This window comes from Oryx dammah, unplaced genomic scaffold, assembly GCF_014754425.2.
Source record: "Oryx dammah isolate SB20612 unplaced genomic scaffold, SCBI_Odam_1.1 HiC_scaffold_15, whole genome shotgun sequence".
NCBI lineage: Eukaryota > Metazoa > Chordata > Mammalia > Artiodactyla > Bovidae > Oryx > Oryx dammah.
The window spans coordinates 25115695-25185691 of record NW_024070199.1 but is presented as its reverse complement, the minus strand read 5'-3'; the positions used below and the strand labels follow the sequence as shown (position 1 = coordinate 25185691).

Sequence of the window (69997 nt, the reverse complement as noted above, 5' to 3'; positions counted from 1 at the left end):
GTGTTCATTCCAGGCAGCACACTTGGTAGGAGTGTGTGTGTGTGTGTGTGTGTGTGTGTGTGTGTTTGTGTGAGAGAGAGAGACAGAGACAGAGAGAGAGAGAGAGAGAGAGAGAGAGAGAGAGAAAGACAAAGCAGCTGGGGGCAGCAATTCTAGTCTCCCATTCTGGTAAGGTGAGTTTCCCCACAGCTCCTGACTAGAAAGAAAGTAGAACAAGGGGAGTTCATACCACTGGGACTCTGTAGGAAGAGCCTGGAGGGGATAGGGGAAGAGTGTGAGTGAGCCTCAGCCCCAGTCCTTCCCTCTCACCTTTATTTCCCTGGCTCTGAATCTCTGCCAATTCTTTCACTAGAAGAGGGCTGCTCCTGGCTTGGAAAGACTGTCATGTGGACCACACTGGCTTTAGGGAAAGTAGGCAGGGTCCAAAAAAAAAGAGGCCTATTGTGGGAGGGCTTACAGGAGATCTCAGTCTGTGGGCTTCTCCCCAGCCAGCACAAGGAAGAATTAAGTACTATGGTGTTACTATTCCATGATGCTGAAAATTCCTTTATGGCTGCTAATTAGAAATAAGTAGGGCTGATTACTCCACCCCAGTTCCCAAAGGCTGACACAGCTACTTCCCTCTTTGTTGCTGTAGTTCAGTCACTAAGTTGTGTCCGACTCTTTGCCACCCCTTGGACTGCAGCACACCGGGCTTCCCTGTCCTTCACTATCTCCTGGAGTTTGCAACAGATCAAAGACCACCAGGACATCCTTTAAGATGTTTCTGAGATCTGAAATTAATGCTGATATTACACAGACTAAAGGTACATGGACACATTTGGAACCAAGCATGTTCAGAATCATGGGAATTACATGAGAGAAGTGGGAGGCAGTCAAATGAACTGGGACCTAGTCCCAGTTTTACCACTCCAGGAAGACCTCTAGACTTAAATTTCCTGACACCAGCAGCCCCTGCCCTTCCCTATCCTACACATGTTGGACTTGGGAGGAACATTGGAGATCATCCACTCATATATGAAGAAATCAAGATGAGATGGGGGAAATGATTCACCCAAACACGCAGCATGGGAGTGGCAAAACTGGGACTAGGTCCCAGTCCATTTGATTGCCTCCCACTTCTCTCACCTAATTCCCATGATTCTGCATGTGCTTGGTTCCAAATGTGCTTGTGTACCTTTAGTTTGTGTTCTATCAGCATTAATCTGCTTAAGTTGCATTTTTGGCAGAGTTCGTTCATACAACTTTGGGTCCTTAAGTATGCTCAGGTCTGCCTGTCTATCCTTCCCGGTGTGTTCTTGTGGGTGTTAAGGTGTCTCTGAGGTGTGAGAGATGTGTGTCTAAGGGTGACTGAGTAACTGTGGCTGTTGTGGGTCTATAGGCTGCTGCATGCCTATATATGTGTCTCTCTTTTCACCTTGAAGGATATATGTGCATCTGGGCCTGTCAGTTTTGTGGCTATGTATTTGTTTGGTGCTTAAGGGTAACTGAGATCCTGTATGTGTTTGTGCATGTGTATGGGTCTCTGCGGGGGCTTCCCCAGTGGCTCAAAGGATAAGGAATATGCCTGCAATGCAGGCGACACAGGAGACGCTGGTTCCATTCCTGGGTTCGGAAGATCTCCTGGAGAAGGGCATGACAACCCACTCCAGTATTCTTGCCTGGAGCATCCCATGGATAAAGGAGACTGGTGGGCTACAGTCCAAAGGGTCACAGAGAGTCGGACACGACTGTGCCACACACACACACACACGCACACACACAGACACACACGGGTCTATGGATTGCTATATGTCTCTTTTTATGTTAAAAAGTTGTATGTCTACGGACTATCGTGTGTCCATTTCGATGTGTATTTGTGTACAGTGAAGGTTGTGGGTCTAACCAAATGTGTCCATGTAGACTACATGTTTAAATGCTGAAGGTAATCTGTCTTTGCATTTTACCCCGGTTTATGAGAAAAATATGTGTAGCCCTGTGTCCGGGACAGGAAAGTGTTTGTCTCTCGGCCAACCTCTGTCGTCCCTCAAAGCCTGGGGTCACAGTTAGGTTCCAGGAGGCCTTGGCACGGGCTGCTAGAGGGGCGCGGCCTGAAGAGCCTCTCTCTCTGGGGCAGTGAAGATGGGGTACAGGAGGGTGGGGTGGGGGAGGGGCGGGGGAGGGGCGGGGCCTCTCGCGACTCCCGGGCCGCCCTCCCGCTCTGCGCCCCCGCCCCGGCCGACTCCAGCCCTCTCATTGGCTGTGTCTGCCGTGACGTCGCGGGGATCGCAGACAGAAGCTCCGGCACCCGGCGCGCGGGAGGTATCCTGGGTCACCCGGGGCTTCGTTACTTCGTCGCCTCCTCACCTGCGGCGCGTCCCGGGCCGCTGCCTCCCGGAACCGGGTGCCAGCCGCCGCCGCCGCCATGGTGTCCCCGGTCACTGTGGTGAGTGTGCGAGCGAGCGAGCGAGCGGGCCAGTGTCCGGCGCGGCCGGAGCCCACCGGCCTGGGGACTGAGCTGCGGCGGGGCGGGGGCGGGACGAGGAAAGGCAAGGATCCTGCGGCCGCCCGCGTACCCCCGGCGGGAGGCGGCGCGGTCACGGCCCCCGCATCCCAGACTCTGACGCCCCTCCTCCGCGCGCCCCCCGCCGGCCCGCGGGAGGGAGGAAAACAGCGGGCACGTGACTCGGAAGCGTGACTTTGTTGATCTCCGTGTGTCTGGCGCGGGTCGGCCGGGTGGCCCGCCTGGGAGAGGAAGGCGACGGCAGCGGGCCACCAGCTCTGCGTGGGCAGACCGCAGAGAAGAGGGGGAGAGCGGGAACGGGGCTGGGACCTCCTGGGAGTCTTTTTCCCAATTTGTTCCCTCCCTTTCCTCATCTTTACAAGAAGTCTCGGGCAGTGTAGGTGACGCCTCTGAGTCTAGGCAGCCTGGATCACGCGCAGAAGGGAAAAGGGGTCGTTCTCTGTTGACATCCCTTGTTCAGACTTTCTCACCTGAACTTTTGTCTGTTATCCACCCCTCTCCTACTCCTAGCGCTGGGTTCTCCAAGACTGTCAAAGCCTCCCCAGCTACTACTGCTGTTTCTTCTTGTAGGGAATAGGGGACCTGGGGGAGGGCTGTGGCGTAGATGCTTCCAAGGGCTAGCAGGTGAGGCTGGGGAGATCTGGGGACTGTGAGGATAAGCTGTCTCCTCCTCTGCCCGTGTCCCTGCCCTGACCAGCCTGCATTGGGGAAATCTCCATAGGAAGGAACTCTGTCTTCTCTTCTCAGTGCTCTCACCCCTGGCAGAGCAAGGGCAGGCTTAGCCCATGGATCCACATCTGCCTCTTCCCAGCCTCCTTCATCACAGTCTGTTCAGTGCCAGGTAACCACAGCCTGGAGGTCTGAGAGTCTGAGTGTGTACCCATGGCCCTGTGCTGGGCGGCTCACTGGCCCAGAGACCTCTCTCTTGGGCAGAGCATGAGTATACCGGGAACCTCGGCTCCTTTGCAAGAAAAACAGCTTCAGGGCATCTGAGATTCAGAATATCCACAGCAGCTCCCTCCCTGAGCTTGCAGACTGCCTGCATGGCCTGGGAAACAACCCTTCTTTAGCTCCCTTCCCCCCTAATCCGGCTGAGACCCAGTCAGCTGCTCTAACTAACTTCCCCCTCTCAGTTCCTCATCTCCTCCCAGCCTGACTGCTGGCTTCAGATCAAAAGCTGGTGAGAGAACCCTGCCTCCCCGTCCTGCCTCTCTTTCTGATGTGCCTGAAGTTGCTCTTGTTTTCTGGGAAATGAGAATGACTGATACCCTCTCCAACCCCCCAACCCCTGAGATTCCTGGTATTTCAGGGACAGTTTTCTTGCTCCCCACTCATGGGTGCATTTCTCTAGGCAGTATCCCTGTCTCCTCTCCTTGTGCCTGATGGTACCTTTAGGCTAGGGTAGCTAAAGTGGAGGCTGAGTTGTAGACTGGCTGAGAAGAGAGCCAGCGGGAGCTGAGACGGTTGACAGTGCTCATTCTCACGCATTCCTGGCACTCACCTGGTGTTGCCGGGCCTGTGTCCTGGCCCCACTGCTGAGGATCACGAGTTGGCCAGCTGTGGCATCTCTGTGGTCTGCTGCTGACTCCACTATATTCCAGACAGCTGGGGATTGATGCTGCCAGAGAGAGGCTGAGGGGACTTTGTAGGGGGAGAAGGAAGGGGCAGAAAGGGAGAAGCCTTGGGCTGCAGGATGGGACACTATCCCAAAGTCTGCTTTCTGCCCAGTGACTATTTTGGTCCTGCCCCAGGGCCAAGAATGGGATGTGAGTAGAAGGCTCAATGGAGCCCTTTGTCTTCCTAATCATTTAAGCCTCAAGTTAACGCCGGGCTCTTGCACACTGGCTGCTTGGGGCAGGTCAAACTGGGTTTGTGTCAGCCCTCCCTGCTTTGGAGGTGGGCCTGTCTTTGGGGTGAATGCCTGGGCTGAGGGTCCTGCTCTGAGCCCCGCTCTGGGCTCCCATGCTCTGAATGCTGCCTTTGTGCCGTGTCTTCCAGGTGAAGAGTGAGGGACCCAAGCTGGTGCCCTTCTTCAAGGCTACCTGTGTGTATTTCGTGCTCTGGCTGCCCTCATCCAGCCCATCGTGGGTCAGCGCCCTCATCAAGTGCCTGCCAATCTTCTGCCTCTGGCTCTTCCTCCTGGCCCATGGCCTGGGATTCCTGCTGACCCACCCCAGTGCCACCCGCATCTTCGTGGGGCTTGTCTTCTCCGCCATAGGCGACGCCTTCCTCATCTGGCAGGACCAGGGTTACTTTGCCCACGGTCAGTTATCACAGTCACCACCTGGGAGGAATCTTGGGCTAGACCCTGGGGAGGGGCCAAGGATTTAGGAGAGAGAATTTTTTTAAAACAAGAACGTGGGAAATTAAAGGGGTTCTGAGGCCAAAGACTTTTGGGGCCCCTGTTGCCTCATGACCTTGCCAGTGATACGGTGATCCGTTCTGGAGTACCACAGGAGAGTTTGGAGGTATCTTTGCCTTCATGGATTTCTTCCCACCCCTGTTACTCCCCTGGGTTATCCCAAGCACTCCACTCCTACCCCCACCTCCTGTTACTCGTTTCTCACCTGAGCTTGCCTTCAACATCCCATCATCCCCTCTCACTCCCAGGTCTGCTGATGTTTGCTGTGACCCACATGCTCTACGCCTCAGCCTTTGGCATGCGGCCATTGGCTCTTCGGACAGGTCTGCTGATGGCAGTATTGTCTGGCCTGTGCTATGCCTTCCTCTACCCAAACCTCACGGGTGCCTTCACCTACCTGGTGGGGGTCTATGTGGCCCTTATCGGCTTCATGGGCTGGCGAGCAATGGCGGGGCTACAGCTGGTCGGAGCAGCCTGGCGCTGGACTGAGCTAGCGGCGGGCAGTGGCGCACTGCTATTTATTGTCTCAGACCTGACCATCGCCCTCGACAAGTTCTGCTTCCCTGTGCCCTACTCGCGGGCATTCATCATGTCCACCTACTACGCCGCCCAGATGCTCATCGCCCTGTCAGCTGTTGAGAGCCGGGAGCCAGTGGAGGACTACCGACTGAGCAAGGCCAAATGAGGGTCAGGTTCTTGTCACCTCTCTCTTCGCCTGGGATTGGAGTCCAGAACCTGGGAGTCTACCAAAGCTGGATTGAGATGACCACAGTACCAACCTGGGGCAGCAGATACCACCTGTGAAATGTGCAAGTTTGAGGGATAAGCAGAAAAAAGATTCATCTAGCAAAGCTAGTGGTCCAGGACCATGCTGAGAACTAAAAAAAGCCAGCCTAATGCTCCTTGCCGGAGCCAGGATCTTCCCACCTCTACCCCATCCAGACTGTCAGAGCCCCTCTGGAGGGCTGTGGTGCTCAGCCTCTTGACCTCCCCCACTTCTACTAGATGGAAGAGTCTGACTCACCCACTTCCACTCTTTCTGATTTACGCAGAGTTGAGTGAGGAGGGGAAGAGTCTGTGCTGAGATGCCAAGGGCTTGAAGCCCCTTTCACAGGCCCCTAGGTGGAAAGACTGGATGAGGGTGGAGTCTCCCTTTCCTGCATCTATCCTTGTTACTTGAACAATCTTAATGTCTGAGTGTTGGGTGGGAAGGTGGAGGGGTGTCTGTTTAGGTAGGCAAGATTGGGGACTACTTTGGCCTCGGGAGTTCTGCATACCAAGGATTCAAGTTGGTCCCATCTCTCAAAGGGCATCCCAGAGCTCAGGCCCCACACCACTACCCTCAGACCCTATCCCCTGGGCTAGGGTGAACCATGCCAAAGGAAGGGGCCAGCCTTTGTGTGTGTGTGTGTGTGTGAGTCTTGTTTGTATGGTCTGTCTCCCAGCCTACCTATGTCTTACTCTGCCAGCTGTCTCTGACCTGCTGTGTGTCAAAGTCTTACAGGTAGAGGGCCTCAGGGAGCTGCTGAGGGGTTGCTGAGCCTGGCTCAGAGAGCTTGGCACCCCCCACATACACACCCACTCTCAGTTCTTTCCTCCTTGCCCCTCCTGCACTGGGAGCAAGAGGAAGGGGCTCCAATGACACTCTAGGGTCATAAGACCCAAGGCACATTCAATGCAAGGGGAGCAAGGATGGGATTACTCCATCCTGTTGCTCACATGAAAAAAAAAAATAAAAAAAAAAAACAAGAGTCACTGGCTGCCCTGCTTGTCTGCCTGTGTGGCACGTGCCTGTCCTGGAGAGGTGGGGGTGGGGCATGGCACCAGGGGCCCTGGATGTCCTCACAGCGTGGGTCACAGTCCTGTCCAGCGCATGTTGGCATCAGGCCGGCTCCCTGGCTCTGGTGACACTGTGCTGGTTGGAGTAGGTCTCTTTCTGGTCACGTGTGTGAGTGAGGATGTAGTTCAGGAGGATAGAGGATGGGTAGTAGTTGCCACCATCCAAACTTGTCCTTAATGCCCTCCCCTATGCACAGGTGCCCCGCATCTCATTACTTGGTGTCCTCTACTGCTACCTACCTCCTCCCCTCCCCAGCCCAGACTTGCTACCTGCTCCAGAATAATCTAGATTCCCTTCATGCTTCTCCTCCTCCCTGGAGTCTGGGCTCAGCTGAATAGCTGGGAGGAATGAGATTAGATTGTATGATTCATGCTTTAGATGTGAAGCCCTGGCAGAATAACGTGTCACCTGACTCCAGGAGCATTTTCATCTTAATGAGCAGCTCCCTGACCCAGAGTAAAAAGGGAAGTCATGGATGGTAATGAATACTCCCATCAGTAGAGGGGTTGTACAATTGTGGGGATGTGGTAGACTCAAGCCCCGTATGGGTGTTGGATGAATCAGTAATTTTCAAACTAGCATCTGTACAGAGATTAGTGTTGGGAGCTGAAAGTGAAAGTAACTCAGTGGCATCTGACTCTGCGACTCCATGAACTATACAATCCATGGAATTCTCCAGGCCAGAATGCTGGAGTCGGTAGCCCTTCTCTTCTCCAGGGGATCTTCCCAACCCAGGGATTGAACTCAGGTTCTCCCACATTGCAGGCCAATTTTTTACCAGCTGAACCGCCAGGGAAGCCCTGCTGGTGGGAACTAGCAAAAGAATAAAGTAGAGGAGGGAGGTTCAAAGACCCCCATCCTTATTTCAAGTCCAGTAGCTTAAAATTTTTTTAAGGAAGCGTTTGCTGCTGTCAGACATAGTGAGGTGGATGACCAATCCCTTCTAGCTTTCAGATTCTCTAATTCTCAAAGAGGCGGAATATGCATGAGTGTGTGTGCTCGGTCGCTGAGTTGTGTCCCCCCTGGACTGTAACACACAATGCTCCGCTGTCCATGGGATTTTCCAGGCAAGAATACTGGAGTGGGTTGCCATTTCCTTCTCCAGAGGATCTTCTTGACCCAGGGATTGAACCTGTGTCTCCTGTATCGGCAAGTGAATTCTTCACCACTCAGCGACCGGGATGCTCAGATAGTAGGAACCCTGCACACTAAAAAGGCAAGGTCTTGATCCATTTAAATCCCAGAACTGAAGACGTACCTACTTGTAGTTAAGAAATTGGAAGGGCAGGCTGGGGAGGAAGTTGCAAACTTCCCTGCTAAGCCTTGAGGGGAGGGCCAGGTACAGTGCAGCTGTGGAGGAGGGAAGGCAGGGCAAGGCCCAGCCAAAAGGGGACTGGTCACTCCCCATGTGGTTGGGTTTGGAGCAGGCTCTCGGGGGTTGGGCTTCTGAGTATCCCCATCCCACTCCCAACTCCCATTGGTCCCTGGTGCACACCATGGTCAGGAATATACGCAAAGGCACACTCACTCAGTGTATTGTCCTATCCCTTCAGTGAATGTTTATGTTGACAAAGACCACAGAGCATACAGGGCCTCCCTCACTGGGACCACACAGAGGACAGGCCAAGAAGCCCCACATCACAACATCCTCCTGATGCCTGGGCTGGGCTGGAGCTCACGTAAGGTATTTTGATTTCTTCTGCAGACTGTCAGTGACAGATGTTAGAACTGACTTGTCATTTTTGTCTGAAAGAGCAAAGAAAGTTTTTGTCAGTGTGAATGACCCTAGGGACAAGGGAACCTCCAAACTCCTGGACTTTGAGTCACTATGCAGAAACCAGAGGCTGGACCCTGCCTAGGATCCTCAGTCCTTTCCAGCTGCAGTCTGCCAAGGTCAGCCAAGTGTGTGGGGCCAAGAGCTGCCAGTTATTCATTTAATGTATGCCACGCATAGTGCCAGGCACTTCTATGCACTATCTCATTTAATCCTCATAACAGCCTTAAGAAGTAGATGAGAAAACAAGTTTAGAGTGGCTTGCCAAGGTCACATGGCTGATTAGTGTTAGAGCCAGGGCCTTGTGCCCATGTGCTTACAACCAGAATTAAGTTGTCAGGGATCTCTCTAGCTGTGGAATGAGAGCTGGATGTCTCCCATGGTGCCTTCCCTGGCCTAGTTCTGTTACACAGTTCAGCAGCCACAGTGGAGGCATCATCTCAGTGCCAGGCACTTAGCTGAGTACTTGAGAGAGCAACAGGACACGGTCCTTTCCCCAGAGAAAGACATCTGTAACAGGATGGTTACAGTCTGTAACCATGGAGACTGTGGACACCAATACATGCCATGGAAACTTCAGAGAGAGGCAGAGGAGGAGGCTGGAGAGGTAGGTGGTGGGGGGTGAGTTTAAAGGATCATGACAAAGCTAGGAGGCTTAAAGCAAAGGGGGAAGAGCAAGATAGGTCATCTTTGCATTTAGCGAGTTCATGCAACTAGCTGTCTAGCTGTGAAGACAGTAGAATGTGTAGGAAGAAATAAAACATTTCCCCTACCTGTGCACACACGAGCAGAGACATGGCGCACCTGTGTGCAAAGGGAGGGCCTCCCTCATGTGCTTCAGTCATGTCTGACTTTGCGACGCCAAGGACTGTAAGCCCACCAGGCTCCTCTGTCCATGGGATTCTCCAAGCTAGAATACTGGGATGGGTTGCCATGCCCTCCTCCAGGGGATCTTCCCAAGCCAGGGATCGAACCCTCCTCTCCTGCAGTGGCAGACAGGTTCTTTACCACTAGCGCCACCTGGGGGGGAAGCCTTTATTCCCTTCAGCGCCTCCTGTCTATCCTTATCCTGAGCCAGTATAGTTTTGTCTTGGTTGCACATCAAAATATATTGAAATTTTGTCAGTATAAAAGAGTCCTTTTAGAACCCTACCAGGGAGATTGTGCTTGTCAAGTCTGGTTTAGACCTGATCACTACTGTTTTTTTTTCAAATGCATGTTTAGGCCCACCGAGGGTTGCAAACTACCCTGATGCTGGGAAAGATTGAAGGCAGGCGGAGAAGGGAACCACAGAGCATGAGATGGTTGGATGGCATCACCGACCCGATGAACAATGAGTTCGTGCAAGCTCGGGGAGTTGGTGATGTACAGGGAAGCCTGGCGTGTTGCAGTCCATGGGTTCGCAAAGAGTCAGACACAACTGAGCCACTGAACTGAACTGAAGGGTTGCAAACTACAGACTTTTTTTTTTTGCCAACTCCCAAATCTGCTGGGGCCAGATACATAACAAATGATATGGAGAAGATGGCAGAGTGGGTCGAACTTTGGTCAGTTAGAGAATATTTACACTACCCCATGGTAGATTAAATAAAAGGTCGTGTCAGCCATAGGAAAATAATCTATCGACCTCCGACAAGGCTGCCATTTTGCGCTTCCACCCCCGGTAGGACTCAGCCTGGGGCGCCCACCACCTCCAGGCCTGCCGGAGGCGGGCTCGGCACCCTCACCGTAGACGGTGAGCTTGCAGCTGCTGCAGTCCTTGCCCAGCTTATTCTCCACCAGCACGCAGTACTCGCCGCCGTCCTTGAGCGTGCAGGTGGGGATGACGATGGTGCACACCCTGCTAGTGGAGTTGTACCAGAACCTTGAGTTGGCTGTGATGTTGACGTGGCCCTTGTAGAGGGTGATGGTGGGCCGCGGGTTCCCCAGGAAGGCGCGGGTCATGGTGCAGTCCTGGCCGCGCAGCACGTGGGGCCAGTCCTTCTGCTGGTACGGCTTCAGCTTGGTGCTCAGGTCCTCGATTGTGCGGGGGTCGGGTGGGGGTGAGGGTAGGGGACCTGGCGAGCGATGAGCGCACCCCAAGGTCCCCACCCACCGCGCTCCCGCCTAGAGCTCGAAAGACGCCCCGAAGACCCAGCTCACGAAACCCCGATGACCTGGGTTAGATTCCCACGCACCGTCAGCTATAGGGCCCCGACTTCATAGTGGTTCCTGAAGTTCTCCCTTCGTCACTCTCCTACCCCCATGCCACTGCTGGTTCCAAGACATAAAGCCAGGTCCGCGGGCTTTTGCGCTTTTCCAGACCTGGGCATCCTAGACTTCTTTCCGGCCACCAGCTTCCGGACCGGGCTGTTGACTGGCATTTTTTCCCCCCTAATTAATTAATTTATTTTAATGGAGGCTGATTACTTTACAATATTGTGATGGGCTTTGCCATACACTGACATGAATCAGCCACGGATGTTCATGTGTCTGATCACCACCCCCACCCCCCACCCCACGCCCGCCCCCGCACCGGTCCAAGCTTTCTTTCCCCAAGGCCATCCCAGTCTCCACCGTCTCTGCTCTCTCCAATTGAATCATATTTCAGGTTTCCTGCAGCTATCCCAATCCTCAATTCCCTCCCTCCGGGGTTTCTGGATGTCATCCCCGCTTCTTGGACCTTCCCTGAATCCTCAGTTAGGACGTCAGTTAGCCCCTCCCCTGGAACAGCTTCTCAGCTCCACATCCCCGGCCCCCACCTCCGTCTCCGCCCCTCCTTCCCGCCCCCTACCGGCATCCCTGCCCCCAGGGGGATCTCCCCACCTCCGCGTTAGTCCCACCCTTCAGAGTCCCCCGAAGGAATCCCCTCCCCTAGGCTTCCAGACCTCAGCTTTTCTCCCCAGGGTCCCCGACGTTAGCTCTTTCACCTCAGTGCTTCTCAGCATTGGGTAACCCTGGCAATCCTTATTTCATCCCCGCCATCAGGGATCACAGATCTGAACCCCTCAGTCCCCAGACTCACTCCTGTCCTTGTTGACGAGCCAGGCAGGTATCCTTGGAGTCACCGCTGCGTTCTGGGCCAGCACTCGGAAGTAGTACTTCCTGCCGAGGAGCGAGTCGGTCACCGTGTACTTGTTGCTGAAGACGCGGTCGACCGCGGTGAGCCAGGTTGTGGTGCTGGCATCCCGCTCCATGATGGCGTAGTGGACCTCGCCGCCCTCCTGAAGGTCCGGGCTGTGGTTCCCGGTCAGAGTCACCGTGTTGGTGACCTCCTCAAACAGCTGTAGGTTTGTGGGTGGCCGCGGAAAATCTGGAAGGGTCCGAAAATCCATCAGCCTCCCTGGGGAAATATCGTGCCTGAACATCGTGCCCCCGTGCCAGCCACCTGCCAAGTCCTAAGGAGGATGGGATGAGGCACCTTCACCTTCTAAGTCTCAGGCAGCCAGGGTCTTGGAGTCAGAACTATTTATGAAGGGTAGCTCTAGCTTTGTCATTTACTAGCCCTGTGAACTTGGACAAGTTACTATCGGAGACCCATTTCCTCACTTGCAAAAAAGGCTAACAATAACTATCATAATAATGTTTGAGTAAAGTGCCCATTTAATAAAAGTTCACCCCTTCATCCCTTGGGGGTTTAGGGCTTTATTATAAAGCTTCCAGTTCTCTTTAAGAGGTCACCCCAATTTGGAGGGGCTGTTATGCTTTTAACAGAGAGAGGTACAAAATACATCAATGCAAAAGAATGTTTCACATATTCTTTAGCATAGTGATTAATGTAAATTTAGGAATACACAATGTGTTAAACCTCAAAACCTGCAGTTTCCTGAAACTTAAGATGATGAAAAGACTCTTTCTTAGGTTTTACCCACCATCTTTATTATTAAAATTCTAAATGGTATCTGTAGGGAAACTAAAAATTAATGGGAAGCTCATTTCAGCTGTGGTTCAGGAATTCTAATGAAGCTATATGGCAGTGACGCTGTAGGATTGTGAAGTTTCCCCAAAAGGGCTTTCTAGGTGACCACATCACACGCTTTGAAAGTATTTCCAATAACATACAGGCCAGTTACCCCAATTTTTAATGGACTCATTTCCATCTGTCTCTCCTGCCTCTTACCTATTCCTGCCTCTCTCTCTGCTCTCTGACCCTACTCTGCATATGCCCTGAAACTCTCCAGATAGGACTGCAGAAACTGAAACAAGGGCTTAGTCCTAGTTCAATGCCTCTGGGGTTTCAAGACACTGAGAAAAAGTGGAAACAACTCTGCCCATTAAGGCAAAAGCTAAGAGTCTTGCTCTGCGGTGCCAAAGGAGCCTGACTACTTTAAGGAATGCCGTTACAGTGGTAAGACTCCAGCAGCAGAGTGGAGTGTAGGCAGGGATGTCTACCCAGGCCTCTGCTCATTGTCGTAACTGCCACATGCACGTGGAAGTCGTGGTACACCTCTCCAGACACATTCTGGAGCTCAGTGTGGTACACCCCTGAGTCAGAGCACTTGGTGCTGTTGATGAGGAACTGGGAGGGGTTTTTGCTCTTGGTGATAATTTCCTGGCCCTTGGTAAGGATGCCATCTTTCAGCCATATCACGTTGGGTGGTGGGGAGCCCTGGGTGGTGACAGGAGATGGCACCATGGGTCACCTGGGTGGTATTTGGGGGCCGGCCCCCTCCCATTGTCCAGGAGTCTCCTATCAGGCTCTGGTGCCAGAGGTCTGGTGAGGGGCAGAGGGAGAGGCTATGGCAGCCATGGTAGTAGCCATCTGGGTTTAGTGGTGGGCCTCTGCGGGTCAGGGTCAGGAATGACTCACAGAAAAGACGGCGTGGATGCAGAGGGCTGTCCCAGCGCAAAGCACCGTGTGACTCTTCAACCGGGCACTGGGGTCAAACTTGGGAGCAGCTGAGATGGAAAAGACAAAGATGGGAGCAAGCAGCCTCCTTTCTGAAGTCTTTCCCAATCTCTTCCCCTTCATGCTCTCACTTCAGGCCAGACAGGCAGCCAGGAACCCTGCAGTGCTGCAAAGCATTTATTTTTTCTCATCTGTCTCCCTCTGTTTTTATGTAAGACTCTTTGGGGCAGATCCTGTGTTGTTGCTTTTTCCCCCTATATCCCTACCACCTCCTTTGACACACACTATCTGGCACACAATGAGTGAGATTTTTGGTTTTGGGTTTTTTATTCTGTTTTGGGTGGGGAAGCCCCTGGGGTTACCCCTAGCTCCATCCCCAGCACTGCCCAATTGTCTCCTACGGAATGAGGTCCGAGAGGAAGCGGTAGAGCTAGGATGTTGAGAGGGCTAAACCCCAGTCCTCTCTGCATCTCTCATCTGGTGGTGGCATGGCACAGACCCCCTCGTCCAGCTCCACTGCCTCCCCAACCGCAGCCTTGTTCTCCGCCAGGATTCGGAAGAAGTACTGCTGCCTCTCGGTGAGGCCTCCCACTGTGTAGCAGGTGCCTGAGATGGGGATCTCTGTGCATTTGGACCGCTCCATGGTGTCTTCAGCCCGCATCTCAAGGAAGTAGCCAGAGGGTGGGTCTCCCTCTGCAGGCTCTCGCCAGGCCAGGGAGACGCTGGTGTTGGAGGAATCAGACATGTGCAGGCCTTGCACCAGGCCTGGGGTGCTCTGGGTGACACAGACAACTCGTCAGCCCCCACACTCTTCCCACTCAACCCTAAGGCCAATTCCCACGCTCAATATCCCTGAAAACTTTTACCACCTCTACTTTGAACACTCACAGTTGACATGTTCAGCACCCAGGCTTGCACCCTCAACAAACGCCAAATTCAGTTTTCTCACTGACACAACACTTTCAGCTTTGAAGTCAGTACCCTCCAAATTCAATACGCACTATATACTCAAACCCTCTACATTCAAAACTCCAGCCTTTAGGCCAACCGTCTCTACCACATCCAGTCTTGTGCAGTGTCCCCATCTCACCACCTGAGCTCAGCACCTGCCCAACCATTTACCCACCACCTTGCTCAGTCCTCACACATTTCTCTACCACCTCACCTAACCAGGCATACTCTACTTTTGATAAAAACTTTTTTTTCCCAGCTGCCCTCTCGCTATCCCTAACACTCAATCTTTATTTGCTGGCTTTCTCCTTTCTGTGAATCTTGTCCCTCTATCAGGCTGGCAGCTCCCAGAGAGTAGAGACTGTGTGACCCCTTTCCTGTTAGACTTTCCCAAGAAGAAACCCTCTTTCTACCTCAAATGGCTATTTCCACTATGTGCTGGCAGCCCTGCACTCACTCACTGGGTGCTTGGCTACCACTGAGTTGGATGACATACTGGATGTCCAGGCCCTGACTTATTCACAGCTACAACTCGGAGTTCATATTCTGTGTCCTCCAGGACATCATCCACAGTGTACTTGGTGCCTAAAATTGGAATTTTAGGGGTCATGAGGCTGGGATGGGGGGTGTCCATGTGGTAGGAGACCACAGAATGAGTGGATGTGGATGAGGGTTCATCGGTTTGCTATTAAAACCCGCAAAGGAATATGAGGAGGGGTTATGTTCTGAGCATCAGGGGTACATGGGTCCACCCAGCAAAATCTCCCTTGGTCCCTCCTGGGCCTTTGTCTCTAGGACCTCACCCTGGATGGGGTCCTTGTTGACTGGCACCCACAGGCTACTGCCTTTCTTCCTTTGTTCCACAATGTAGTGGAGCCCTGGGGCCCCCCCATCTTGGGTAGGGGCATTCCACGTGATGGCCAGGGCCTCACTGGTCATGTCAGTCACTTAAGCCTGGGAGGCCAGACCAGGGGCTCCGTGGGAGACAGAGGGGGTGAGAGAGGGTACAGGTTAGGAGGGGAAGTATGTAGACAGTTGTCCAACTCATGCTGAGCTCTGGTTCCCTCCTTTTTTTTTTTTTTTTAAATTTTACTTTTACTTTACAATACTGTATTGGTTTTGCCATACATTGACATGAGTCCACCACGGGTGTACATGAGTTCCCAATCCTGAACCCCCCTCCCACCTCTCTCCCCATATCATCTCTCTGGGTCATCCCAGTGCACCAGCCCCAAGCATCCTGTATCCTGTATCGAGCCTAGACAGGTGATTCGTTTCTTACATGATAGTATACATATTTCAATGCCATTCTCCCAAATCATCCCACCCTCTCCCTCTTCCACAGAGTCCAAAAGTCTGTTCTATACATCTGTGTCTCTTTTGCAGTCTCGCATACAGGGGTATCATTACCATCTTTCTAAATTCCATATATATGTGTTAGTATACTGTATTGGTGTTTTTCTTTCTGGCTTACTTCACTCTGTATAATAGGCTCCAGTTTCATCCATCTCATTAGAACTGATTCAAATGTATTCTTTTTAATGGCTGAGTAATACTCCATTGTATATATGTACCACAGCTTTCTTATCCATTCGTCTGCTGATGGACACCTAGGTTGCTTCCATGACCTGGCTATTATAAACAGTGCTGCGATGAACATTGGGGTACAGGTGTCTCTTTCAATTCTGGTTTCCTCAGTGTGTATGCCCAGCAGTGGGATTGCTGGGTCATAAGGCAGTTCTATTTCCAGTTTTTTAAGGTTCCCTCCTTAAAAACTTTAAGCCGATGATTCTTAACTAATTCTGATTGCACATTAATGTCAAGTGAGCAGTGAAAAAACCCCAAAACACCTTTCCCACAACTAGTGTCTGGGTTGTATCTCCTGATTTAACTGGCCTAGGTGGGGTCCAAGCATCAGCACTGCTTTAGAGAACTCAAGTGGTTCTAATGTGAAGCCAAGATAGAGAACGGCGACTTGAATTTTCCAACCTGTGTCATCCCCAATGGCACAATTTTTAAGGTACTGTCTTGACACATAGAAACATGGAGATCAGTTGGGAGGCCTGTAGCAAGTAATTAACTAGCGACCATAATTAAAACGCCAATGTTGTCAAGAGTTTTCTTTGGAAAAAGCTATTAGAATGGGTTCAAGGTCATCCCTAAAGTAACATCGCTCTCCCTTGGATGAGGGATGGTTTCTGGAATGGAGGAACAAGTGGAATTACTTTTCTGCCATTGTGCATAGTTCTGGATATATACACAGGGGTGTGTTGTACATGCGACCTCACTGGAAAATGTTGAGCATTTCTGTCCAACACGGTTTTGCTCTTACTCTAGAATCTATCTGTCTCATAGGCAGCTAGAGATGACCCTGTGGAATCCCCCACTAGCATTTCTCACCAGCTGAAGGCCCCACAGTGGCTCCTGGGGTCCCCAGTGAGCTATCTCACTGGCCAATAGCATTTCCTGCAAATACTTCCTCTGCCTCCGCGGACTAGCTCACTCCTTCTGAATTGACAGCCAGGATAGGAAACTGGTAGGCTTTCCCTGCTTCCACCTTGTTGGTGGAGAATTTGGTGACTTTGCTGCCCACCTCCCCGATCTTAATCCAGGACTTCTTGCCAACTGCCCTTGGTTCCACTATGAACTGTGTTATAAGCCACTGGCCGTTGTCCTTAGGGGCCTTCCACTTCATGTGCACACAATTACCCGAGAGCTCCAGGAACTCCACCTGGCCTTGGGGAGGCTTGGGATGGTCTCAGGACAGAAGATAGCATCAGAATGGGGCTTTGGCGCAAAGGACCAGAAGGGCTTCATCCCACTGGTTGGAGTCCACCAGACTAGAACATAGCTAGATCCTGAGCTTTGCAGCTCTCTTGTCCTTCTCTGTGTCACTGTCCTCCTAAGACCTGCTCAAATAGCTTGATCCTTGCCCTCACAAAGATTCTCATCTGCCTAGGAATGGGTGAACTGGAGACCTGAGGGGCCCCTGCCTCAGCTGATTCCCACTTGTCTTCTTCTAAGATCTCCCCTCCTCTCAGTTTCCAGAACTCCAGTATAACAGTTTATTTTGTAATTCCATGTCTGCTGGGTTTTTTTTTTTTCTGTATCCCTTTTAGGTTGGGGGACTGCTGGGGATAATTCATCCCTGTGTCCGCAGCACTGAGAACACAGAGGAAGTGTTCAGTCATCCCAGCCCACCACCTGATGGAGATGCAGGTGGAGGAGGTGGTGATGGTATGTATGTGTTGCACGTTGACTATGAGTTCATTAAGGCCACTTCCACATCTCTTTCCTTAACGTTATATTCAGACCATCCCAAATCCCATTTCTACCTGCATTTCAGCTTTCTCTCCAATTTCACTTTATCCTCGACCCTATCTTACTCCTTTCACTGCATTTCACTTCCAACTCCAAAATGCTTCCCAAGGAATCTCACTTTCATCCCTAAACTCCATCTCTCCTTCACCTGATTTTCACCTTGCTTCATCTCCAAGTCAATTACAATACTTCAGTAACATGTGAAGGTCAATAATGTGCTGTGTACTCTTCTACAGTCTTTAAATCCACTCATAAAAAGACACTTTAAACAACCACCCTATCACAGATGAGACACTGAGGCTCAGGAAAGTTAACTGACTTGCCCAAGGCCACCGAGTTAAGGAACTGGAAGCGGTCTCTTCTGGCTGCAAAGTCAGCACTCAGTCCCATTCTCAACCCAGACTCCAACTCTGTCCTCAGCCTGCTTGTTGCCCTGAGCCCAGGGCAGCGGGGGTCCCCAGCCTGGCTGGGCAGGGGCCCTGCGCTCACCCAGCACGCTGAGGTGCAGAGTGGCTGTGGCGGAGCTATGGTCATTCTTGAGCCCGAGCAGGATCAGGCCGCTGTCCTCTCGCAGGCACTTTGAAATGGTGAGCAGCGCCTGGTCGTCGCCACGCTTCATGGCCACGCGTTCCTCTTCTGTCATCTCCCTGCCTTCCTTGTACCACGTCACTTTGGGCAGCGGCTTTGCTCGGAAGGGCACCTTGATGTTCGCGGTGTGGCCCACCCTCACTGTCACCGGGTGCGCGGCCAGTGCCTCCAGGACGGACCGGTGGACTTTTGGCGGATCTGCAAGGAGGGGCGGCAGGGAAGGCACGCCCATGGAGCCCACGGGGATGGGGGAGGGGCTAGGAGTAGGTGGGCGGGCCAGGCGTGGTCTCGCTTTGTCTACAGTGGGCAGCGACCTTACCTGAGATGAACACCGAGGCTTCCCTCTTTGCACCCTTGACCCTGAAGGTGTACTTGCCCTCGAGCTCGGGCCCCATACTGAGGAAGATAAGCATGTGTACCGCACCCTGCTTCAGGATCCGCACGCCAGGCAAATCTGCGGGGGCGAGGGGTAGTCTTGGGTGCGAATGTGTGCCTGGTCGGTCCCTTCGTCCTTCACTCCCTTCCTTGGCTCCTGCCTTGGACCTCCTTGCCATCCTCCAGTCGCACGCCCTCCACCTTCTCATCGCACTAAGCATAGCTCAGCTGGGCTCCCGGTGGCCTCGTGGACGTCGGACATTGAGCTCTTGATGGTGGGCAGGCGCTCTGGAGAGAACCGGGCGGGGCTGGGTTAGGGTATGCTGTGGAAGAGACTTACGTTACGGGAAAAGGGCTTGTTGCTGCTAAGTCGCTTCAGTCGTGTCCGACTCTGTGCGACCCCACAGACGGCAGCCCACCAGGCTCCCCCGTCCCCGGGATTCTCCAGGCAAGAACACTGGAGTGGGTTGCCATTTCCTTCTCCAATGCATGAAAGTGAAAAGTGAAAGGGAAATCGCTCAGTCGTGTCCGACTCTTAGCGACCCCATGGACTGCAGCCTACCAGGCTCCTCCATCCATGGGATTTTCCAGGCAAGAGTACTGGAGTGGGGTGCCATTGCCTTCTCCAAAAAGGGCTGGTGGCATCTATCAAAGTCATTTATGATGAGCAGGATGTTTAAAAATGGGCACGTGGGTAAGGGGTCAGTCGGGGGATTAGGGCCGGTAGGTGGGGTTTGGGAGAAAGTCAGTGGCATTGGGAAATGGTAACCAGGAACTCTGGGAGATGGCTAATGGGGGGCTGATCATCAGAGCATATGGTCAGTGGGAACTCAGGCTGCTCAGGTGAAGAAGACTAGATGGTAGGATGCAGATGATTAGTGGAGCTGGGATGTTTAGCTGTGGTTATGCTGGCCGGTGGGATGCCCAGGGTTTATGAGGAGTAGAGGGTGGCCAGGGTCAGTGAGAAATGGCCAGGGAGAGTGAGTAGGGCCTGGTCAGGGTCAAGGGGTGTGGGATGATCAGATCTGCTGGGGGTGGTCAGAGTCTCGAAGTAAAGGATGGATGAAGTCAAGGGATTTCAGATAGAGTTCAAAAGATGAAGGACGATCAGGGTCTAGGAGGTAGAAATGGTCAGAATTTGGGAGATGGGGTTGGTTAGAGTGGGGAGGCAGAAATAGATCAAGAACTGGAGGAGGGCTGATGTCATGGGGGACTGGTGTTCACCCCATGGTAGGAAAGCGGAGGGTCAGTCGGTGGGGCCTGACAGGGTGGGTGTGTACCTTCCATGGTGACCACAGCAGTGCTGTAGTATTCAGTGAGGCCCCCATCCTGCAGAACCACCACAGTGTACCTGCCACCGTCAGTGAGCTGGGCATCCTCAGTGAACAGCCCTGCTCGCTTGCCCTCATGGTTCATGCTGTACTTGGAGCTTCGCGCCAGCCCCTGCCCATCCTTCTTCCGGTACCAGGTCACATCCTTCGATGTCAGCTCACACTCAAGGCAGGCACGGCTCCTCTCTTTCACACGCACATTCTTGAGGGTGCTTACAAATTTTATAGGGATGCCTATGGACAGACAAACGAACAGTTGCTTCTGCTCCCAACCTCCTACGACCGTTTCCTGCAGCTAGATGCTGCCGTGGTCCTCTTTTTGACCCCAGAAACTACAGGGCCCTGTGACATGAAGTGTGTACCCGACTCCCAGAAGTACCTGATAGGGAAATTCCCAGCTCTGCTTATTTGCTAGCCGACTCTGTGCAGTGTATTCACTTCCTAAGTCTGTTTGTTTGCTCATATGTAAAACAGGGCAACAGCTTTTACCTCCTCACAGGACTGCAGTCAATATGTCTAATGCCCCTTTGGCCCTCCAACCATAACTGCATTGTCTCTCTGGTGTCTGGACCTTTATACTTGCTGAAAATGTTCTCTTCTCTTGCCCCTTCTCTGAAAACTGAATGCCTTTTCATTTTTCTTGGTAAAGCTTTGCCATCATCTTATCACATCCCTTCTGACATTGCAAGGTGGTATCTCTTCTCTGGGTTCCCACAGCCTCTGTGTCTCCCTCCATCACAGCAATGATTATTCCATGTCACATGTGTCAAGAGTGGTTCACATGTGTGACTCACCGTCATGTGTAACTCTCCAAACTAGCTATAAGAATGTATGTAGTCAAGATGTAATATATGGTATGTGCTGTAATATATGACACTAGAGCCATAAAGGCTAGTAATTTCTTGGCTCGTGATCTCCCAGCTGATAGTAAGATCTTAGTGTGTCTTGATTCCTTGCTTAAGAACTTTTTTCCTAATTCCATTTCCACACCTACATCTCCCACCAGACTAGGAGTTAGCAGAGAGGAGAACTCTTTATTTTTCTAATATCCATCAAAGGACCTTGCAAGGAGGAGACAGATAGATACATGGATGGCTGGATAGATGGATGGATGGATGGAGGGAGGGAGGGATGAATGCCCACATCAAGGTTGCTGTGGCATGAAGCCCACCACTCAAACTGTGCCCCAAACATTCATGGTCAGTAGTGAGCTGGGTCTTCTGAACCAGGTCTCCTGCCTTGGCAGAGCACTCACTACCATCACTGAGTCTGGCATCCTGAATCTTATACGTGTGGGTCAGACCATCCTCAGACGCTCTGATTTCATACTTTTCATCCCTCTTCAGCTCCTTTCCATTGAAATTCCACACAAAGTCGGGCACTTTCCTAGAGAGGCAGATCTCAAACACAGCTGTCTGGCACTCTGTCACCTTCACCGGCTTCATCTCTCCCAAGAACTTCAGTGACTTATCTGCAGCAAAGAGTAGGAAGGGCAGTTCTTGGGCTGATCCCTGGTCCCTCCTGAGGGGTAGGATGGTGAAGGCGGCATAAAGACTCAGGTGTCATTAGCCTCTTGTAGCCCACAGCGGGGGAAAACATACTTCCTTTTGTTCTGCTTGTGAATCATGGGAATCCCCTCCCATGACGTTCATATTGTCTCCTTCCTAATAACATTAACAGCAGTTTTAGAAAGAATATGTATCTATGTGCCAGGCACTATTAAGGCATCCAGTCCTCATACAGGAAGAGTCTATTATCTCCCATTTTACAGATGGGAAAACTGAAGCAAAGAGAAGTTGAATCACTTGTCCCAAATATACAGCTCATAAGTGACAGAAGTTAGGATTTGAACTCCAGTATTTCAACTCCAGAGGCTGTACTCTTAACCACTGTGCTACATTGCCCCATGGCACTTTATCTCATAGTCGTATCCACAGACCCCACGTTTCTCTCCTCTGTTAACGCCCAATCCCATGAAGTCTGTGCTAGTTCTGCAGTCCTTCCCGCCATATCCCCATGGACCCCAGCCTTGGTTCTTCCTTTGCCCTGACCCTGACCATGTCCTCATTGTGGCCCCTGGTGCCCACACTCGTGCCCAGCACCATGAGCTCTGCATCCATCCACCTCTTAGCCACAGCCAGGCTGTAGGCGCCTGCAACGCTCATGTAATGGGCAGCACGTACTCGGTGCCCATCTGCTTCACATCATACTTCCCCAGGAAGTACCGGATCCTCAGTGGCTCATTATCCTGCCTCATGGACTAGGTAGAAAAACTGATGAATGGATTTAAGAGGAGATTTCTATTCCATTCCATAAGGCCAGCCTGAACTGAAAGGAGCCATATCTACCTTTCCAAGGCTCTCAAACACTGAGAGGCCCCTAACATTTTTCTAGCTTCATTATCTGGCTTGGTGGGATCCAGGGTCCCTGCCTCCCGCAAAGCCTGAACTCTTAATATACATGAGTTCACTAGATGCTTTCTCTTAGAGGTCTAGATCATCAGTAATCTTCAGGACTGTCTAATTCAGCCCTTTCAGATGGGTAGGCTGAGGCACAGAGAAAGGAGAGTAATTGTCTCAAATCAAACAGCAAACCGGTGGAACATCTAAGAATAAAGCCCAGCTCCCAGCCCATTTCAGCCGTGCCAGATGGCATTGTTTTCCTGGGATGGAGAAGAGGACCGGGCTTACGGGTAATGAGAGGGTCTTGGAAGGAAAAGGGTGAAGAGAAAGAAACAATATTCCAATCATATCCCTCCCTGGGTGCTCTCCCCACCTTGACCCATGGCATTTTGACATTGGGGTCCTTTAGCTCCATGATGCAGTCAGAGACCACCGTGGTGTCCACCTTGGCTGTTCTGTCTTCCAGGGGTTTCAGAATTCATATGGCCTGAGACAGTGTGATAGCAAAAGGGCAGGTGTCAGAGGTATCTTGAATCTGCCCAGTCTGTGTCCCCAGGCCTGGAGAAGCCCTCTGAGCTTCCGGGGACAAATGACTAGGCTGATTAATTAGATAGCTGCATTCCCCTCCCTCCACATTGAACAACTTGAAGATCGAGGAGGAAATGGACACGATAAGGGAAGAAAAAGGAACAGTTACCGAGTACAGAGGTCCCCTTCTGTATACGTCCTGATTCTGGTGCAGATGTCTCACAATGACAAGTTGATTGAATGAATGAGTGAGAACAGCAATATAAAAACAAATGAACAGGGCAAAAGTAATTTTCATTTTGCAGATGAAGAAACAGGTTTGGAGAGACCCCCCCAAGTTCACTCAGTTAATAAGGCAGTAAAACTGGACTTTGAACCCAGGTCTCTCAGATTCCAAAGTTGATGCAAATATATTAGGGAGCAGTCAAGAGAAAAGAGGTGGAAGGAAGATGACCTGAGTTCCTCACTGCCCTGGCAGTAGAGAATGCCCTTGACTAGGCATGGGCAGGGTGGGGAGACCTTGCCTCCAGGAGTCTCAAAGGCATTAGCACTTTTGGTAAGGCCCAGCCCCCGGCCTGCAGCCCCCCTTCTCCCTGGTGGCCACTGACCTCTACCTCTACTTTCTTCATCCCTTTGAGCTTCTTGAGCATTCCCTGGAAGTTGGTGAAACCATACTCCATGCAGACCTTCTCAAAGTCCTTCTTGGGCACCTTGGAAAAAGTCTACAGCATCTCTTTCTCACCTGTCACCTTCTTCTGCTTCTTCTTGGGAGCAAGGGGTCCACTGGAAGGAAGGAAGTGGGTGACAAGCCTGGATTTAGTGCCTTTCTCTGAGGACAGAGGGAGGCTCTCCCAACCTTGACATGCCCCTCCCTATTCCATGGATTCTTGGAGCCTGGGCCATTAACTCAGGGCCCTGTTGAAAAGCCTGGAGGGTGGGGAGACCACACCCTGGAAAGAGGAGCCTCCCAGTCTCACTTCTTCTTCAAAAATTGGATTTTTTTTAAAATCCAATTTTTCTTGACCTGAGGACAGAGACAGGGACAGGGTCAGACAGGGGGAGTTTGGTCCCCAGGAGGAAAGGCCAGGAGGATTGGACTGGCTCACCCTCAGCCACCAGCAAGGACACGGTGTAGAAGGCATCTGCATGGTCATTGCTTGCAATGCACTTGTAATTGTCAGAGTCATCCGAGGTCAGTGACTCCAGCTGGATCAGTCAGGCCATTAGTAGGGGGTGGGGGAGAAAACCACAGGGAGACAGGGTGTTTGGGGAGGAGAGGGAAGAGCTGATGGTGGATGTATGTATGGAGGACGGAGCTGTCTCTATGATTGGAAGGTGCCAAGGAGCAGTCAGTGTGAGTGTGTCTGTTTGAAGCCTGATTCCACCTTGGATTCTCCCCGCTGTGAGCTCCTGGAGGACAAGGACTTCCTCTGAGCTGCAACTTTATCTGCAGTTTCTGGCACTGGGCTGAGTGCTCCCTTATTTAACACAGAGTTACTCCTCTGTGTCAGGTATTGGGTTGAGCCCTGAGGCAATGGCGGTGAACAAGGCTGCCTTGGCGCCTGTAGAAAGGAGCTTAGGTACCAGTGGTTTTCCTAAAAGGTCTTGCTGACTGAATGAGCTTGTGTGGATCACAATAAACTGTGGAAAATTCTGAAAGAGATGGGAATACCAGACCACCTGACCTGCCTCTTGAGAAACCTGTATGAAGGTCAGGATGCAACAGTTAGAACTGGACATGGAACAACAGACTGGTTCCAAATAGGAAAAGGAGTACGTCAAGGCTGTATATTGTCACCCTGCTTATTTAACTTATATGCAGAGTACATCATGAGAAACGCTGGACTGGAAGAAACACAAGCTGGAATCAAGACTGCCAGGAGAAATATCAATAACCTCAGATATGTAAATGACACCACCCTTGTGGCAGAAAGTGAAGAGGAGCTAAAAAGCCTCTTGATGAAAGTGAAAGAGGAGAGTGAAAAAGTTGGCTTAAAGCTCAACATTCAGAAAACGAAGATCATGGCATCCGGTCCCATCACTTCATGGGAAATAGATGGGGAAACAGTGGAAATAGTGTCAGACTTTATTCTTTTGGGCTTCAAAATCACTGCAGATGGTGACTGCAGCCATGAAATTAAAAGACGCTTCCTCCTTGGAAGAAATGTTATGACCAACCTAGATAGTATATTCAAAAGCAGAGACATTACTTTGCTGACTAAGGTCTGTCTAGTCAAGGCTATGGTTTCTCCTGTGGTCATGTATGGATGTGAGAGTTGGACTGTGAAGAAGGCTGAGCACCGAAGAATTGATGCTTTTGAACTGTGGTGTTGGAGAAGACTCTTGAGAGTCCCTTGGACTGCAAGGAGATCCAACCAGACCATTCTAAAGGAGATCAGCCCTGGGCTTTATTCGGAAGGAATGATGCTAAAGCTGAAGCTCCAGTACTTTGGCCACCTCATGTGAAGAGTTGACTCATTGGAAAAGACTCTGATGCTGGGAGGGATTGGGGGCAGGAGGGGAAGGGGACGACAGAGGATGAGATGGCTGGATGGCATCACGGGCTTGATGGATGTGAGTCTGAGTGAACTCTGGGAGTTGGTGATGGACAGGGAGGCCTGGCGTGCTGCGATTCATGGGGTTGCAAAGAGTTGGACACGACTGAGCGACTGAACTGAACTGAACTGAAGGAGTGGCTGGCCAGTAGGGGGCTCTGGGGCAGCTTGTGTGTACTGTGGGGGGTGCTAAGGCCCAATGATGAGTTTTTGGGAGGGGAAGGAAGCAACTGGCATGGGTGGGGAGAGGGGAGGCTCTGTCCCTTTCACAGTGGGAAGTCAGGGCAGATCTAGGAACAGAAGTAATTATAGACCTAGGTCCCCCAGGGACCCATCCCGCCCTTTCCTCAAAGGGTCTGGACCCAGAGGCTGCAGAAGATGCTTAGACCTTAGGATGATCGGCCCTTGGCATTGCTCTTCTGGAACGTTCCCCTGAAGAGCCCAGGAATCCTCACCCTCACCTCCACTCTATGACTAGCCCTTCCCTCCGAGCAGATTCCACCTCACCTCAGCCTGGTTGAGGTCCCTTGGTCTCATTCCCTTCTAGCCATGTGCATAGCTTTTGTCTCATGTTCCTTTGGGGCTCATCACCTGCTGGAACTTCTCTCTTTTCCATTTGGTCCTGCCCCCTCCTTGTTCTGGCATTGCCCTAGCTCTGCCTTGCCCTGCCCCTAATTTTGGCCCCCTGCTCACTCTGGCAAGGACGCCCTAGCTCCTGACTCAGCCTCTCTTATCCTGCTCCTCCTCTAGGGCATTGAGAGCCCCTTTTCTCATCTCCCAGCTCTTGGGTCTTCATTGTGGATCTCTTGGCTGTGAGAGGACCTGGGGCTCATCCCAGGGGCTTGGCCTCTGGCCTTAGGGGTCACTGGCCCTGGCACCTTCAATACATGCTCCTTGTTCACGCTGTTGAAGATCTTGGCAGAGTCCTTGATGGGCATGCCATTTTCTCTCCCAAAAACATTGGGTTTGGGGTTCCCCTGCGCCTGGACTCGGAACATGGCTTTATCCCCTGCAGTGGGCACCTATTTTTGCCCCTTAGCCTGGAAGCTGCACCTCGACCTGCTCCCAGCTCTGGGCTGGGGAGAGACCCTTGGCCTGTCTCCGCCAGTGATTGTGTATTGGGGGGATGACAGCGGGGGTGGCAGCAGCAGCAAGGGGCTGGGGCACTGGGATAGAAAGGGAAGCACCCGGGGCCTTGGGGAGACTCTGGAAGGGATGCACCCTCGGGTGAGGTGACCGGCTGAGGCTTCTCCATGAACTCCGGGACATTCTCGCCAGCAGAGATGTTTGAACTTTGGGTCACCAAGCTGAAGAACTCTGTGGAGCTGGAGAACTGCCTCCTCATCACTTCCTCTGTGCTGACAGGCTAGAGCAGACCAGAGCTTAGCCTGGGACCTCTTCTCAAGGGGACAGTGGAGCATTTTAGGTCAGTGAGAACAGGAAACGCTTTGGCCAAGAAAGGAGGACCTTAGAGTCGATGGGTCATTGTGTTATGGCAAATACCAACCACTAGGGGAGCGAAAGCCTTATCCATCCCTCAGTGGTCTATCTTTACAATCTTTACTGGGTCAAGGTCTTGCATCCTACTTCCCCCTCAGCAAACCGCCCCCCTCCGCCCTTTTTTTAGAAGGAGATTTCTTTTTTAGATTTTATGGGTCTCTTTGGGTTCCTCTCCAGGAAGGTTCCTCTCCTGGTCACCCAGCGACCAGAGGTCTACAGGCTGCAGCCGGTCTACTGATGATGTTTTTTATTTGACTCTTCCAATGTTTAAATGGGCTTCCCCGGTGGCTCAGGGGGTAAAGCATCTGCCTGCGATGCGGGAGACCCGGGTTCGATCCCTGGGTCAGGAAGATCCCCTGGCGAAGGAAATGGCAACCCACTCCAATATTCTTGCTGGGAGAATCCCATGGATGGAGGAGCCTGGTAGGCTACAGTCCACAGGATGGCAAAGAATCAGACATGACCGAGCGACTTCACTTTCCTTTCCTTTAATATTTAAACAAAATGGAGCCCTACATCTAAAAATTGAGAGATTTCACATAAAAATTCTAATTTCTGGATCCTTAACACTGGACGCATATTCCTACATGGCAACTGTCAGTGGGAGGTGAAGAGGGGCTGTCCCTTTCGATGGGCTACATTCTGGGCAATTCACCTCAAACTTTTTTTTTGCATTTATGTTCCCTGCTGGACGCTATCTGACAGTGGTTTTCAAGTCTGGCTGCAAATCAGGGTCCCTGGAGATCTTAAAAACACTATCAGATTTAACGGTCTGAGGTAAGATTCACATGTCACTGATTTTTTTACTCCCTTCTCCCACCTGTACACTAAGGTGGTTCTGGTGTGCCATCAGGGCTGAGAATCACAAATTACAGTCACTTGAGTTTGAAGCTTCTGGTCTTGAGTCCCAGCTGTTCCACTTGCTATGCCTCACTTGGAGAAGGAAATGGCAACACACTCCAGTACTCTTGCCTGGAGAATCCCATGGACAGAGGAGCCTGGCTGGCCATGGTCCATGGGGTCGCAGAGAGTCGGACATGACTGAAGTGACTAAGCACGCAGGCACACATGCCTCACTTGGCCAGGGGGACTTGGTGCTTATCTGGCCTTGACCTCTGTGCACAGAGGACTGACTGAAGGAGGGATGACTGGGAGGACATGTATTTGTATTCGATATCCTGGTCCCTTGTCATCTTTGAATCACTCTCCTCTAGAGACTTGGCTAAAACAATCTGTTCTGTTCTGAGACCATTTCTCAGTTTTCCCTTGGCTCTGCCCTCCCTTAAGTCTGGTCCCCAAGTCTGAACACCTGGAAGCTCAAGTTACTTGTTTATGTATTCATCCTCTCTCCACTGGCAGCCCAAGTCTTCTCTTTCTCAAGTGGAGCAGGGCCAGCATTATTCTTAAGTAGATAAGGTGGCTACCTCCCTAACTTCCTCCATGCCTGAAATTCTACCATCAGAAATTTGTGCATTTGCCTATGGCTTTGATCTCTAGCAATTAAGAGTTCAATCACTTACACATATCCATGTGATTGATTTTTCCTAAGCTGTTTTCCTGGAGATAGCATTTGTGGGCAAGCATCCTGCTGGCTTAGCTTTTATCAAATCACAGATTAGAAGCACAGGTTGGGAGGGTTGTTGGTGGTATCTCGGGCTTTTGAGGGGCCCCTTGGTCACAAAAATGGGAGGAACAAAGGCTGCCTCTACCTAATTCTGCCCCCTCACCAGCCATCCCACTCTATTTGCCTCCCACGAACTTGGTTGTCTAGGAGAAGGTCTGCATGTGGGTGGTAGAGCTGGAGAACTCCATGGACATGTGCTCCTGAAGTATCTGCTTGTGGTGAATGGTCATCATGGTGACAAGGCGTGGGCACTCACCTGGGAGGACCAGGAAGGGGAGGAGGCCGTGAAGGACAAGGAAGGGAGCAGGAGGGAGACTCAGAGATGTTTGTGTATGTGTGTGTGTGCACGCACAGCGGGGTAGGGGAAGGGACAGAACAAGTGAACACAGAGAGAGATGACTTTACAGGGAGGGTGAGGAGAGGCTGGATGGCAAGCCTCTTCCCTCTGTCCTCTCTTCTCTTCCCTTGGTATCTCCTTTTCCCTGGTTGGCTACAAGGACCAATGGGCCTCTCACTGAGTAACCCCAAACCATTCCAGATCCTTGGAGGGGGAGAAGATACGGTTTAGACTTACCCAGTGAACCCAGCAAGGCCCAGAGGGAGCTGAGGATACCTTTTGATAGCTACATGGAACTGGTAGGGTGGGGCAGTGCTGGAGGCTTCATCAGGAGGGAATGAAGTCAGACCTGAGAAGGAACTTCCTGACTAAGCCATACTGGAGCCGGCTTTGAAAGGAAACTGGATCTTCTTGCTGGGCCCTGGGGAGCCCTGGCATTGGGGGAATGCTAAGACAAATGACAGCACGTTCTTACAGCTCTGCTTTCCTTTCCGATATGATAAAGACGGAGGTTGAGTCTTTATTTCTCGCAATTTTTGAGTTGGTAATTCAATCACATGGTTAAAAAACAAAACAATAGGAACATCTATTGTAAAGAGGCTCCCTCCTGCTCCCAAGGCCCTCTATCTCCCAGCCTTCCGCAACAGGTAACCACTTGTGGTCTTTATGCTCCTTCTGGAGCTCTTTCCTGCAAATTTGAATATGTTTTTGTCTTCATTCACCCCCTTTTTTTTATACATAAGGTAGCCTATTATACAAGCTATTCAGCCCTCTTTTTACTTTGTACACCTTGGAGGTCTTTCCATCCTTGTTTATGAAGTTTTCCATTCTTGTTAACACCTACACAGTATTCCATCGAATAGATGTACATACCATCTTTTCTTTAACCAGAGTGGCAGGTGGGAATCTTTAGGTACAACATAGTGTTAGTCGCTCAGTCATGTCCAGCTCTTTGCGACCCCATGGACTACAGCCCATCAGGCTCCTCTGTCCATGGGGTTCTCCACAAGAATACTGAAATGGGTTGCCATTTCCTTTGCCACAGAGTGGCAGTTTTTAAACCCCAATTTTTTATATATGAGAAACTGACATCTGAGAAATAACCAAGGTCACTCAGACTAGAATCCTGGCCCCTTGACTCCCAGTCCAGTGCCCTTCCAGAGGACCCCAAGGCCTTCTTCCAAGCCAGAAGGTTTGGGGCTGAACTTTGCCCCCTCATCTGATGACACCTCTCTACCTGGTCCCTCCAGGTTTGGAGACGTCTCCCCAGCCCCAGCTTCTGCTGTCCCCCTCTGGGCTCAGAAAGCAGACTCTGCCCCTTTCCTCAGGAAAGAGGGAAGCCTTACCTTCGCGCCACCAGTCCCTTCTAACCCTCAAGGGCTGTGTCCAGCCACGACTTTGGAGACCCAGCTTGTGCCTGGGCTGTAGACTGACCAGTCACCTTCTTCTTTGTCCCAGCAATGTGACCACCAGGAGTCACTGGTTCCTTAAATGTCTGGCCCCCTGGGGGTGACCCCTTACTCAGGCTCCACAGCTGCCCCAGCCAGCTGGCACACTGCTTTGGGGAGTAGCAGGGGTCTGGGCAGGCAGGTGGCCAAGCGTGGTGGTCCTGGGGTACTTTTTCTGTTCCTTTGTGCAGAGGTTTGGGTTCTCACTGCTGCCGGGCGGGACCTCTCTGAGCCGAAGGGCTCAGGGTAGTGTGTGTGTCCAATAGGGCTTGGGAAGCAAAGCAACAGGTCTGTGTTTTCCAGGGACCAGGAGCAGGTGACTGGGGGAGAGTCCAGGGAGCACCGTTCATGCCGTGCTCTGCACTTGGTGCCTGCACAACCTGAGTGGCCTCACGGGGCCACCCCCAGGAAAGAAAGGGAAATGTTAGCTTTTCCTCCCCATCCCACTCTTGCTGCTCAACCCCCTGATCTGGGCGGAGGGGTAGGAGGGCCCATCCTCTTGTTGGAGAGTGGTTGGAGAGCAGGCCCCCTTCTCTGAGACCTCTGTCTAAGCCACTCCCCTGTTCTTTCCTCATTGTCTGCAGTAAATCTGCAGCCCAGACCCTTGACCAGCCCACTCAGGGCTCTGCGACCTTGTAAGGACCTGCTCGTTGGTCAACAGTCCTGCCCTGGCCTCCCTCTTGCCCTGGGGTGACCCACCCCTGTCAGCAAGGGCAGGACAGCTACGTTTGCTGCATCCCTGAGAGCTGGGGTAAAAAGAGTGGGAGTGTCTGGAAGGCATAGGATCTTGGTCTAGGGGCAGATTCTCCAGGTTTCTTGGGTGGGACTGCTCTCAGCCCAGGCCTTGCAAGGCGAATTGCTGGGCTGCAGCTGCTGTTGGGACCTGCAGGGCAAATAGGTGGGCTGGCCAACAGGGAGGGGCCTGTGTAGTCTGAAGGTGCCCCTGCTCTGGCCTTGGCATCTCTGGCCCCTCTGTCGAAACTGGTGGCCTGCCAGCTACTTTTCCTTCTACGAAAGCCTCCAACGTCTGTCCCTGTGGCTTTGCAGGGCCCCTGGCTTCTGGCTGGGTGCGAGTGTGCAGGTATATGAGAATAATGCTCAGTGGACTTTGGAATTTCAAATCTGGATTCACGCCGTCTCCCAACCTACACAAGGGGGCACTAGGGATCTCAAAGGCCTGGGTGTGTGTGGGTATGTCTGTGTGCGCATGCGCATCTGTACTAGTAGGAGGGGTAAGAAGATGGGGGTACACGGAGGCAGGAAGTAGAGGGGAGAGGCAATCACACAGACACAGGAGGCTAGTTTTGCTCAAAATGCTCCATTTATTGCTCTATTCAATGACCATGAGCAAATTATAAAAAGACACCAAATGTCTCTGTCTGCCATGGAATAAATAAAGTCACCAATAAAAACACGTGGCTCCAAGATAACACGTTGCCAAAGAGTCATGCACGCCCTGCTGACGGGCTCTCAACACACGCATGAACACAGGACACACACGGCAAGACTTCTGGGAGGGGTTTCCCACAGCGACACAGAAAAATGCTTCACACGGATCTGGGGCCGAGTTCTCAACCTACCCTCAGAGCTTCCTGTCTCCCACCGTGGCCCAGGCCCCCTGGGTTCATTCTCCCCTATGTGTCCCCTTTCTCACCATTGCCCCACAGGCTAGTCACTGCCTGCTGAGGGCGTCTGATATCTGGGGGTCCCCCTGGATGCGATCCTCCTCCCCCACCCCCATCCAGAGACCTCTCCCCAGCTGCCACCTTTCTGCCAACCCCTCAGGGCTTTCCTGTGCCTGACTTTCGGGGTCTTCAGGCCCTTCCTTCCCATCCTGGTTCCAGGAACTAGGGGCAAAGTGCAACCTGTCTGCTGGGAGAAGCGGGGCTGGGGGCCTGAGGCAGGCACCCGTGCCAGGGCCCCTGGGGGGCTGGAGCTCACAACCCCTCTCCCGGGCTGAGGAGACACAGTGTTCGGTACAGACAGCAGAGACGATGGACAGACAGAACACGCTGCGGCAGGACACGTGGAGTTGCGGCAGGGAAACGTTTTGGATCAAGTAGCAGTGGAACCATCGTTAAAAACTGAGGCCCCAGGTCACGTGGTTTGGGTCAGGCCCTGGGGCCCCAGGCCTGGCCTGGCACACCCCTCCCCCACCCTCCCCACTCCCCAGTATGTACAGTAGGAAGAGCTATGTTGGGGGGGCAGGGGTCCGGCCGAGGCAGCGGGGGAGGGGGAGCAAACTGAAGAGAGGAAGCGGGAGGGACGGGGAGCAGGCCGGGACCTGAGGCAGGGCCCTGGGTGTGGCTGTGAGGAGGGCCCCAACTCAGGCTGGGAGGTACCAGAGGACCTCGGGGAGGCGTGTGGTCACTCCGGGGACTGACGGGACAGCTGCTTCTCGTAGAGGCTCATGACGTGGTGCACGAACTGGTACTGCTCGCACGTCTGGATCATACCGCCCCTACCCGACAGATGAAGGGGCCGGGTCATGGAAGAACAGCTGCGGAGCCGTCCCCAGACCCACAGAGTGCCAGTCCTCTGGGAGGCACATCAGGGCCTCTGTGCAGCTTGGAGAGGTCAGCCTTGGCCAGCCAGCCACTTCCGCCTGCCCTTCCTGTCCCTCCTGGCTCTGGCATAGACAGTGGGGACAGAGGTGGCATGACCCTCCACTCTCAGCCTCTGCCCCTGTGTCCACCAGCTCTGTTCCTCTCCCCTCTGCATCCCAGCTACCAACTGCCTGGATCCGGCTTCTCCACCCATCTGTCCACAGGTCGGTCCCCGTGGGGTGTGTCCCCCTAACCTTCACCCTATGCACAGGTCAGGCTCTCTCTGCTGCCCTCTCCCCTGCTCCCCAGCTCCCCATGGGCCCCACCCTCAGCTGACCTGTCCTGACGGAGCTGGCATGTGGTCTTCAGGATGTCCACCACGCCCTCCTGCCGCAGCTGCTGGCAGCAGATGCTGGTGGCGATGAAGCAGCCGGTCCTCCCAATCCCTGCGCTGAGGGCCCAGGGCACCGGGGTGAGGGGTGGGGCCGCCGGGGAGCCCCGCCCCGCCCCAGTGGGTGTCTGGAAGGACCCACCTGCAGTGCACCACGATGGGGGCGCAGCGGGGCCCCTCCTGCTGGGCCGCCTCCTCCACCTCCCGCACCAGGTGCAGGAGTGGGGGCGCGCGGTCTGGGGTCTTCTGGTCGGGCCAGGACGTGAACCAGTAATGCTTCAGGCCTCGCTCCTCTGTCCCGCTCTGTCCAGGAGACAGAGGCCCACCCCAGATACACGTGAACTGAGCCCAGCAACCAGCCCAGAGATAGAGATGGGAGGGGAGAAGGAAACACAGGAGGGAGGCCACAGGGAGTGGGACCTCGGACCTCTGCCATCTACCCCGTACAGCCCAGTGGCAGCAGCCAGAGACCCAAGGCCAGCTGGGCAGTGGGGACTGGTGAGCAGCGTCAGCATTGGTCTCCACATGGGTTTTGCCCTAGTGACTCCAGGATCTTCCAAGAGAGGTGAAGAGCCCCTTCTCCATTTCACTCCTGTCTCCTGGTTGCCCCTTCACAGACAGCCCAGTCACCCCCACAACAGCCCTGGGACCCTTCCTCTTGCCTCAATATACTTTCCTGCCCACCAGCACCCCTGGTCCCCCCCAGCCAGTGTCCCGGTGCTATCCCCTCCACCACCACCTTCACTTTGTTCTCTCGACTGTGTGGGGCCCTCCCCTCCTCCTCTCTGATTGCCCAGATGCACAGTGGTCCAGAAGGCCTGTCTACAGCCCATCCTGTTCTACCGCTCAGAACGCTCTGATAGCTCTTGTTGCTCTAAAACTCAAACACACCCTCCCCACTCTTCAGTCGGCAAACAAGACACATGGTACAGCGTCTACCTCTCCAAGCCCAAGTCCTCCTCCTGCGAACTTGTACTTGATGCCTTTGCACTCCAAATGGTTTGTAGATCAAACCTCTGCTTCCCCCATTCCCTGTACATTTATACACAGAGCCTTTCTATCTTCTGTGCCCTTACTTTTAGTTTCCCTTTGTCTGGAATGCTCTCTCTACATGTTTGCCCCCCAGCCAGCTCTTATCCTTCGGAACCCCATTCAGCATCACCACTTCCAGGAAGCCCTCCCTGAGCACCCTAGCTAACAACATGTCCTTCTTCTGTGCTTTTACTCTAGGTCAGTACTTACCATTTTTATAGGTGCTCCTTGAGGAGAGAGTCCAGGCTTTGGACAGCCCTGTGTTTTCCTAGTACCCAACCCAGGACCAGGCTCAGGGCAGGTGCTTGTAAAGGTTACGGACAAAAGTAAATGCCCAGTGGTCCCTGACCAGTCCCACAGCACTGAGAAGATGTGGCAGCCCCAGCCTCTCTTTCAGGGGAAAAAGGAAGCTGCTCCATGGGCTACCTGGCTGTTACAGCTACCACAGCCTCTATCTTCCACCTCTGAAATGCCCTCGAGCAAGCCTATATCCTGCAAATGCCTACTGGGCACTGCCCTCAAGGGGCTGACTTCTCCTTGACACGTCATTTTTCACCTTCTCCAGTGGGAGGAGGCAGCTCAGAGGAACAGGTCTCACGCCCTTGACACCCTATTCAGACCCTATGGCTGCCAGCATCAGTGGACCTCCCTGACTGTTTCTGGATAGGATGCCAGCTTCCTGGCACCTAGGTCACCTCTTGCAGACTTTGGGATAATTACAGTGGTACCACTTTCCCCAAACAGGGTTCACAAAGATTTCTCAAAAGCAGAATGCACTGATTTCTTGACTCCAAAGGAACAATCTCCTCTATTATGCTGAGCCTGGAAGAAGCACAATCTTCAGGGTGGGAGGATACTTCCCCACACTCTTCTGGGCTGTTCTGTACTGCTCATAATTTTTATGTCCTCTTCTCTTTTTCCTGTAACCACAACCTCCCTGTGCTACCCAAATGCAGCAAAAAGCGCCTGTCCTCTAGTGGACAGATTCGGTACTACAGGTTGGACGCCCAGCATCCCAGGTGAAGGGATGTTTCCAGGCAGAATATGGAAGCTGCTGAAGCCCCCTCTTCCAGACAGTCTTGGATTTGAAGCCGAGCTGGAAGACATTATGAACGACAGTGTGGATGGACAGACGCCAGTGATAAGAAATGCACTGAGAATTTGGTCCTGCCTCTGATCTGCAAGATCACTTACCCCTTCTTCCCCTCATCCCTGCTCATCAGTAAAGCCTGGAGTGACACATGCCTTAATTTCAGTTATTTTGGCCTCTGGGACCCTGTTGGCTGTGGAGTGCCCCCTCCTCCCAGCTCAGCCCAGCCCTGCCCCAGGCCTCACCCTGAGGGCAATGAGTCGGAGCCGGTAATCCTCAGTGTGGATGACTTTCCGCACGGTGATCTCCACGCCATCGTATACCACCTGCTCCTCCGGCCAATACTCGGTGCACTTCTGCAGGGGCCCAGATCAGGCTGAGATACTCCCAGCGCCCCGACCACGCCCTCCCCAGTGCCTGTCCCGGGCCAATGGGGAGACAGACAACGGGGCAGTAGGTTTGCAGTTAGAGAGCTCAAATCTCAGCTTCTCACTTGTTAAGTTACTTCCCTTTTCTGAGTCTCAGTTTCCTCATCTGGGAAAATGGAAGTAATACTCAGTTTGAAGGACCTTCATGGGATTTCAATTAAATGGGCTGTGATGAGTATGGATCAGCCAGCATCAGCCCTGGCAGGCTGGGCGGCAGCAGAGCAGCGTGTTTAAGATCCTGAGCGCTGGAGGTGGAGGGCCAGCTCAAGGCCCTGCCTCTGACTATTTGTGTGGCTCTGAGTAACTGACTTAACCTCTCTGAGCCTCACATTTCCTTCCCTGGGCAAGGCAGCAAGGTGAACATACCAACCTCCCAAGATTGCTGAAAGGATTAACATGGGAACAAGATGCTTGGCACGGGGCACCAAGCAGCAGACACCTGGTAAGGTCCAGAGGGGCCTACCTCGTTCATCTCCTCGATGTTGGTGATCATGACGATGATGGGCGTGTGCTCCTGCCACACCATACGCCAGAAGTCGCCGACCGTGCTGACGATGGGTCCCTGAGTGGCGATGTACACCTTTTCTTCCCCACCATAGCCCTGTGACCAGCCATGTCCAGGCCATCAGGGTCACTTGTTGGGCTCCCAGGGCCCATTTTCCCCACTCAGCCTCTTCCCTGGGGACTGGCAGGAACCGGACGGACTTAGGGACAAGCCTAGTGGATGGACCCCATTGACCCGGGCCTCCCTTTTAGGGAGAGACTGTTGGGATGGGGTTACATACCCGAATGTAGTTGGCGTTGATGTAGGAACTCAGAGGGTCGTCAGGGTCTGGTGAGGTCAGACACACTCTGCTGTGAGGGTCTGAGGTAGTGGAGACAGGTGAGGCTGGGATTTGAATGTGCAATCCCTCTTGTGTGGGCCCACCTTCTCTGGCCCATGTCAGGGCACCTACATTTCTTCTGGGACCGGAAGTTCCTTCTTCCCTTGCCAGAAGCAAAACACTGACCCATCCCTGTGGCCCACTCAGGAAGGTGAGGACCCAGGCTGAAGAGAATGGTACAGGGAGGCCTTGGCTCTCTCCCTCTGTAGGATCCCAGGCCACCCTTGCCTGCATCCCTTAAGCTGCCCGGTCCTCTCTGTGCTTCATGTTCTGGGGAGGAGACAGCTCAGACAGTAAGAAATTCCCTAGAGGATACATCCTAGCCAGCAGGGCCAGCAAGAGTTTGAATATAGATTGTTCCCAACCTGCTGTGTAAGCTTGTAAAGCACATGGCCTTTTTAAGCCTCAGTTTTCCGATCTGTAATATGGGGGTAAAGATGCCTAGTTCCTCGGATTGTTGGGAAGACAACTGAGAAAACAGATGGCAAGTGCTATGTCAACTGTAAAGCACAGTATAGCTAAGATTTGGGTAGGATGCCAGGGGAGAGTATCACAATGAAAGGAGTAAAGTCTTCTGAGCCTGAGATGAGACGACACACACGTCCGTAAGGGTTCACCCCCACCCCAATCTAGTCACCTGTCAAATCCCAGAGCAGCAGATTCTCACTGCGTCGTGCTCTGCCTCCCAGAGCCTCCCTGTATTGATCTAGTCTGTCCTGGAAACTCGCAGAGGCTGGGACTGAGCCAGGAGGTGGCGGGTGGGGTTAGGGGCCTGGGTTCTGGGCTCTGTCCAGCTTTGTCGTCAGCTCGCATCTCCTCCCTTCCTTGGCCCCCGGGGTCTTTCCCGTGGAAGGAGGGTTGGACTAAAGGCCCTGCCCGTGTGTCCCGTACAGGGCTGTCAAAGGCTGCATCAGCGGTCAGGAGTCTACACCGCCCACCAGCGAGCCTGGGTTCAAGTCCTGGTGGTGTCAGTGCAGGCCATTCACTGAGTACCCCTGTGCCTCCTCCGTAAACTGGGAACATTCCTTCCGTCACAACCTCACTCATCCTGTCAGGGTTCAAGAGTGGCTGTTAATCATGAGTCCTCAGACCCATAACTTAGGCCAGCACCCAGTCACTATAGAGCAAGTTGGTGCTGCTACTGAAATCACTGCAAGTATAAATTAAACCAATTTCTAAATTAACAGGTCAAAGGAGGATCCCAAACCTGGAATATGAAATGGAAAGGGATACCCACAAAACTCCCCTCGCCAGCCCTTTCATGCCCTGGCCCAAGTGCCTGAGGTTTGGGCAGGTGACTTGTGGAGGGGAAGGTGGGGGTGAGGCAGCTCTTGTGGCGAGGGGCGTGGAGGAGAGTCAGGTATGGGGAAGAGCGAGGGTGAATGGAAGGGGGCTCTTTGTGACCAGGGGAGAGGAACGGGCAGCCCTGCATGGGCCCCTTCCCTCCCCTCATGGTACCCAGATTGGGATCCAGAAGTAGCCTCCAAGTGAATGAGAAAGCAAGCCTCGGGGTGTCCTTGATCCAAGAGGGGCCTCTACCACCCACCCCAGTCCAGTCTCTGAGGGCACAGGGTCAATTCTTGCTGGCTACAGTGAAGATTCTCTGTTGGGCTTGGGGGCTGCAGGCATAGGCTATAGCTGGAGGCTGGATTACTCTCAGGAATCCAGTGGGGACCAGATGGAGTGATGGCCTGGCTCTCAAACTCCCCCAGTGGCTATTCTGAGTGGCCGGCAAAGCCCGAGACTGTGGGGCACCTGAAGCCCTCCTTCCAGGTAGGGCTTGGTGGGTGGAGGGGGGAGTAAGAGGAGGGAAGAGGTGAGCAGCCCTGAATCCTGGCCTTAAATGGTGCTTTGTTTAACTGGAACTACCTAGACGCTGTGTAACCATAGCAACCACAAGTCGATATTTTAAAAGTTAAAAATAAGTCATGACATCTTACATGTTGTTGGAGATGCTGATGGCAAAACTGCTTTTTAAAAGCCTCCTTACTCCATAAACTGAGTGAAGTAGGTTTGTGGGGATTTGGTTTCAATAAGTCACCCCCCAAGCTAGCCCTAGGGCCTTGGGCCAGAACTTGGCAGGGGTGACAGGCAGACAGGGGCCTGATGAAAGTTACCTGAAAATGACATCCCAGGCTAAAAGAGGAATATCAGGTTACTTTGTCTAACCACCCCCAAAGGGGGGAAAATCCCTATGAAATCTTCCAGGGGGACCACTCATGCATTCTAGCTTGAATACCCTAGCCAATGGGGAGCTTCCTACCTGACAGGCAGCTCGCTCCCTTTTGAGGTGGCTCTGCCTGTTAGAGGATTCATAATCTAGCCAAAGTGAACTGCAGGTAGACAAAAGAGCTCAATTTTGAGGTTACAGAGGCCTAGTTTCAAACTTGGTTCTGTACGTCTTCGCTGTGTGATAGTGGATGAGCCACTTAACCTCTCTGAGCCTTAATGTCCTCTCTTTAAAACCTGTCCACTCTGAAGACACCAGGGATGTGACCACATTTTCAGCCACCATGCCCTGTCTAGGAGCTGCTGTTATTGTTCCTTTTTTTCTCTGGGTTTCCACAGAGCCCAGCACAATGCTTGTCTAGGGCAAAGATCTGGAGAGTGCTGTGTGAAGGAACCAAGAGCCCTCTGCCCTCTAAAGGGGGTGTTTCCCTTCACCGGGCACCCCTACCTTCCATCCCTTTGCCTGGCGACCCTGGAGGCCCATGCTGGAGTTAAGGGCATGGGCCTCAGGGTTTAAGGGCACCCAGGTGAGGGGCAGCCGAGTACTCACTGGGAAGGATGGTTTTATATCGGTTCTTCCGCACCAGCCCAGGGATGTCATATTCTTTCGGATCCACAAAATTCATGGGGATTTCCTGTAGGAGGAAGGCATGGGGTTGAGAGCAGCTGTGGGCTGGCTTGATGCATGCATTCATTCAACAAACATCGACTATTAAATGAGTGAGGGCACATGAAAAGCATCCAGAGCAGTCCTGGCACATGCTGAGTGCATAATGAATGTTAGCACCACCACCGTTTATGGAGGGCCAGCCTGGCACAGAGTCAGCACTCAGTGAACGCTTGATGGACAGAGAAGTGACATGGCCAATCACCGCCTTTTGCAGCCTGCGCTGCAGCCGCATGGAGTGGCTTTGCTGACTCACGTTCCTACCCCAGGCAGGTGCCCCGCTCAGGGCCTTGGGTTGTGCTGCTCGCTCGGTAGTAACATCCATCCCATCCTCATCTTCTCATGCCCTGCTGTGCACCATAAATGCCACCTCCTCCAAGAAGCCTCCCCTGATTCTCCGGCAGGGAGGCAGCCTCGTTCTGGGCCTCCCAGAGTTGTATTTGCACCTCTCAATCACCCTGCATGTCAAGAGCGCCAAGTCTGAACTTTTCTGCCTGGAATGTGAGGTCTTCTCGGAGCTGGCCTTTCTTTACCACCAGCTGCTCTCAAAAGCCCCACCCTCGAGTTGTGCCCATCTCTTCCCTGTAGTTAATCTCTCAGTCTCCGGCTAGCCTCCACGTCTGAGTTCGCGGCACTCCACTTGCAGGGAGCACTGGTGGCATCCCTCTTCATCACCCTAATCCTTCTCAGCCTTTAAGGTTCTCTCTGCCCCTCCTGCCAGGTCCTGTGGGATGACTCCTCGGTGACTGTCCTCTCGCGCCCCTTCCCTCTGTCTACACACTTTAGCACCCTTGCCATCTCTCACCGTCATGAATCACAGTGCTCACTGTGGACACACTAAGAATGCACTTTGTACAAAGAGGATCACGAGACTCACTTTCTAGGTGGTTGTGAGAATCAGAAGAATAAAAAGCAGGTGCAGAAGTGCCCATGGGGTGGGCATGTAAACACACCCGCTTCCTCTCTCTCTGGGTGAAACTGACAATGAACTACGAAACCGGAGATGACAAGGACATACCACACACCCTCAAGGGGAGGGGTGGCCATGGGGATGGCCCCCAGGCTGGGTAGCCCAGGAAGGCATCTTAGGGGCCTCCAGGGCGAGGGCTGATGACTGTGAAGGCGTGGGGGAGGGGGTGGGGCAAGGGCCAAGTTTGAAGTGGGATGGGGTCCTGCAGGGATGGGGCCCTGAGTCTGGAAAAGGCTGCTGGGACTGGCTCAACTCAGGTAAGGCAGGCTGGACCACATGCTGGAGACTTTGGAGCCACAGGTCAGAGATGATGGAGGGCTGCCCAGAGAGGAGAGCCATCCAGTTCTGCTAGGGAGCAGGTGGCCTGGGGCAAGGGGAGCTGTGAGGGAGGCACGCAGGTTCCCCATCCCTCAGGCTTCTCCCAGGAGGGACTCTCTCCAAATGCTCCTGGCTCTTGCCCATTCCTGCCCACACGGTGGGTGAGTTACCGGATGGTGTCTGATTGAGAAACTCGGCTTTGGGGCGCTAGCCCCTTACTTCCTCCTCCTCCTCCTCCGACCCTCCTGCTAAGAAAGAATTACAGGGTACCCCCATGGGGTGAGGCTGGCAATGTACCAGGACCGCCTGGGGTGGCAGGAGTGTTGCTTCATTCTGGCGGTTGGTATTAGGAAGCTCACTACTGCTACATACGTAATCCTCATGTTAAACCTAGCATTGGGACTTCGTTGCTGGTCCAGTGATAAAGAATCTGCCTTCCAATGCAGGGAACATGGGTTTGATTGCAGCTCAGGGAACTAACATCCTACATGCCTCCAGGCAACTAAGCCTGCGTGGCACAACTAGAGAAAGAAGCCTGTGGTCTGCAGCAAAGACTCAGAGCAGTCAAAATGAAAAAACAAAAAATGAACAAGAACAGAAACTTACCTAGCCTTTCTCAGCAAAAATAAAGGTGGTTTTGTGATCTTCTCTATCTTAGCTTTTAACTGGTTGAGTGCTCGGGTAGGTAAAACAGGGGGGTCATTTATAAGCCCCTCAAAGTCCAACAGGAGGCAGTTGGAAGCTGCTGTTAGAGTCTGGACGGGGAGGTAATCAGGACCACCCTAAGCTGGAGCCACAGAACTGGAGAGATTTCAAAGGAAGATGAACATTGTTTGGTGATGGCAGGTAAAAGGAGAGTGGGAAAACGGGAGAGTCAGAAGAGAAGGCTTTCGGGATTTGTCTGGCGGGCCAGTGGTTGGGATTCAGCACTTTCACTGCTGGGCCCCAGGTATAATCCCTGGTGCCACATAGTGTCACGCCTCACATCTCCAAATAGAGAAGAGAAGGCTTTCTAAGGCTTTCGGAGGACAATCCTAGGTGATGATGACTTAAGAATGCCATAAACACCAATCACCTGATGGGCACTTTGCACACTTTCTGCATCTTTCGAATCCTTGCAACACCCCTGTTATCTTTATCCCCATTTTCCGGATGAGAAACTGAGGCCCAGAGAGGAAGCAGCTAGCCCAAGACAGTAGGAGAGGTGAGAATGAAATGATGTTCATCAGATGCTGAGTTTGGGGTACCCTGTTCCAAAGCCTTGCTCGGGGGACCAACATGAGCATAAAGGGCTGGCCCCTGTTGGGGCGCTGGCTCAGGGGGACTCACAAAGAATTCTGCCTGCAGCAGGAAGGGGTCCAGGGCCTTCTCGTGAAGCTCTTCAGCCTGGAGCACGCGGGAGGCGCTGAGCAGGTACTCTCGGGCTGACTCCTCACGGGGGGACATGAGATAGCCGAAGCCTTCCTCGTTGCAGCCCGGCGTGCACATGTCCAGGGTCAGGGAGACATTGGAGCCCCTCCTGGAAGGACCAGGAAGGGAGGCGGTGAGTATCAGGGGCAGGGAGGGCCATTAGCTGGGGGCCTTGGAGCAGGAGGATGAGGGAGCGGCAGATGGGGTGGGAACCTGACGGGTTCCAGGGAGAGGAGTGGGCATGGTGTAACCCCAACACAGACAGCGTGAGGCTCAGCCCTAAGGCTTAAGCCTGCCATCCGCTCCTGCCCCGTGCAGCAGAGTAGCTAACTGCGTGTGGGCTTGGGCCCCAGTCCCAAAGATTCCCTGTGAGGCCCCTCAATACAGTCCTTCCCCGCACTCTCCTGTGCCCCTGCCAGAGGCAGCTCCCAGAGCCAGGGGAAGCTCACCGAGAGGGCACATGCCTGGGGCAGAGAAGCAGGGCTCCACCCTCAGTACCCTAGCCCCCAGGGCTGCAGCCTCCAAGGACATCTCATCCAGGAAAGGCTCGGGAAAGACGGGATCCCAGGGGTAGCACAGCTGAGCAAGGATGAGTGGACTGAGCAGACTCTGCTGTGTTCAGAGTCTAGTGGCCCATTACCCTCATTACCTAGAAAGGGAAACTGAAAGCCACAGAGGGGATAAGAATTGCCCAAGCACGTACAGTAAGGGGGTAGCAGAGCTGAAACAAAAACCTAGGTTTTCTGACTCCTCCTCCAGTGCTCTTTCCATGACATCATGTGGACAACACAACCCTAGTGGGATCTAGCTAACCCAGCCAGGCTCTGCAGAGGGTGTTGACACCTCCCAAAATGTGCTGTGTGGAACTCTACGAGACACTATGAAAGCAGGGTTCTGTGGTCGGATAACTTTGAGGAAGGCTACACACAACCCCTTGTCAATCTACAATGACTACAAGCACGTTAAAGGCTCCCAACAAGTCCTACAGTAAAGAAACCTATCCAAGCCACAAGAGTTGTATGTGTGAGTGTGCATGTGTGCACACCTGTGCATGCCTACATGTCTGTGTGCAGTAACGTTTCTTAGTGTTCACTTTGGGGCATTCAGATCTACATGACTCAGATCTGAAGAGCACACGTCTGCACTGGTGGGGCTATGAGCTCAGCTCTGCCCTGGGCACTGGAAGTCAGTCAGGCATCTGCCCTTCCGACAGGGAGCTAAGAGCTCCATGCACCTCTGCCGCACCCACCTCTCCTGCAGACCCATGGCTTTGACAGTCAGGGAGGTGGGGTCAGCCTCCAGCTTGATGTCCATCACGCAGTCAAACACAGGGGTCTCAGGGACGGGGTCCAGATCCAGGAAGTCATCCTCGACTTTCTCCTCCATCCACTCCGAGTAGGTGAAGGAAGGCTGACGGCTTACCGACTGGCGCCTGTCCTCAGGGGGCAGCGGGCTGGGTGGCTCTGGGGGAGTCCTCAGGAGGAGCCACACCTAGTTGGGGACATAACTGGCATCATGGACCATGCTGGCAGCAGCCCCCAGATGATGGCGTGCCCAGGGGCTTGAGCTCCCTGCCCCTCCATGTGTCTGAAGCAGGCTTGTTCTCCTGGGAACTGTCTGCAGAGTACCACCGCTCACCTAGATGGGACGCTACCTAGATGTCCTCCCGGCCCCCTCCTTCCCCAACCCTCAGGCTGTTACGCTCTGAAGCTTTGTTAGTGGGGTGGGGTGTTCCTGCTCCGGTTTTCACACTGTCTCAGCTCCTTTCCCCAGCCAAGAACACTGCAAACCAATTTTGAGAAAGAAGGGGCCTCTCTCCACCCCAGCCTGGGCACGTTGGGGGAAGAAGACAGGCGCCCCTCCTCAGCCCTACCCGCAACATCTAGTCGGCAGGTCAAAGGAGACAAGGTGGGGACTGGGTCTTGGAGTCACAGGAGGGGAGCAGCGAGGTCGGGTCAGGAGGAGCCTTACCAGGGTGGTGATGAGGATCACAGAGAGAGAGACCAGCAGCAGACTGGGGATGTCCCAGGTCTCAGTGCCCAGCCAGGCCTGGGGAACATCAGACAAACAGCTCAGGGTGATGCGGGTGGGGGGTGGGGGCGCGTTCTCATCTATTTCAGCACGGGTAAGACTGAGGCTCTGAGAACTTTGTACCTGGTTCTGGGGAGGGGACAGGAAGAAGCCTTTCAGGGTTATCATCTGAACTCAAGCCCCAGGCAGGGGCTGGTGGGGCTGGAGGCCCCCAGGCGCTCCCTCCTACCCTGGGGCTCCCTGGAGCTTACTCACCGCGGGTCCCAGCCGCTCCAGGAACGTGAGCGCGGAGGAGACGACGTCTGTGGTGTTCTGTGTCCAGATGGGGCCAAAGCCGCTGAGCCAGAGCATCCCACAGGCGAGCTGGGGTGGCCGGGGCCAGCGCACTGAGTTCGGAGTCTGGCCTCCTTGCCCCCCATAGCTCCCTGTTTCCCCACCCTCAAGAGTTTACCTGGAGCCTCAACCTACCGCCTACCCCGCCCGCGCCCCCACCGAGGTCCACACTGTGCAACAAAGGCAAGGGCATAGGACTTTGCCTGGAGAAAATCTGTCTTAAGGGAGCCTTCGCAGAGGGGAGCCCACCACCCCACCAGGTATACACATCACAGGGAGAGTCTCCTAGAGGTGCCTGCAGAGACAGGAAGTCCTCAGAAGGACGCCCGCAGCACCATGGGGGGCTGGGGGCCGGGCCTGCATCCCTACTTCTGAGCTCAGCGCATGAGGGGCTCAGCCCTCAAGGCTGTGGCTTGGAACTCCAGCCTTCTCTCACACCAGCCGGAGGGCCGCAGGCACGAGGGACGCCGGGAAGGCCCCTCCCGCCTCTGTGTCCCCAGGCGGCCATCTTGGGGAGGAAGTGGAGGCCGTCCCTCAACCCGCCCTCCCTCCAGGCCCGGCGAGGCCTGTGATGTCCTTACCAGGAACTGAGAGGCAGCCAACAGGCAGAGGCTGCTTCTGGCGGTGAGGGAGTGGCTCCCGGCGCCTCGAGGTGGCGGCTTCTGAGCTGGCTCCGAGGGCGGTGAAGCAGGTGGGGGCGGTGGCATCTCTCTCTGTGAGGCCGCGGGCCCCTCGGCCTGGTCCAGCGCCTCCATCCCTACCGGCTGGGGGACACCTGCGGAAGGTGACAACGTGGCCGGTGACCCGGGCCCTGCCGACCCCGCGGGCTGCTCCTTCTGGGGTTGCCGTGGCTTCCTCTCAATCCAAGATCAGTCAGCCTGGCTCCACTTCCAGCAGTCACCCTCGACTAGCAAAGCAATATTCACCTACCTTCGTCAGAAAGAGCTAAGTGTGGGTGGACAAATTATTTCTCTTTTATTTCTCCAGTAACAGAGTTAAAATGGCAGGAGGTTTTTCAGGGAGTTAACATTGTGGTGTTTACGCAGCTTCATTCTGTTCCCTTTTCTTAAGGAAACAAAAAACAACCACCTCAAACTCAATTAAAAGAGAGAGAGACGGAAAAAAAGGCACAGTGTAACCAGGCCGTGACCCTGAACAGCTCACCCACGCCTGCCCTCCCGGTTTTTGTCTCTCATGCTCTGTATCCTGACTTGACAAGGTCACAGCCACATGCCCCTGCCCCACCTTGAGACACCACACTAGGGGAGTGGGGGTGGTCAGGTGGCAGTGGAGCAAAACCTTGGGGTAGCAGAGCTGATGTCAAATGTCTGGGATCCATTTCTGGGTCTGTCCCTGGTTGTGTGACCTTGGCAGAGTCGCCCCCTCCTCTCTGGACCTCAGTTTCCACACCTCAAAAGCGGGGGCTAAGCTCCTCCCTTGGCATTCTGTGTTTCAGGGAGCCCTGGCGTCTTCTCGGGTGACCCAGCTATGACCAGGTGCTCTGAGTCTCCATACCCAAGCCTCAGCCATGGAAGCTGTTTGGTCACATTCTGTATAGTGGGTATCCTCTAAGATCATCTCAATACAAGGCGCCACCACTAAACAAGTCTGAACAGCACTGGGCTAGAGCTGAGGCCCCAGTGGAGTGGGGGATTCCAGCAGCACCACCTTACTGAACTCCCCATCCAAACTGACGCCGTCTAGTCTATTGCCAAGAAGAGAGGGACCATGGGACTTCCCTGGCAGTGGTCCAGTGGTTAAGACTGTTTGCAATGCAGGGGGCATGGGTTCAATCCTTGGTTGGGGAACTAAGATCCCACATGCCATGTGGTGGTATGGCAAAAAAAAAAAAAAAAGAGAGAGAGAGATGGACCAGCAAAACAGATGTGTATAGCTTGACAGTAAGGGGTTGGGACACTTCACATATTATGTATACGGGACAATGGACTCCTTTTCTGGATGGGGGACTTGGAATAGTCATAGCCAAGACACCATGTCTGCATGCTCAATTGCTTATGTGACAAATACTTACTGAGCCTCTCCCACTGCCTGCATCAATAGTGTGGAGCAGAGCGCTGGGTCCTGGAGATGCCTGAACTTCTGTGCCAGTATTTCCCTCTCTTCCCAGACCTGGCCCTGTATGGCTCCCCACCTGCTGTGGTCCAGCCACACTTCTTGGCAGTTCCTCAGGTGAGCCCACCCGCTGTGTTCTGAGTATCCTGTCCTCTCTGCCAGGACCATCCCTCCTTCATCCTGCTCCCTTCACCTGCCTCCAAAACACTTGCCCAAGTTAACTCTTACTCATCCTGTAGAACTCCACCATTTGTCTCCTAAAGCAGGTCCTCCCCGTCATACACACCTGGCAACCCACATCTCTCCATCATACGGCCAGCAGAAATAATACACTTGGAACGTAGCCCTGCTCTTAGTGCTTTGTGCATGTTAATCTATTCACTCTTCATGGTACCCTATGAAGTTGGCACTCCTGTGATCCTCATTTTACAGAAGAGGAAGATGAGGTGCAGAGAGGCTAAAAAGTGGTGGATTTGAACTAAGCCACCTGGACAGGGATTTGATTTAGGTCATACCTGAATGGTCCAGTGGGTTTCCCTACTTTCTTCTATTTAAGTCAGAATTTGGCAATAAGGAGTTCGTGATCTGAGCCACAGTCAGTTCCTGGTCTTGTTTTTGCTGACTGTATAATGTTTCTCCATCTTTGGCTGCAAAGAATATAATCAATTTGATTACGGCATTGACCATCTGGTGATGTCCATGTGTAGAGTCTTCTCTTGTGTTGTTGGAAGAGGGTGTTTGCTATGATCAGTGCATTCTCTTGGCAAAACTCTGTTGGCCTTTGCCCTGTTTCATTTTGTACTTCAAGGGCAAATATGCCTGTAACTCCAGGTAGCTCTTAAATTCCTACTTTTGCATTCCAGTCCCCTGTGATGAAAATGAAATCCTTTTTGGGTGTTAGTTCTAGAAGGTCTTATAGGTCTTCACAGAAATGTTCAAACTTTAGCTTCTTGGTGTTACTGGTTGGAGTATAGATTAGGATTGCTGTGATATTGAATGGTTTGCCTTGGAAATGAACAGAGATCATTCTGTCATTTTTGAGACTGCACCCAAGTACTGCATTTCAGACTCTTTTGTTGACTATGAGGGCTACTCTATTTCTTCTAAGGGACTCTTGGCCACAGTAGTAGATATAATGGTCATCTGAATTAAATTCGCCCATTCTGGTTCATTTTAGTTCATTGATTCCTAAAATGTTGATGTTCACTCTTGCCATCTCCTATTTGACCACTTCTAATTTACCTTGATTCATGGACCAAACATTCCAGGTTCCTATGCAATACTGTTTTTTATAGCATTGCATTTTACTTCCATCACCAGTCATATCCACAACTGGGCGATGTTTTTGCTTTGGTTCTGTCTCTTCATTCTTTCGAGAGTTATTTCTCCACTCTTCTCCAGTAGCATATTGGAGAAGAGCATACCAACCTGGGGAGTTCATCTTCATATATTTTTGCCTTTCCATACTGTTCATGAGGTTCTCAAGGCAAGAATACTGAAGTGGTTTGCCATGCCCTTCTCCAGTGCAATAATACATAATGGTTTTTATGTGTTCAAATTTATAATGTTAGTATAGTACCTAGCATAGAACTAAAACAAATAATAGGTTTCTAATATCTATTGATTGATTGTAGTTAAGAAGAATTAGCTACAGTATGTGAACTGTGAACTTCCAGATGTTCCATCTGGATTTAGAAAAGGCAGAGGAACCAGAAATTAAATTGTCAATATCTGTTGGACCATCAAAAAAGCAAGAAAATTCCAGAAAAACATCTACTTCTGCTTTATTGATTACACCAAAGTCTTTGTGTAGATCACAACAAACTGTGGAAAATTCTCCAAGAGATGGGAATACCAGACGACCTTACCTGTCTCCTGAGAAATATGTATGCAGGTCAAGAAGCAACAGTTAGAACCAGGGAACATATGGCAAAACCAATACAGAATTGTAAAGTAAAATAAAAAATAAATTAAAAAAAAAAAAAAGAACCAGGGAACAACAGACTGGTTCCAAATTAGGAAAGGAGTATGTCAAGGTTGTATATTGTCACCCTGCTTACTTAACTTACATGCAGAGTACATCATGTAAAATGCCGTGCTGGATGAAGCACAAGCTGGAATCAAGATTGCAGGAAGAAATAACAATAACCTCATATACGCAGATGATACCACCCTTATGAAAGAAATCAAAGCAATAAAGAGCCTCTTGATGAAAGTGAAAGAGGAGAGTGAAAAAGCTGGCTTAAAACTCAACAGTCAAAAAACTAAGATCATGGCAACTAGTCCCATCACTTCATGGCAAATAGATGGGGGAAACAATGGAAACAGTGAGATAATTTATTTTGGGGCCTCCAAAATCACTGCAGATGGTGACAGCAGCCATGAAATTAAAAGATGCTTGCTCATTGGAAGAAAAACTATGACCAATCTAGACAGCATATTAAAAAGCAAAGATGTTACTTTGCCAACAAATGCCCATCTAGTCAAGGCTATGGTTTTTCCAGTAGTCATGTATGGATGTGAGAGCTGGACCATAAAAAATGCTGAGTGCTGAAGAATTGATGCTTTTGAACTGTAGTGTTGGAGAAGACTCTTGAGAGTTTCTTGGGCTGCAAGGAGATCCAACCAGTCCATCCCAAAGGAAAGCAGCCCTGAATATTCATTGGAAGGACTGATGCTGAAGCTGAGACTCCAGTACTTTGACCATCTGATGCAAAGAACTGACTCACTGGAAAAGACCCTGATACTGGGAAAGATTGCAGGTGGGAGGAGAAGGGGACGACAGAGGATGAGATGGTTGGATGGCATCACCAACTTGATGGACATGAATTTGAGAGAGCTCCGGGAGTTGGTGATGGACAGGGAGGCCTGGCGTGCTGCAGTCCATGGGGTCGCAGAGTTGGACATAACTGAGCGACTGAACTGAACCTGGACAGGCCCCTGAACTACATTACACTCCCTACAGCGTGTCCAAATTATTTGTTGAAAAATCATCTTTGCCAGTTCTCTGTAAGTTCCGTGACGGGAAGAGCAGTTATGGTCATCATGACTGTCCACAGCATATAGCACCAGTGCTAGCGTGTAGGTCTACAATAAATATTTCTGTGGTGAGTGAATGAGGATGGACAAGTGATAGACAAGGATGATGGTACATTTGAAAAGTTGTGATGGGAACTTCTCTGGTGGTTCAATGGTTGAGAGTCTGTCTTGCAATGCAGGGGATGTGGGTTCAATGCCTGGTACAGAAACTAAGAGACCACATGCCTTGAAGCCCGCATGCTGCAACTAGCAAGCCTGTACACCACAATTGGAGAGCCAATGCGCAGCAACTAGAACCCGACGCAACCAAGTAAATAAATGAATACATAAATAAATTTCAAGCAAAGAAAAGCTGTGATGACGACAGAGCCTATGGATGAAACATCCAACTTGGCACTAAGTGCTCAAGACACATCAGATAATAATGACCAAACGTAACTCCTGCCTTTAAAGGCTCATGTCAGCTGGGTAAAACAGACCTGTGGATCCGTATTTACCATACAGCGCACTAAGTGGAGCCTAGGGGCCTCTGCCTTTGCCCTGGGAGGCTACTGTTACTAACCACATGAGCAGACACCTCAGATCCTGGCCACCAAGGTGAAAAAGGAAAAGCCGCTGTTAAGAGATGTATCACATAGAAGTCGAAAGTTTCCACGACTGATAAGCAGAAGGTCAGTTACTCAAGCCGCAAGCTTTCCACCCACACCCTCAGAAACAGTGGTCGATGTGTGATTGCAAACACGGATGGGTGGGACAGGTACAGCTCAGAGGCTACCGGGCTTGACTTGTGACACTCACACTGGACCCTGGGCAATCCGTTCTCCTTCCTGGGTCTCAGTTCCCTTAAATGTAAGAAGAGGGAGAGCTCAGAGCTTCTCAGATGTTTCTCCCATCTTCAGAGCGGAGGGGACATGGGTCTTCGGGGGAAAACTGCAAGTCACATGACCTGGAATTTGCTGCTTTGTTTTAAAATTCATGGGTGTGCTTTATTCTATTCTGTGGCATATCTGTGCTTGTTTTGATCTTAATGTTTTTTTCCCCTCCCAAAGCTTGGAATCAAATTTATGCTTCAGGAAAATGTTCTACATTTATCCTGTGGCTTTGCCCTCCGGGGTACATGCACCCCAGTCTGAGAAGCCTGGAACCTGCCTGCAATAAAACATCATCATGCTGCCGTTAAAAATGACTCCGTAGATGAATATTTAATAACAGGGGAAGAAATTTTGATGGTGTGGAGTAAGAAAGGCAAAGTTACAAAACAGCCTTCTCTGCTTGGCCTCAAAAACTAAGAAAGTATAAACATGCATATAAAAAGGTGGAGAATCCCCGATGAATGAAGAGAGGTTGGGGACTTCCCTGGTGGTTCAGTGGTTGAGAATCTGCCTTCCAATGCAGGGGACAAGGCTTTGATCTCTGGTTGGGGAACTAAGATCTCATATGCTTCAGGGAAACTAAGCCTGAGTGTCACAACTAGAGAAGTTCATGCAATAAAGACCCATTGCAGGTAAAATTAAACAACAACAACAAAAAGATGACGGATTAACTCAAGTGGTGCTCAGAGAGCATGAAGCACAGTGGACGCTGGGCACATAGTAAGTGCTCAATGAACCTCATACATGGTACATGGGAAGAACAGAAGTAGGGTAGTAACAATAGTTTTTGGAGGACAGTGAGAATAGAGTGATATTTTTCATTGTTACTTACTCTAAATTGCCTATAATAATAGGCATATACATATGTATATACATATATATTTATTAATATTTGTAATGAGGAAAAATATTTTTAAAAGGAGGGTACTGTTCTGAGTTCAGATATTACAAGGCCTGATTAGTATTCCTGGGTCCAGGGCCCTGATGCTCACCTGTCACATCTAAATGCAAGTGGGGGGACTGGAGAGATGGAGAGGGTGTGCAAGGCTCTGTGAGACCCACCCAACAGGAGCGCAGCCACTCAGAACACTGGTCCCCTGATGATGCTCCATCATCACTTGTGCATATGAAAGATGGCAGGTTAACTGCCTGGCACCTTATGGGGGTGGAAGGAAACACTGTAGGTTTGAAGGGTCCTGCATGTACCTTTCAGAGACAAGGGTGGAGGCTGGTTATTTATTTATTTTTTTTTAAACTCACAGAGTACCTGGCAGTGCTGGAGTCCAGGTGAATCCAACTGAGCGATGTACCTTTCAGGGCCGGGCTTATTTAAAACTTTTCCTGGACAGAAATCTAACATGTCTTCACTCAGGAAGATGCCTGCACAGACACCCAGACACACACACCCTCAGTTCTGTATATAGTTCTGGAGGGGATCCATGGACCTCAGGTTAAGAGCCTCAGATCTCAGGGATGGGGAGCGAAGGTCTGTGATCAGGTGGCAGAAGTTGGGAGGCAGAAAACTGGGCTGATTTTAGTCTCTGCTCATTCATGTGTGAGTTCAGCACATGTTGAGCACCAATTATATGCTGTGCCAAGCACCGGACTAGGTTTTGCGGATACATACAGAGCAGTGAACGGGCTTCCCTGGTGGCTCAGATGGTCAAGAATCTTCCCGCAATGCATGAGACCTGGGTTTGATCCCTGTGTTGCGAAGATCCCTGGAGGAGGGCTTGGCCACACACCCCAGTATTCTTGCCTGGAGAATCCCCATGGACAGAGGTGCCTGGCGGGCTACAGTCCATGGGGCTGCAAAGAGTCGGACACGACTGAGTGACTCAGCACACCACATACAGCAGTGAGCAACACAGTGCCTGGCCACATGAACCACTGAGGTCGCGGGCCACTTTGTTCTTTGGGTTCTGCTCCTAGAGATCACACGGGCCCTTCTCACTCTGTCCATCCTTCACTCACTGTCCTGCTCTGCAATGAGAGCGCCAGCTCTCTGGGCAGGCCCCATGCAGCTTCCGGAGCGCCTGTGTGCACGCAGCTCCTTTTGCTTCTCTCGGCAGCCGCCCCCTACCCCGGGGTGGGGGGTAGGCATTAGCATCATCAACCCCGTTCTGCCGGTGAGAGGCGGGTGCTTGTGTCAAGGACTGGCTTTTCAGTAGTTCACAGCGAGGTAGCTCCTCTGTCACGCACGGAGCCCTGACTCAGAGGCAGTTTGCTGACAGCGACGGAACACCCGGCTGCTCACCGGCTTGCCTCCTGCATGGGGTGAAGGGGATTTTTCAGGCATGGAAATCGGGCTGAGCGAGCTGAAGTGGCTTGCCCAAGTACAGGCAGACCCAAGAGGCAAACCCTGGCCTTCCTGATACCCAGTGATCTTTCTGCTTTCCCAAACTGCTTCTCAGGAAAGGGCCACTACGGCAAAGGCAGGGAGACGGTGAGAACCGGAGAGGCAAGGAAGGAGTCCCTGTGTCTGGGGGATCCTTGAACTCTAACCAGTAGCATGGGGGTGGTGGTGCAGCTTTTGTGCCTGATCCTGGCTGATGGCTCCTCAAAGCCTGCATCATATGAAAGGGAGGTACATGGGAAGGCAGGGCCTCTGTACCCTGGGCCAAAGCTCTAGGGGCTCTGGGTAGAGCACGCAGCCAAAGGGCCTTGAGAGTTTAGTTGGCAAGTGGAAACACTGCGACCCCTCTCCTGTCACCTGGCACCCAGGTCCCACTACCAAACTCTGCAGCCAGGGTGTGCCCTGGGGCTGGCAACACCCGAGCCCAAGAATCCACAGCTGCTCCTGCTGGTGACTCACCCTTGGAGCTGCCAGCTGCCATCCACCAGGACTGGAGCTGGAGGCTGGCTCAGCCTGTTCCTGTTGACATGAGGAGGGAGCTCCTGGCCCATTCAGCTTTTCTTCCCTTCCCAAATGTGGCCAGGAGGGACCTCCCCACCATGCCGACACAGTCACAGGGTTGCTGACCAGCAGAACACCACGCTTAGCCCTGCCAGGGCTTCTAGAACCACTGACGGGCAGAGTCTGACTGGCCCTGAGGGGCATCTGGTCTAGTCTGCTGCTTTCTCAAACAGGGAAACTGAGGCCAAGGGGGAAAGAGGCTTGCCATAGGTCAGCAGCCAGCCGCAGGCAGAGCCAGGACCACTGAGGGCTAATGCCTACCGAGTGCTTACCATGTGTGGGCACTGCTCTAAGTGCTTCATATATATTAACTCATTTAATCTTCAACAGTCCTAGGAGGTACTGCTCTCACTCCCATTTTACAGATGAGGAAACTGAGCCACATGGGCGCTAAGTCACTTGGCCGGGGTCAGCTAATAATGGGCAGAAGCTAAGACCAGAAACCAGACAGCTTGCAGCCAGAGCCCATACCACCAACCAACCCACCAGATGAGACTAGCTCTGGTGATCTGCTCTCCTTACCTGGGCATTCTTAAGAATGCATGCCTGACCCGCCATGCGTTCACAAGTATGGCCTCATCCCTGTGGGAAATGCTGCTTGGTGCCACAGCCCATCACTGTGTCTGAAACCCCACCCTCAGACATGGACACTTGTTTACAGGATTGCCGCTCCTACCTCACTGTGGGGAGGAAGGGAGTGGAGGCTAGAGGGGCAGGAGGCTGAGTGCTGTTTGCAGACCCCCGAGGAGGCTGTGCTAGGGGAAGGGGGCCTGTCAAGAGATGAGAATAGGACCAACGTGTGGCTGCTCTTGGGAAGTAGATTTCCAAGTATCTCAGAGACACTACGGGTTCAGTTCCAGGCCACTGCAATAAAGCAAACAGCACAATAAAGCAAGTCACACTAATTATTTGGTTTCCCAATGCATACAAAGTTACATTTATACTCTGACTCATTGGAAAAGACTTTGATGCTGGGAGGGATTGGGGGTAGGAGGAGAAGGGGACGACAGAGGATGAGATGGCTGGATGGCATCACTGACTCGATGGATGTGAATCTGAGTGAACTCTGGGAGTTGTTGATGGACAGGAGGCCTGGCGTGCTGCGATTCATGGGGTCACAAAGAGTCGGACATGACTGAGCGACTGAACTGAACTGAAAGTCTATTAATAAAGTGTGCAGTAGGATTATATCTAAAAAAAAACACCTATGTACAACTTTAAAACAAATGCTGCTGTAGAAATGGTACTGACAGGCTTGCTTCACGCAGGGTGACCACAAAACTTCAATTCGTGAAGAACGCAGTGTCTGTGAAGCTGGATAAAGCGAGGTGCAGTAAAGGGCAGTACGCCTGTAACAAGAACCAGCTCTCGGACCTGGCCCCACCCAGTCAGGACTGCAGCCCCTGCAGTCTCTACAAGAGGCTCGTTTCTGGACAGGAAGCTTGTTCTGTGGGGACTTCCAACAAAAGCTCTGGAATCACCCAGACTTAGGTTTGAAGCCCAATGGTGCCACTGAAGACCTGTATGGCCCTGGGGAAGCAACTCAATCTCACCTCTGGACAACAGATCTACTAAGTCCTGCTAGCTGGGGTCTGAGGATGCCATCAGGTAAAAAAAAAAAATGCTCAGTGCTTTGCCTGGTCCCTGGCACATAGTGAACACTCAGTAAACAGCAGCAGAATTTAGACAGGAAGGGGAAGACGGGAGGGAAGCACGAGGGGCAGGCAGCAGGACTTTCCTTTCATCTGCCAGGTGAGCCCCTCAGGAGGACAGTGGGGGCCCCCACATCCTACGTGGGCAGGGGTTTTGAGGCTGCCGGCGGGCACCTGGGGTTGGTGGATAGAGTGGACATAGGCTGGGGGTGGCGGAAGTGGGGAAGCTTTGTCTCTGTCAGTTAATTAAATCTGAAATGCTAACAAGCTTCCAAAACAAAAGCCAACTCAAGTACTCTTTGGATGGCATATAATAAAATGGTTTTATCTGAAATTGCAAACAGCTTTGTTGCTGCAAACAAAGGCTTGGTTCTTTGTGCCTCTCTGGAGCGGAGGCCCAGAAGTACAAGGGTGAAAAGGGTCAATGAAACTCTGAGGGTGCAGTGCCTTCCTCCCTCGAGCCCATGGTGAGAACTAAAAGAACAGAAAGGAGAGGCCCTGGGAGGTGGGACCAGAGGTTCCGAGTGCCTGAGACTAAAGCACCAACATGGAATGAGGCGGGGACAGACTTGGGAGAGCCTCTTGCTCCACGCTCCTACTTCACAGATGAAGAAACTGAGGTCTAGAGAGGAAAAGGCAGAACCAGGATTGGCGTGCATGTCTTTAACCCTCTGTTTTGGTTCTCACTCATTGAGCCAGCAAGGGATGTTTCGTAGGGCCATCTGTGGGTGTCTGATAGTCTGGGGCCTCCCTCCCTGGAAGCAGGAGGGTAGGTCCTGGTAAGTGCCCTCAGAGGTCTTAGAAAGTCCAGGGGACAGGGGGTGAGCAAGGTCGACCCAAGATCCTGCCTCCCCCGTCCAGGGACAGATAAGCTGACAAACCCCAGCCCAGCCTGAAGGCTGCTGCCTTCAGATAGCCCTCAGCAACCAGGCAGGCTTACAACACTGGCCAAGTGGCGGGGGCGCCTGGGTAGCAGTTCTGGCTCTGTTAACTAGTCACAGTGGGCCCTGTGACCCTGGGCATCTCATGGCCTCTGTGGGCCTCAGAGGCCTACTGTAAATTCAGAGTGTGCCTAGAGGTCTCTAAGGGTCCTTCTAGCACTAAAGATCCACTGTTTCCTTAAAAAAAAAAAAAAAAAAAGGCAAACGAATCTGAGCCCTTGCTATAGTTTTGTTCAATGGCTTCCCCTTGTTCTTGGGATAAGGACCCAGATCCCCGCCATGGCCATCAATAATGGCCCAGCTTGCTCCTGTGTGTCTCCCCATCTCCACCCACACCACTTCCCCCTGGTTTTCTGTGTTCCAGTTTCTTTCCGATTCTCTGCTGGAACCAATCTGGGAGGTAGAAAACTCTGGAAATGAGTGCTTCCGCTCAAAAAAAAAAAAAAAAAAGCCTTACACAGTCCCAGGAAACACATGAGCCAAAGTTCCCTCCTGTGCTACCTGTGTTGGGGTGGGAGGAGGGGGCCATCTACATGCCCATCACTTGGGGGGGCTGGTAGGCCATGTGCAGATCCAGAGACACACGGGGGAATACACTGCAAGCCTCGGGAGCAAAGGGTCAGAGGACAGATGACACTGTGGAAGGATCTCAGAAACGGGGCTGCTGACGAGAAGAATGAGATTGAATGCAGCAGACACAAATTTAAAATAGACACACACACCCAAAATATTGCCCCCTGTTCTATAAGAGCACATAGAAACAAACGAACAAAATATACATGATACATTAGAGCACATTAACTATGAGGAGAAGGGACAGGGCGGTGGGAGGCAAAAGAGAAAAACACATGAGTGAAACCAGAGAGGGGCCTTGTGAGGATCTCTGAAGACAACCAGGCCGCGCACAGGGGAGTGTGCCTGACAGTACCTAAAGCTACCAACCATCATTACCCTTTTCTCTCCCAGATCTACACAAAACCAGCTGAGCTGGAAGTGGGGCCAAGGGCCAGTGTGGAAAGGATGAACGAAAGCAGAGGACGCTTCAAGCTGGCCGCGTCCTGGGACTGGGAGAGTTGCAGAGAGAGGACTCCGCCACGAGGCATAGACTTAATGAAACAGAGCTGACTGCCAAGGACCCCCGAGTTTCTCTTTGTCTGAACTGGTTCACCAACATGCTGTAAGTAATTTCATTGGCTTTCTGGAGGGAGATTCCATGCCTTGGTCTGTCTCCATAGATGGCCCTGCCGGATTAACCAACTCCTGTTAAGATCCTTGGGGTTGGGGCTTCCCTGGTGGTCCAGTGGTAAGGAATCAGCCTGCCAATGCAGGAGACATGGGTTTGATCCCTGGTTCAGGAAGATCCCATGTGCCACAGAGCAACTAAGCCTGTGCGCCACAACTACTGGGCCTGCGCTTGAGCACCCGGGAGCTGCGCCTACCGAGCCCACATGCGACAACGACTGAAGCCCAAGGGCCCTAGAGCCTCTGTACCACAACAGGAGAAGCCACTGCAGTGAGGCCACAGCTAGAGAGCAGCCGCCACTCGCTGCAACTAGAGACAAGACCGCACAGCAGCGAAGACCCAGCACGGCGAAAAAAAGGAAAATCCCAGACTGCCAGGCTGAGCAGGGCCCTGCAGTCCCTGCCTCTGGCCATACCACTCCCCAGGAGACGAGAGGTCCACTGGGCCCAGGATGTGTGCCCATGCCCCTCTTTTCAGGCCATGCTCTGGCGGTGAGGACTCCAGGACCCTCTGTCCAAATGGCCTGAAGCCTTCAGGAAGGCGGGAACACCCTTCTGAGGGGAGACACGGCCTTCCACAGGGGTATCTTTAGGCCTGAGGGGTGACCGGGGGTCAGCTAGCAGGGTGGAGTGTGGCCCATGCTTGCACGCACAGACTGACGTGCCCCTATGCATGCACACAAGAGCCCTCACCGTGCAGGACTGGGCAGGGGGTGGCGCCCCACCTGCAGTCTGACCTTGGTCCCTGCCAACGTCAGGAACAGGCCTGCCCATGCAGCTGCCTGCTGGAGGTGCTGTGAACAACACACGGTGACATCATGCCATCATCAGCACCTACTGTTGTCCTTTTAAAAAAATAATTTTATCTTTGTTTATTTTTCGCTGCGCTGGGTTTCTGTTGCCGCGTGGGCTTTTCTCTAGCTGTGTTAAGAAGGGACTACCCTCCAGTGGCGGTGTGTGGGCTTCTTACTGCAGCGGCTTCTCTTGTTGTGGAGCACGGGCCCCAGGGTGCTTGGACTCAGTAGCTGCAGCTCCCCAGGTCTAGAGCGCAGGCTTAATGGTTGTGGAGTATGGGCTTAGCTGCTCTGCAGCATGAGCGCTCCTCTGGGATCAGGGATCGAACCTGTGTCTCCTGCATCGGCAGGCGGATCCTTTACCACTGAGCCACCAGGGAAGCCAAGGAAGCCCCTACTGTCATCTTATTCACCTCCTTCCTCTGCCCCACACCCCTGAGGAAGCTGGTCCCAGGCCAGGCCTGCACTGGTGCTGTTTGGCAGGAGCCGAGGCCCCAGAGTCAGCAGGCTTGCCTTGTTCCTCACAAATGTGAACACCTACACACAGAAGGGGGGTTGGGGAGTGTGAGTTTGCATGTATAAATGTGTTTGGGTGACTGTGAGCAAGTAAATGAGCAAGGAAGTGAGCAGGCAAGGGGGACGTACAAGAGGAGGGTGAGCATGTGGGAAAGAGTGTGTGCACGCTGGAAAAAAAACCTATGTGTGCATGTGCACAAAGGGGAGTGTGTGCACACCCTCGTCCACCACAGCGCGTAGGAACTGCATGCAATGAGGGCTGGAGACAGGCTGGAGAAGCAGAGGGAAGGAACAAACCTGCTTATCTGCACGTGGAGGAGAAGGGGGCGTGGCTTCAGGAAAGAAAGAGCCCTAAAGAGGAAACAGTGAAAAGCAAGTGTGTCCGCCTCTAAGCTCATCTCTAGTGGAAAGGGCTGGATGACAGGGCGGTGGAGCTGAGAGGTCTTGGGTGTGCAAGAGGAAGAAGACTCGCAGGTGTGGGAGCTGCGTGTGCCCAGGGGACTGAGTGTGGGTATGACGTGCACGTGAATACATGAGCATGAGGCTGCGACAAGTGAGCAAACACGAGCACGTGTGCTCCTGCGTGGAATGCCTCCGGGCATGCGAGCGAGTGTGCCTGTCCCGGGGGCAGCTGTGGGCTGCCTGCAGGTGTTGGCGATGCCTGATGATGTTTTCACCCAGAAATCTCAGTCTGGGAGGATTGGATGACCTGCTTGGCGCCAGCTCAGGATGACCGCAGCCCCAGGAATGTTGGCCGTGTTGCCCCCACCTGGCAGGGTGTGTAGGAATGAGTGAGTCACCCAGGCATGGCTGGTCCTCACTCTGCCTTGCCTCTTAGTCTTGCCCAGTGGGGAAGACAGCTGGGAGGGGGAGAGATTACTCAAGGGCTGTATTTTTACACCATCGTTATGCAACTGCTTGCCATGCCTGTGGGCTCATTCTAAAGGCCCAACGTCCCAAGTCTCTGGGCCTGTATATTTCCATCTCCTTTTAGGTCCAAGTGGAGGCTTAGGTCAGTGGTTCTGGCTGATGAAAACTGTGGCAGTCTACTCCTTATCAGGTTTCAGGGCTACCCTATTCATAATGCCAAGCCCCATCCCACCCCACCTCCCGAGTCCCAGTCCTTTCCAACCCCTCCTTTCTTGGCTTTTATTTCTCCATAGCACTATCACCATCTGCCCTACTATATATTCTCCTTATTTATTGTCTATCTTTTCCTTAATAGCAATGCCTTTTTTTTTTTTTAACATTTATTTGGTTGTGCCAGGTCTTAGCTGCAACACATAGGATCTTCAATTCTTACTGCAGCACGTGCAATCTTTTTTAGTTTCGGCATGTGGGACATAGTTTCCTGACCGGGGATCAAACCCAGACCCCTGCATTGAGAGCCTGGACTCTTAGCCACTGGATCACCAGGGAAGTCCCACAAATGTTTATGCAATACTCGCTACATTCCAGGCACTGTTTCGAGCTCCATTCATTCATTTCATCCTCTAACAGTTCCACGTGGGAGTGAATGTTATTCTTGCTGTTTTTGTAAATGGAAGGTACTAAGAGGCTAAGGAGCCTGCCCATAATCACTCCAGTGGTGGAGCCACGTTTGGGTTCAGAATGCCTGCTCTTAGCTAGTTCACGATCCTGTCCTGTGAGGGGGGAAATTTTCTCAGGTTGGCTCACTGTTGAATCTCTAGGACTTACAGAGTGCCTGGCACATGGAGGTAGTCAGTGAACAGTGAGTAAACAGATGAAGACATGAGTGAATAAATGCTGCCATGGAGGACGGAAGAGAGAGGCAGTTGCCTTTGAAGAGCTCATGGCCCCATGGAGGAAACAGACAAAAAGTTATTTCAGTATCAATCAAGATGTCTAGAGGGGCACATAACTTGCCTGGGCCCTGGCAGGCAGGCTTCCCAGAGGAAGAGCACAGATGGAGACAGGCATAGTGACATCACCCAACTCCTCCTAACACCTCTCTGGAGACACACACACCTTAGTTATTTCTGCCTCCGTCCACAAGGTGCCAGGAGAAGATGCTGGGGCAGTGGCTCCTGGGCTCCGGGAAGAAACTGCCTGGAATGAAGCCTCCCTCTACCACACACGAGCTAGACAAACCTGGACAGACTCTCTAACTTCTCTGGACCCTGGTCCTTTCTTCTATGAGAAAAGTGAAAGCGTTAGTAGCTCAGTTGTGTCTGACTCTTTGCGACCCCATGGACTGTAGCCCACCAAGCTTCTCTGTCCATGAAATTGTCCAGCCAAGGATAATGGAGTGGGTAGCCATTCCCTTTCCCAGGGGATCTTTTGGACCCAGGGATCGAACCCAGGTATCCTGCATTGCAGGCAGATTCTTTATCATCTTAGCCACCAGGAAAGTCCCTTTCTTCTACAAGATGGGGGATAGCAAATAATATCTGATTTCTTAGGGCAATCATTGTATTTCCTAGGGAAATAATACCTAATTTCCCAGGGCAATCATTGTTCCCTAGAGAAACAATGGAAACAGTAATAGACTTTATTTTCTTGGGCTCCAAAATCACTGCAGATAGTGACTGCAGCCATGAAATTAAAAGACGCTTGCTCTTTGGAAGAAAAGCTATGACCAACCTAGACAGCATATTAAAAAGCAGAGACATTACCTTGCCTACAAGGTCTGTCTTGTCAAAGCTATGGTTTTTCCAGTAGTCATGTATAGATGTGAGAGTTGGACTATAAAGAAAGCTGAGTGCCGAAGAACTGATGCTTTTGAACTGTGGTGTGGGAGAAGACTCTTGAGAGTCCTTTGGACTGCAAGGAGACCAAACCAGTCCATCCTCAAAGAGATCAGTCATTGGAAGGACTGATGCTGAAGCTCCAATACTTTGGCCACCTGATGTGAAGAACTGACTCATTTGAAAAGACCCTGATGCTGGGAGAGATTGAGGGCAGGAGGAGAAGGGGACGACAGAGGATGAGATGGCTGGATGGCATCACTGACTCAATGGACATGAGTTTGAGCAAGCTTCAGGAGTCGGTGATGGACAAGGAAGCCTGGCATGCTGCAGTCCATGGGGTCGCAGAGAGTCGAACATGACTGAGCCACTTAACTGAACTGAACTTCCTAGGGCAGCAGAGAGGATTGAGTGAGATATGTTACGATATTATGATTCATAAGAAATTTATAATTGGTCATTCAGATGACCAAAATATATATTTCTCAAATATACGTGGGCTTTATCCACAGTTTCTAACTCATATCTTCCAAAACCTTTGGAATTTCTTGAGCTAGAAGAGCAATGGGATAATATTTGTTCACATCTCTAGTTCCTGAAAATGCTTCAGGGAAGGTGCCGTTTGGATCCCACCCAAGGGTGGGGGCTGGTAGCCAGGAGAACCATGTGATTAGAGCACTGGAATTTTCCAGTCCCAGGCCCGACCTCAAGAGACAGAGGCTGGGGATGGAATCAGTCACCAATGGCCAATGATTTAATCAATCGTGTTTATGTAACACAGCCTCGGGAAACATCCAGAAGGACAGGACCTGGAGAGCTTCCGGGCCAGTGACTACATGGATGTGGGGAGAGCGGTGCTGGGAGAGGATGGGGCCTCCGAGCAGGGAAACCGACACCCTTCCCGACGCATCGTCTTCGGTCTGGGCGGTCATCTTCTGCATCCTTTAATATCCTCTTATAATAAACTGGGGATCTAAAAATGGTTCTCTGAGTTCTGAGAGCCATTCTAGCAAGCCTGAGGGCAGTGTTGTGGAAACCTCTGATATATAGCCAATCATAGGTCAGAAGTACAGGTGACCTTCAGGACTGGCGACTGGCATCCTGAGTTGGAGGGGGTTGTTGGAACCTCCAATTGGTAGCGGGTCACCAAAAAGCACAGGTAACAACCTGGGCTTGTGACTGGCATCCGAAGTGGAGGGTGGACTTGTGGGTTCTAGCCCTTTACCTGTGGAATCTGATGCTCTCTCCCAGTAGACAGTGTTAGGAATGAGCTGACTACTCACATACCCTGCTGGTGTCCCTGCCCCTTGGCACACATGTAAAAGCATTTAGTACAGTGCCTGGCACCAGGAGGGCAATGTGCTGGCCCTGTGGAGGTGATCACTACTCCCCTTCCATTCTCTGCTGGTTGTTGGCTTTTGGGGAGGAATGGGAAAGAGGGTTGGAACACATCACGCTTTTTACTGCAGCCTCTCTGCAGTGGCTTCATGCTATTTTCCAGAAGCAGCTCAAAGCAGGGCAATGACTACGTTTGTTATTCCTAGCACAGTCCACTATATTCCTAGCATACCATGTGACACACAGTAGGTGCTCAACAAGTATTTGTGGAATGACTGCTCATGTGATTACATTTATTTCATCCTGGTGAGGATTAATGTACATATTGTTGTCTCCATTCACAAACAAAGGACTAGGGGACCAGCAAGGTTAAGTGACTTGTCCATAAACACACAGCTTGTATGCACAACAGCCGGATTCTAAGGCCAGACCCGGTGTTCTTTCCTCCACACTATGCTAACTCTGGATTCCTATACACTATGTCCTATTTTCTGTAGATTTTTTTCTAGCCAGTGGGGCCATCCCTGTTTGTAGAATCATCTCTGAATTCTATGACTCATATCTGAATCACAGAACTGTTTAATAGTTGAAAGGACTGTGATGTCATCTCGACCTCCCACCCTTTGCGGAAATTTCCAATGTCTATCCAGACAATACTTGAATGCCTCGAGTGACGGAACACTCATTTTGTCTTGAATTATCAAGTTCCGGGACCAGATTTCTTTTAGAGTCAAAAAGAAAGTTCTGTATCCTGTGGGCCAACAAGGTCTCTTTTTAAAATTTCTATGTATTGGATTTACGCCTTCTTTCTGAGACATACAGAATGGATATGCTGTCCCCTTCACAAGACAGCCTTTCAGATGTTTGTAGACAGCTCTCATAGCCCTTTGGAGAATTTTTCCCCTCAAGATAGCTGTTTTGGGTTCCCACAAGGACTCTGGTGCAAAGGCATCCATCCTAGCCTATCTTAACAGGCCATCAAAAGTGTTTTGAGCTATGGCACCCCCTACTGGACAAGGTATGAATTACGTCAAAGGGCCAAATGCTCATTAGGAGCCTGGAGGCGCTTCATCAGTTGCTGGGGCCCTGGCTCCTGGTGTGAATAAAACAACTGCTTAAACAGTCATCACTATTCTGTCAGCATTGAAACATGTATATTATCATATATGAAACAGATCGCAAGTCCAGGTTCTATGCATGAGACAGGGTGCTCAGGGCTGGTGCACTGGGATGACCCAGAGGGATGGGATGGGAGGGAGGTGGGAGTGGGGTTCAGGATGGGGAACACATATAAACCCATGGCTGATTCATATCAATGTATGGCAAAACCCACTACAATATTGTAAAGTAATTAGCCTCCAACTAAAAAAAAAAAAAAACAGTCATCGCTTTAGAGTCACACCTAGTTATTTTCTGTATCTTTGTTAAAGAGGATAGCTGAAGACTTGATACTCTGTTTCCTTGCCAATCATGAGGTTTCTGACAAGCTACAGGTCTGAGCTGAGTGCTGAAGAACTGATGCTTCTGAACTGTGGTGTTGGAGAAGACTCTTGAGAGTCCCTTGGACTGCAAGGAGATCCAACCAGTCCATCCTAAAGGAGATCAGTCCTGGGTGTTCATTGGAAGGACTGATGCTGAAGCTGAAACTCCACTACTTTGGCCACCTGATACAAAGAACCGACTCACTGGAAAAGACCCTGATGCTGGGAAAGATTGAAGGCAGGAGGAGAAGTGGATGACAGGGGATGAGATGGTTGGATGACTTGATGCACATGAGTTTGAGTAAACTCCGGGAGTTGGTGATGGACAGGGAGGCCTGGTGTGCTGCAGTCCATGGGGTCGAAGAGTTGGACACGACTGAGCTGAACTGAACAGGTCTGAGACTTCAAAATTAGAATTAAAAAGCTGTTGATTTTTCCTTAACAAAGAGGTCTGGCAAGGGAGGGGCTTCCCTGATGGCTCAGGTGGTAAGTAATTCACCTGCAATGCAGGAAACCTGGGTTTGATCTGTGGTTGGGAAGGTCTGCTGAAGGAGGAAACGGCAATCCACTCCAGTACTCTTGCCTGGAAAAATCCCATGGGCAGAGGAGCCTGGTGGGCTAGTCCATGGGGTTGCAAAGAGTCGGACATGACTGAGTAATTAACACTAACACTTTTGGAAAAGGAGCTATGAAAATGTATGCGGTGTGATAGGATTATGGTGATTTCTCTTTTCTTTTTTTAAACTTGTCTTTATTTTCTAATATTTCTACAATGGATATTTGTTATTAGGATGGAAAAATCAATAAAAACTTTCATAAAAGGTAAAAGCACACAAAAGACTCCCCCCACCCCCCCTTGCTTCCTTTCTTTCAAGGCGGTTTATCATGACTTGGGTATCTGGTCTCTAACTGGGATGGGCTGCCACCTCGTGGGCGGGAGTGCCTTGGTAATGTCTCTGTGGTGACAGTAATGGTCTCGGTTCACACTCCGCGCAACAGCAGTCAATGGGACTCAGGCAGCATAACTGGACATTCACAGCCAGGCTTCCCCCAGCCCTGTCAAGGAGTTTCTCCACATCGTCCCCCCTACCCTTGATTCATACCACGGTGAGGCTGTGTTTCCTCATCTTACCTTTCGAAGTCTGCCCAGTACACCACTGGCTAGTGGTCATGTCCCAATCAAGTCTGGACTCCCTAGCTCTACCCCCGTCTCTCCACCCTCCCCACACACCTTCAGCTGCCTGCTCTTCCCTCCAGCTGAGCCTAGAGCAGCTCCAAACAGTATCAGAGAGACATCAGGGATTCGCAAAACAAATCTTCACTGAAATGAAGACCTACGGACTAGCTGGGTCACTCTTCTCGAGCTGATTCACAGCCACCCAGGTTCTCCTCCAGCCCCAGGGTCCTTGGGGGCTCTCTGCCTCCATTCAGAGCTCTGGGAGCACCTGGGTGCTGGGAAGACTCACCGGGCAGCCTCTCGCTGCAGCACATGTCCAGGCCCCCTCCCTCGGAGTCATCAGCAGTGTGGTTCTCTCTCTCTCACTCCTGCAGCAGGATGAAAAATGGGAGGTGAGGCTGTTGATGAGTGGGGATCAAGACAAAACCCTGAGCAAAGAGAAAAAGCCTTCCTTTCTTGCACCGGGTCCTTTGGAATAACCCTGTCCCATTAGGGGACCTGAGGAAAAGACCAACCTATGGAGGGGTCAAGCTGGAGAGGCAGGGGCAGAGTTTTGCAGGTGTCTTCCACGTGGAATAACCAGCAGCAGAATCATTAAAACCACCATCAGCACCATATCTCCACCATAGAAGGAGGGCTTACTTCATGCAAAGCACTTGACAAACATTATCACACTGAGTCTTCATCAGGACCCCATGAATTAGGGATCATTCCACTTGGCTCAGAGAAATTAAGTAACCTGCCTCAGGTCACACAGCACCTTCGGGTAGAGCGGGGTATGAAATTACAGTCTAGGACTCCAGGCTCACATTTGTACTGCTGTGCCATTCTGCCTCCGAGTTTCTGTGGGTTTGAACCATGGGTGGTCAAGAGGGATCTGGGTGACGTCCAGTCTGTGTCCGGCACCCCCCCCCACGTCCCGCACATTTCCTGTGGCTCAGGCAGTACAAAGTGGTATGCAAAACTCTTCTCTAGAAATAGCTAGAAAAAGTAGCTGTCAATGTATTTGCATATTCTAAATGTTCTATTTCCTTCTGAAATCAGAAGACCTTCTTTATCAGGGTACCTTTCAGGACTAGACTGGAGTCTAGAGTTTCTCCTTTACCCAATTAGCTGGAAAAAGTTTGCTGGAGATTAGCCAGACCCCAGGGAGTTTCTGTGGACTTCCCTGGTGACTCAGACGGTAAAGAAGATACCGTCTGGGTATCTTCTGGGTTAGGAAGATGCCCCAGAGAAGGGAATAGTGACCCACTCTAGTATTCTTGCCTGGAGAATCCCATGGACAGAGGAGCCTGGCGGGCTACAGTTCGTGGAGTCGCAGAGAGCTGGACACAACTTTCCCTTTTCACTTTCACTTTTCAGGGAGCTTGTGTCATCTGACATATCCTGAGGTGACTGCTCTGCTCTCAGGCCTTCCCCTGCTTTGGGAAGGGCCTGCTGCGCAGCGTGGGCTCCAGGGGCTCTGCCTGCCCTTTGCGTCCAACCCCCAGCAGTAGCTGACTGATTCTCGGCTGGACAAGCCCACCAGCCTGGGACAATCAGAACCTCTCCCCTGCACTTTTCAAATGTATTCTGGGGGCTGAACCATGGTAGCCACAGTGCCCTGGAGAGAAGGTCCAGAAACTGCTGCTGAGGGCCTTGGAACTGCTTCATTCCGGCCCATTGTGAACCTTTGTTGAGCAACATGCCTGTTAAGACCATCAGATGCCCCAGGATCCTTCCAATTGCTGTTCAGTCACTCAGTTGTGTCTGACTCTTTGCGACCCCATGGACTGCAGCACGCCAGGCTTCCCTGTCCTTTACCACCTCCCGGAGCTTGCTCAAACTCATGTCCTTTGAGTTGGTGATGCCATCCAACCAACTCATCCTCTGCTGCCCCCTTCTCCTCCTGCCTTCTATCTTCCCAGCATCAGGGTCTTTTCCAATGAGTCAGCTCTTCTCAATAGGTGGCCAAAAGTATTGGAGCTTCAGCTTCAGCATCAGTCCTTCCAATGAATATTCAGGGTTGATTTCCTTTAGGATTGACCAGTTGGATCTCCTTGCAGTCCAAGGGACTCTGAAAAGTCTTCTCTAGCACCACAATTTGAAAGCATCAATTCAGCCCTTGGCCTTCTTTATGGTTCAGCTCTCACATCCATACATGACCACTGGAAAAACCATAGCTTTGACTAGACGGACCTTTGTTGGCAAAGTAATGTCTCTGCTTTTTAATACGCTGTTTAGGTTTGTCAGCTATTCTTCTAAGGAGTGTCTTTTAATTTCATGGCTGTAGTTAACTGTCTATGGTGATTTTGATCCTTCCAATAAATTCCAATATTTTAGCTTAAGATGGTGGGATTTGATTTCTGAAACTGGCAGCCAGAAGAAACTTTAATCTACCCTTGCTAGCATAGCACTGCCAAGAAGTTCAAGAAGTCAGCTGCCTCTCTACCCACTAGCCCTGTAATCCTGCCTCTTGGACTGGTCCTGAGGCCAACTCCAGGCCCAACTGCAACCCTGAAACAGTGAAGGGCACAGAGGTCGGGGTAAGGATGACCCTTTTGATTCTGACATCTTCTGCTCTCAACTGGCAACTGTTTTACTCTTTCCTCACTCCAGTTGGCATGATCTCTGAGAATCCCAAACCCCAGGGCCTGGCTCTCCTGCAGAGAAACGAGTGCTCTCTTCAGGGCCCTTTAAATGTCTCTGGAGTCTCTCCACTCCCCCTCCCCCCCACCCCTGCCCCGGCCCCCTACATCTTGGTCCAGGGCAGCATCTCTTGCCTAGATTCCTGAGGCTGTCTTTTAACTGGTCTCTGGCATCCACTCAGGCTGGCCTCCGAAACCTTCTCCATATGGTTCTAATATATATGGCTTCGTAGGTTGTGCAGTTTACAACCTGCACAACTGGATAGGGGAGGCCTGAGCTAGAATCAACTCTTTCACACTTACCATATAACTTGCTTCTTTTAAAAAATACTTGAATGGCATCCCATTACACTCAAAACAGAGACTATAATCCTTAGATGTGGTTTACCAGATCTTGAACGTTCTGTCCTCCATTCATCCCTCCAGCCTTATTTCATGCCCCTTTCCTTTTTAACATCTGCACTCTAGCTACATCAGGGCAGGCTTTTTTCTGCACAGTGCCTTTGCACATGCGTTTCTCCCTGCCTGGAGAGCTCCCCACCCCCTGCCCCCCAAGGTCTACTTCCCATTAGTTTTTACTCATAGCCTTTGATAAAGTTTGAAATTTCATTTTACCTTATGCCATTATTTGACTAACATTGGATTATAAGTGACATGAGGGCAGGGACCACCATTTGGGTTTCATTTATCACTGTAGCTTCAAAGTCTTGCTTGGTGCCTGCTTCATAGCAGGTGTTCAATACATAAAAAAAACACTCGGTGAATAAGTGAACGTTGCCCTGACCTTCTTGAAAAAAACCTCAGGCCCCTCAAACATGGCCATTATCTGAGCTGCCTTTGTGAAGGCAGATCTTCGTGAAGGCACTTGGAACACTTCTCCTCTGCTGCAGTCCACAGCAGACCAGTATCACGGAGCTGGAAGCCCTTTCATTTAGTAGAGGAGGAAACAGAAGCACAGAAGGGAGGTCTGCCTGGCCCTAGGTTATATGCTGAGTGGGTAGCCAGTGGATGGGGATGGAGAACACCTACCCCCTACCTCCTGATCCAGAGCTTTTGCTTTCTTTACCTTGAAGAGAGCCCTGGCTGGAGGGTAGCCCCAAAGGTCTGACCCTTGGCTCAGTGCATAAAGGTAACCCAGGTATATCCAGATACCTCTGCAATAGGACCCACGAGTGACTCACAGCTGCTTTCACACCTCAAGCCTCCCAGGCCCCAAGTCGTGTTCAGAATAGCTCAGCCCTGCATGTGTGCAGCGGACTCTATAAATAAGCTTCCTAGAAAATGACTAATTTCATCATCAGGAAAGCAGAAAGAGTAGCACCTCTCATCTGGAGAGGACAATGAAGCAAGAGCCTGCTCTGGGCCCTGCAGTCGAAGGACTCCAGGCAACCTCGCCAAAACCTGCATGTCGAGGCTGTTCAGGGGAGGGTTTGGATTAGATTTCCAAAGGGAAGAGCCGGTGCATTCAGGCTGACTCGAGAAGCCCAGTCTCTGGGCACTGTCCTCCTTCCTCCCAGCCAAGAGCAGAAATAGCTGCTTGCTGTGGACTACTGTAGGCTCCTTCTCTCCCCTTATCCAGCTGGGGACACAGGAGGAGAAAACTGGCCTGTGACCACAGGCAGCCACTTGCTGGACTGGCCCCTCACTGCTACTCTTAGAAACCAGAGAACCCCCGAGAAAAAGGGACTAGGAGATCACCCGGCCTGTCCCTCCCTCACCGATGGAGAATGTCTGGGAGGGGAAAGAACCTTTCCAAAGCCACTGCCCCATTCACCAAGCGCTCACTGAGCAGCTTCAGGGAGCAAGGCAGCAGAACTAGGAACACCCTGACGAACACGCCAGGCCCTTCCCTCTGCAACCCCCAGTCTTCTGGGGAGACACACAGGCAAACACGATTGCTCCCACACCAGCTTTAATAGGCTGCATGCCCATGACACCTTGGGGAGCTCAGCTTGTGGTGAGGGGATAGAGGGGATGGCAAGGGGAAGATAGGTGCCGGTTCTTAAAGGATGTTTCCAGGTGGA

General features: G+C 51.9%; 2 protein-coding genes across 3 annotated transcripts; one reads left to right on the top strand and one right to left on the bottom strand.

Annotated features, from left to right (window-relative positions):
• The first annotated feature begins 2240 nt into the window (after positions 1–2240).
• On the top strand, positions 2241–6620 carry TMEM86A (transmembrane protein 86A). 2 transcript variants are annotated; one of them, XM_040255686.1, is made up of 3 exons: positions 2241–2425; positions 4502–4766; positions 5114–6620. In XM_040255686.1, exons 1-3 carry the CDS (start codon positions 2405–2407, stop codon positions 5548–5550), a joined length of 723 nt encoding a protein of 240 aa, XP_040111620.1. In that variant the 5' UTR covers positions 2241–2404; the 3' UTR covers positions 5551–6620. The 2 variants fall into 2 exon arrangements, with proteins under 2 accessions (XP_040111620.1, XP_040111619.1); XM_040255685.1 differs by lacking the exon at positions 2241–2425 and having other exon boundaries at positions 2519–4766.
• A 24946-nt stretch (positions 6621–31566) lies between these two features.
• On the bottom strand, positions 31567–53487 carry PTPN5 (protein tyrosine phosphatase non-receptor type 5). The gene is made up of 14 exons (XM_040256553.1): positions 53396–53487; positions 52555–52703; positions 45178–45371; positions 44519–44626; positions 44204–44281; positions 43482–43723; positions 42152–42341; positions 39418–39502; positions 36540–36619; positions 36218–36355; positions 35572–35682; positions 33347–33507; positions 33151–33264; positions 31567–32728 (listed from the first exon to the last, which is right to left on the bottom strand). Exons 1-14 carry the CDS (start codon positions 53485–53487, stop codon positions 32635–32637), a joined length of 1836 nt encoding a protein of 611 aa, XP_040112487.1. The 3' UTR covers positions 31567–32634.
• Positions 53488–69997: the final 16510 nt, after the last annotated feature.

Excerpts from the sequence above, each read along its gene's own strand:
- TMEM86A (XM_040255685.1), top strand. The coding sequence starts at position 4,475 with ATGCTGCCTTTGTGCCGTGTCTTCCAGGTGAAGAGTGAGGGACCCAAG. Across the intron at positions 4,767-5,113 it reads CCAGGGTTACTTTGCCCACG|GTCTGCTGATGTTTGCTGTG; the intron begins GTCAGTTATCAC and ends TCTCACTCCCAG.
- PTPN5 (XM_040256553.1), bottom strand. The coding sequence starts at position 53,487 with ATGGGCCAGGAGCTCCCTCCTCATGTCAACAGGAACAGGCTGAGCCAG. Across the intron at positions 44,627-45,177 it reads TGGCTGCCTCTCAGTTCCTG|CTCGCCTGTGGGATGCTCTG; the intron begins GTAAGGACATCA and ends CGGCCACCCCAG. Across the intron at positions 43,724-44,203 it reads TGATCCTCATCACCACCCTG|GTGTGGCTCCTCCTGAGGAC; the intron begins GTAAGGCTCCTC and ends GTCCCCAACTAG.